General features: G+C 52.0%; 1 protein-coding gene across 2 annotated transcripts; it reads right to left on the reverse strand.

The window, feature by feature from the left end:
* Positions 1–22,999: 22,999 nt before the first annotated feature.
* LDLRAP1 (low density lipoprotein receptor adaptor protein 1) lies at positions 23,000–48,381 on the reverse strand. Of its 2 annotated transcripts, none has more exons than XM_055139378.1 (9): positions 48,221–48,381; positions 39,299–39,441; positions 38,855–38,967; positions 35,831–35,945; positions 30,193–30,265; positions 29,753–29,839; positions 28,599–28,729; positions 27,041–27,072; positions 23,000–25,047 (listed from the first exon to the last, which is right to left on the reverse strand). In XM_055139378.1, exons 1-9 carry the CDS (start codon positions 48,306–48,308, stop codon positions 24,903–24,905), a joined length of 927 nt encoding a protein of 308 aa, XP_054995353.1. In that variant the 5' UTR covers positions 48,309–48,381; the 3' UTR covers positions 23,000–24,902. The 2 variants fall into 2 exon arrangements, with proteins under 2 accessions (XP_054995353.1, XP_054995352.1); XM_055139377.1 differs by having other exon boundaries at positions 27,041–27,075.
* Positions 48,382–70,608: the final 22,227 nt, after the last annotated feature.

Here is a 70,608-nt window from a genome sequence, read left to right on the forward strand (position 1 = left end):
GTAGGGCATTTGCCTTGCACGCAGTCGACCCGGGTTCAAGAGCTCTTTCTTTGAAAGAGTTTCCCTTTTAAATGAATGCATTTAAGTTGAGCGAGTCAATTACATGTAAAATATTAAGCGAACAGAATTTTAACACTGATACAAGAGATGTTGAATATGGCAAAACTCAGAACTGTGAATGTTTAGGAAACACAGCATGCAGGGCTGGGGAGACTGACCAATGGGCTTGAGCACATGAGGGATCCAGGTTCAACCTGCAGAATCACACAGTGCCCTGGAGCCTCACCTGAATGCCACTCCATGTGACCCAGACATCAAAAATTAAAAAAAGGAAGGATGGAAGGAAGGAAGAAAGGAAGGAAGGAAGGAAGGAAGGAAGGAAGGAAGGAAGGAAGGAAGGAAGGAAGGAAAAAGGGAAGGAAGGAAGGAAGGAAGGAAGGAAGGAAGGAAGGAAGGAAGGAAGGAAGGAAGGAAGGAAGGAAAGAAGAAAGAGGGCTGGAGCAATAGCACAGCAGGGGTAGGGTGTTTGCCTTGCATGGAGCCGACCCCGGTTCGATTCCCAGCATTCCATATGGTCCACTGAGCACCACTAGGAGTAATTCCTGAGTGCACGATCCAGGAGTAACCCCTGTGCATATCCAGGTGTGATGAAGAAAGAAAGAAAGAAAGAAAGAAAGAAAGAAAGAAAGAAAGAAAGAAAGAAAGAAAGAAAGAAAGAAAGAAAGAAAGAAAGAAAGAAAGAAAGAGAGAGAAAGAAGAGAGAAAGAAAGAGAGAGAGAGAGAGAAAGAAAGAAAGAAAGAAAGAAAGAAAGAAAGAAAGAAAGAAAGAAAGAAAGAAAGAAAGAAAGAAAGAAAGAAAGAAAGAAAGAAAGAAAGAAAGAGAAATAAAGAGAAAGAAAGAGAGAGAGAAAGAAAGAAAGAAAAAAAGAAAGAAAGAGAGAGAGAAAGAGAGAGAGAGAAAGAAAGAAAGAGAGAGAAAGAAAGAAAGAAAGAAAGAAAGAAAGAAAGAAAGAAAGAAAGAAAGAAAGAAAGAAAGAAGGAAAGAAAGAAGGAAAGAAAGAAAGAAAGAAAGAAAGAAAGAAAGAAAGGAAGAAAGAAAGAGAGAGAAAGAAGAGAGAAAGAAAGAGAGAGAGAGAGAAAGAAAGAAAGAAAGAAAGAAAGAAAGAAAGAAAGAAAGAAAGAAAGAAAGAAAGAAAGAAAAAGAAAGAAAGAGAAATAAAGAGAAAGAAAGAAAGAAAAAAAGAAAGAAAGAGAGAGAGAAAGAGAGAGAGAGAAAGAAAGAAAGAGAGAGAAAGAAAGAAAGAAAGAAAGAAAGAAAGAAAGAAAGAAAGAAAGAAAGAAAGAAAGAAAGAAGAAAGAAAGAAGGAAAGAAAGAAAGAAAGAAAGAAAGAAAGAAAGAAAGAAAGAAAGAAAGGAAGAAAGAAAGAGAGAGAAAGAAGAGAGAAAGAAAGAGAGAGAGAGAAAGAAAGAAAGAAAGAAAGAAAGAAAGAAAGAAAGAAAGAAAGAAAGAAAGAAAGAAAGAAAGAAAGAGAAATAAAGAGAAAGAAAGAGAGAGAGAAAGAAAGAAAGAAAAAAAGAAAGAAAGAGAGAGAGAAAGAGAGAGAGAGAAAGAAAGAAAGAAAGAAAGAAAGAAAGAAAGAAAGAAAGAAGGAAAGAAAGAAGAAAGAAAGAAAGAAAGAAAGAAAGAAAGAAAGAAAGAAAGAAAGAAAGAAAGAAAGAAAGAAAGAAAGAAAGAAAGAAAGAAAGAAAGAAAGAAAGAAAGAAAGAAAGAAAGAAAAGAAAGGAGACTCTGGAGCACAGAAATACAGTTCCCTCTCCGTCACTTGCAGGCTTCTGGCTTTCGGTCAGCTCAAGTTCTCTGGTGACCCCAGTCTGTCCCTCCAGCACCATCTCTTCTGCACCTTCTCCCCCTCTCCCTACTCTGCAGATACATGAAATTCCTTTTCATTCTAGCAACTCTGCAGGCTGTTTCTTGCTCTCAGGCCTTTGTACATTCCTTGGCCCTGAGTTCTCCCCTACTTTCTCTTATTTCATCCATTTCTACTCGGCCCTCCAGTCTTCAGCTTGATATGACCTTCTCCAGGGAGCCTCCCCTGACCCTGCCAGTGGGGCTAGGTATGTCCTCATCACCCCCCAGCACCCTCCCAGCAGGGTTAGATGTTTCTTCATCACTGTCCAGCACCTGGCAGCCTACAGCAAAGCGCGAGGCCATGATGAAGAAGCTGCCCACTGAGCTGTCTTGGCCTAGGAGAAGGGAGGCTGTTCAGACAGAAATTCTGTTCTGTTCATGCCACGCTCACCTACTTACTTGGGGAGAGTCTATTCAGAGTCAGGACTAAGAGAGCAAGGAAGAGAACTAAGTCCTCATCTTTCTAGAGAATGCTAAAAATAAAACAGGGTCCAGAATGATAATACAGTGGGTAAGATGCTTGCCTTGCCTGAGGCTAACCCAGGTTTGATCCCTGGCATCCCATATGTTCCCCCAAGCCCACCAGGAGTGATTTCTGAGTGCAGAGCCAGGAGAAATCCCTGAGGACTGCCAGGCGTGGCCCAAAAACCCAAAATATTAAAAAATAAACAGGGGGCTGGAATGATAGTACAACAGTAGGATGTTTGCCTTGCATGCAGTCAACCCAAGTTTGATCCCTGGCACCCCAAATGGTCCCCCTGAGCCTGCCAGGGGTGAACCCTGAGCACCACCAGGTGTGGCTCAAAGAACTAAATAAAATTAATAAATAAAATAAGCATTTAACACATACATATTGTAAGTATAGAGGTGTTTTCAACAATTCAAATGGAGAGAGACAGGAGAGATAGTACAGCAGTTAAGGCACTTGCTTTACACACAACCTGAATTCAATCCCCAACACCTCATATGGGCCTTGGGCACCTTCAGGAGTGATTCTTGAGCACAGGGCCAGCAGTAACCCCTGAGCATCGCCAAGAATGGCCCAGCCAACCCTGACCAATCCCCACCCCCAAACACAGACAAATTCAGAGAGGATAAAAAAGTTTTTTAAAAAAATGGTAGTGGGGGGCTATGACTCAAAGAATCAGCACTAACCTTCATGTACCAGGCCCCAAGTTCAATCCCTGGCGCAATGTGCCCCTGTGTGCCCCTCCCGCTTTCCGACCACCACTGGGCCCAAGTGCCCATTGGGTGTGGTCCTGTTAAATTAGCTAACTAACTTATCAACTTTTTAAAAGTTGGACAGTGATGGGTCAGAGCAATAGAGTGAGTCGAGTGGGTAGAGTACTTGCCTTGCATAGTCCCCCAAGCCTCACCAGGGATAATCTCTGGCACAGAGCAAGAAGTAAGTATTGAGCACCGGCTGAGTGTGACCCAAAATAAAAGCAGCAACAACAACAACAACAACAAATTAGAAAGCAATGAGAGACCATGACTGTTGTTTTAGGTTGAGATCAAAAAAGGCCTCTCTGGAGAGGTGACATTTACACGACAATTGAAGGCAGGAGGGCAGAAGGCCAGAGGACACAAGCGCTAGGTTTAAGAACCAGGAAGGAAGGGGGCCCTGCAGCCAGGAAAAGCGGAAGCTTCTAGGAAGTCTCAAATCTGGTCTGTGCCCTCCACTCTGGGTTCAGCAAGGAGGCTCCCCCCAAACTGAGACGAGCTCTGAACAAACAAAAGGGGGGGTTGCCTCCCTTGCCTGGTGTTAGTCTGCCCTGGGCGGCTCAGAGGAGCTGGCGTCTGCGGAGGTACTTCCTGTTAACATTTACCTTGGTGGATGTTTATTAATCAGGTCTATTAATAGACTCTTTTCTTGGCCCTTCTTAAGAAATAGCTTCTCGAAGAAGCACTTCTCCCCAATTATTCCTTGCCTTGCATAATGCTTCATCTTTGTAAATTGCTTTTCATCCCTCATAGTTCCGGTCTAGCCATTTGCCATTTTTCCCTATTTGCTTGTTTGTTTATATGTTTAGGATATACCCAAATCAGGGCTACTCCCAGTGAATTGCTCTGGGGTCACTCACAGCAGGGCTCTGGAGACCATGTGACACTAGGGATCACACCAGGTTCAGCTGCGTGCAAGGCAGGCACCTTTCCCCTGGACCATCTCTCCAGCCCCCAACATGCAAAGCATGTGCTTTAGCCCTTGGAGCTGTTTATCCACAGCACACACACAGTTAACAGAGCAGGGACCAAGGCTCACTCAGCACCTACCTTCCCGCGAAACACACATTGTTAGGTGAGCCAAGTCTGAGTGCCCTGGAGGCTCATTTTCTCCCCACGTTTGGGGACTGAGAGCGGCTTAGCTAGACCAGCCCTGTCTGCAGAGAGCAGCCCACAGCCACTTCAGCGGAAATCAGTGTTCTTGTGTGCAGAGACTCTTCAAGGCTCTTCATGAGTCTCAGGCCCTGAGTCTTGGCAAACACACACTCCTTAGGGTAGCTGACTCCCAGACATCCCTTGATGTAGTTCTTGTTACTTAGAGAAATTCCATGTTTCCTCCTCCCTGTTAGGCCAACAGTGTGGGGTGGGTCTATTCTCCTGCAGGCTGATGCATGTTCAACTGGCTCCCAAGACAGGCCTCTCTCTGCAGGAACTTCGGTCCAACTTTGGGGGTAGGTGGCCCAACTCTGGGGGTGGGTACTTGTGGACACTCAGCTTCTGCTCTGCATCTAACCCAGTAAGGTTTTTTTTGTTTGTTTGGGTTTTTTTTGGGGGGGAGGGAGAGGCACAACAAAACAAACTCAGGGCTTACTCCTGGCTCTATGCTCAGGGGTCATTCCTGGTGGGGCCTGAGGAACCATAGGTGATGCCAGGGATTGACCTTGGGTCTGCCACATGTAAGGCAGGTGCCTGACCTACTGTAGTATCGCTCCAGTCCATCCTGCATATAGCCCAGTGATGGCTACACCTTGTGGTGTGGTCCGTGACAATTCTAGAACACATACAGGAGACAAGCAAAGATACCCCAGTGAGGACAGGCTACCCAGGCATTCATGGGGTGCCAGAGGTAACCTGGGACCGGGACTACAGGTCTCACCAGTGGGGCTCTCTGGAGGCAGAGTGCGAAGTAGAGGCAATGTGTAGGTGTTCCTAGGGAGGGCAGAGATCCTCTGTCTACCCGGGGGTGGTGGGAGCAGAAAGCTGTGTGGGAAAAGGAAGTACCCCAAAGAGTCGATGGCAGTGCCAGCAGACACTGTGGCAGCAGGGGAACCAGCATCGCCTTCAGAGGTGCCTGAGTTGGCTGGTGGTGGGCTGGTCTCCCGTCACCTCCCAGCAGTCAGAGCTCCGTGACTAGACAAGGATGAAAGGCTTGAGGGCACTGCGGTCCTGCTGCTCCAAGTCTTCCATCCTGAGGGGCCTCAGGAAACTTCCAAGAGGAAGGCAGAGCTGATCTTAGGAAGATGGATGGGGGAAGAACAGCGATCCGTGAGTGCCAGAGAGGCAGTACAGAAGGCTGACCCAGGTTCAACCCCTGGCACCCCATATGGGCCCTCCAGTCCTTCCAGGAGTGATCACAGAGCACAGAGCCAGGAGTAAGCCCTGAGCAGCAAATGATGGAACCCAGGTACAACCCACCCATGGGTCCTGGATCTTTCTAAGTCCCACTCCCAATTCATTAATTTTCTTATTTGTTTTTTGGGTTTGTTTGTTGGTTATTACCCAGCAGCACTCAGAGGCTATTCCCATCTCTGTCTGTGGGGTCACTCCTGGCAATTCTCAAGGTTACTATGGGAAGCTGGGGATCAAACTCAGGGCCTTATGTATACAAGAAGGCTGTTCCACCCTTGAGTCATAAACGCCCCGATTTAGATGCTGGTCTTTGAGAGTCTTTCCTCTCCTGGTGGTCACCTTCATTCTCCACTTCCCCACTGGGAGCTTTGTGTGGCTTCCGCAGCCCCGCCCCCCGAGACACTCTCTCCTCTGCTTTCAGCACACATTCCTTCCCTGGAGGGGATACTGGGCCCCAGCTGGATTTAGGTTTCAGGTTAAGGCTTGATTTGTTATTTACAAATGGGAGTTCAGACTGTGGCCACAGCCAAGGTTCAACAGAGGCCTGGGGTCAGGACTGGAATGCAGCCTGGGCCGGGACTAAATTTCAGGCCTAAAGCAAGCTTTAGTTGGAGGCGAGGGTTAGAGTTTACTCTACAAAAGGTCTCAGCCAGAACCAGCACCAGGAGACGGTCTGCAAGAACAGTCTGGACCAGAAATCAGGACTCAGTTTCAGAACACAGCCAGGGCTCGGAGCCTCAGTCGGAGTCTATTTGGGGCCAGAATGAGGGCTCATCTGGGACCGTATCAAGGCTCTGAATAAAACTGGGGGTAGGGGCAGCAAAACTCCATCTAGGGACAGTTTTGGGTCTCTGGGAGCTAGAACCAGAGTCAGGCTTGAGCCCTGGACAGGGTCACAGATGTGAATCTGCATCAGAGACTGGCTGGAGGCTCTTTGGGTCCTGGCTTCCAGCCTGGCAGGCCGGACACAGGGCACCCAGGGTAAAGGCAGGACCCCACCCTCACCCTGGCCAAGCTCAACCCCTGATGAAGTGCTCCAAGTCTCCTAACATACCCTTCCTCTGGCCCACACACATACACACACACACATACATGCACCAGCACACACATACCTGCCCAAACACACACACACACACCTGCCCCCCTATATACACACGCACCAGTACATACACACACCTACCCAAATGCGCACGTACACACACACACCAGTACATACACACCAGCCCAAATACACACACACCTGCCCCAAACATTTATACACACACATTCATGCACCAGCACACACACCTGCCCATACACACACACACACACATACACACATGCATGCACCTGCCCATCTGTACACACGTGCATCCCCCCCCCACAGACATACATGTACACACAGGTGTGCACACATCCCACATGCACACACACCCCACACACATACACATATGCTCCCATCACACATAAGCTTTTGAACTCACACACACATATAGACATACAGGTGTGTGGGAAGCAGGGACCAGACACGAGGCCCTTGGGGACACGGTGGCAAGTGGGTGTCAGCAGACAGCAGTCGGCGCAGATGGGATGAGGCCCCTGGGAAATCAGAGACAGCTCTCAGGCAGGCCCAGAGACGGGTGAGGGTGTGCACTGAGGCTGTGCACTGTCTCCCCGCTGAACACCCGGCAGCCAGCTATCATCGGAACTCCCATTCCACCTGTCTTCCAAAATCTGGGCTTCTGGGCCTGTCTGGGATCTCTGAGGCAGGCACAAACCTCCACTGATTATAAAAGTGGGACAACTCGCTCAGCCCCTCATCACCCCTCTCTGACTCACTGACCCCAGAGCCCCCTCTGTGCCCCAGGTGATTCTTTCTGTCCTGTTTCAGGACCCTGTGGTCTGTTCCTCTCTCATCCCAGGGCCTGGTCACCCTGTGACAATCCCTTCCTCAGATATACTCAGAGGCACTCAGGAGGGTGAGAATCCACATAGGGAACGTCTCCATTAGCCCCAGAATCAACAACCAGGGTGCAGAATCACTGAGCACCCCACATTCCAGGCCTCAACGCTTCCCTCTCTCTGAGTCCCACCCTCTGCTGCAGGGCCTGGGGAGTGGAGCAGGGAGTGGGGTGCAGGGGGGCCCTCCGGGAGGTGAGGAGATGCCTCCAAGGGCTCTTTGGGGGTTCTCTCTAGAGAGAAGTCACTATGGTTGGGAAATAGGAACACCCCTGCTGGGAGCAAGGCCAGCTTCTCCCTCAGTCCTGAGAACGGCTGGCCCTGTGCATCTTGGTGGGGCGGACATTTGCCCTTGTCATGGAGAAAAGAGTCTGGGAAGAGACTGGCTACGGCAGGGTCTGCCATCCATTTCAGGGGGCCCACGACCACCTCAGGAAGAGCCGAGCTGCTGCTGTCCTGGGCCGCATCCGGAAAGGCATCCGGGACACAAGCGTCAGGAAGCCCAGACCAGCGGCAGCCGGGCGTGGGGGTGTGGCGGGGGTCCAGGGCCCCTAAGGCACACATATACTTGCCAAGCAGGGAGTCGCTACTCAGTGCCCTGCCATGTTGAGGGTCTGGCAGCTGGTGGGACGAATCACCTGGCAAGAATCCCAAGGAACTCGGCTGAGTATAAGCAAGAAGGTGCTTCCTGTTGGGCCCTGGTTCCCTCAGCCCCTGCATGGAAATCCCGGGCTTTCAGGAGAGCAGGAGGATGAGAGCACTGACCTCAGGGGTAGACCCTGAACACATTATGCGAAGCAAAGACAGCCAGGCACACAGGGCCACACCTTGCAGGACTCCATCTCTATGAACTGTCTAGACAAGGCAGAGCCAGGGAGACAGAAAGTAAACTGTGATTTGCTAACATGCGGGGTGCAAAGTGGAAGAGGATGGATTAAGGATGGTTCCTGATAGATAAGGAGTTCTTTTGGATCTGATAAAATATGTTCCAGAACTGATTGGAATTATGGGTGCAAAACAGCGAATATCCTAAAAAACATTAATATACATACTTTCCATGGTAGTATGCTATGCAAATCACATCTACAACTGTTGTTTTAAAATAGATTTCGCTTGGGGTGATGAAAAAGCTCTGGGCTGGGACTGGAGAGACAATATGGGAGTAAGGCAATCGCCCTATAGCAGTCAACCCGGATTTGATCCCCCAGTATGCAGTATGAACCGTGGAGTCCTGCCAGTAGAAAGCCATGAACACAACTCGGTATAACCGCCCCCATGCCAAGAAAAAGTTAAAAAAAAAAGTTCTGGTGATGAAGGCAGTTACACAATGCGAGGGTATTTATGCACTGAGCTGTGAGCTGCATGCCAAAACTGGTCCAAATGACAGCTTTTATGTTACATCTATTTTACCACACTTCAAAACAATTAAACTTGAAAAACAAAATGGAGAGGGGAGTATTCAAGAACAAGATTAAGATTATGTACCCCAAAGATTCCGAGATACCAGAGAATTGGGAGAGAAAGGAAGAACCAGTGTGCTCTCCCCAAGGTCTCATCGTCTCATAACTCTCTCTCTCTCTCTCTCTCTCTCTCTCTCTCTCTCTCTCTCTCTCTCTCTCTCTAAGTCCCACAGGCCTGCTGCCTGGGCACAAAGGAAGAAAAGCTCTGTTGCTTCTGGGATTAGGATTTTAAACAGATGGCTTCATAATGAATGACTGTGTTCACAACACCCAGGATTTGCCAGTGCATGAAGGCCCAGTGGTGGGCGAAGAATAAAGCCCATTTCAATTAGGACCTCTGTCTGAGGACTATGCAGCTATATCAACCATATACCGTTGGGGGCTGGAGAGATAGCACAGAGGGTAGGGTGCCTGCCTTGCACCATGCTGCCTACCCCCAGCATTAATCCCCAGTATTCTATGTGGGTTCCCAATCCCCACCAAGAGTGGTCCCTGAGCTCAGAGCCAGACCTGGGGCGGTCCCTAAACAAAGACAAACAAACAAAGAAATCTTGCAGTTTGCTGCAATGTGACTAGGTCTGAAGGGTTTGGAGTTAAGAGAAATAAATTAGAGGAAGGACAAATAATGGCTGATCTCACTCATCTGGGGTTTACAGAGAATTAAACAAGGGAATAGACAGTTTCAAATGATGCAAATACTGGCTGATCTCACTTATCTGTGGTATACAGAGAATCAAACAAGGAAATAGACAGTTGCAAATGATGCAAACCCTCGACCTTGGATTACAAAAGTCAGATAACCAGGCAGTTGGGGAGGGTGGGGAGCAGGAAGAAGTGACATAAGGACAATGGGTGATGTAACAACTGAACATCCAAACCATAAATGTCAACACTATAGTAACCATATTACCTATAATTTTAGAAAAGTAAGAAAGAAAAACAATGGAACTGGTTAGTATGGGAGTAAATGCACTTGTCTTGCTCACGGCTAACCCTGGTTTGATCCTGGCACAGCATTGTACCGAGCACCACCTGAGCTCGGAGCCAGAAGTAAACCCTGAGCACTGCTGGATGTGGCCCCAAACTCCTCCCTAAAATAATAATAATAACAATAATAATAATAATAATAATAATGAATTAATACTATTTTTAAAAAGACCTTTGTTGTCCAAGGAGATCTCAATGGAAAGGCTGCAGAAGTGCTCCTCAAGGGCACACAGAAGCCCCTTGCAAGCCAGCAGGCACTCAGGTCTGACTCCCTGGGGTTCCACACTAAGAGGGAAACATCATTGGTTCTCAGTGTCTGATGAAAGTTGAAGAGCTGGGGCTGGAGCACAGCAGGTAAGGTGTTTGCCTTGCATTGCACTCAGCCAACCTGGGTTCGATTCCCAGCATCCCATATGCTCCCCCGAGCACCCCCAGGAGTAATTCATAAGTGCATGAGCCAGGAGTAACCCCTGTGCAATGCCGGATATGATCCAAAAAAAATAATAATAATAAAAAATGTTGAAGAGCCTTCCCCAGTAACCACAGAGGAAACTGAGGCCCAGGGAGGTCCTGACCCTGCTCAGAGCCAATCAGGTCAGGGTGTACAGAACAAGCAACCATAGCCGGTTGCTTGTTCTGTGGCCCAGGCTGGCACTGGATCCCGCTGAGAACCCCCCTCCTGCTGTGCACATCTGTGCACATCTGTGGGGTGAGGCAATTGCCCAGAGGCATGGCCAAGAGCTCAAACATCAGGACAACAACAGAAAGTGCTTCCAAGGGGTGGGGATGGCAGCCTAGCACACAGCCGGGATCCCACGGGACTGCCTGGCTCTGAGAGCTGCATGCTTCATCTCACACCTCACCCCATCCCTCTGGTTCCGAAGGGCTGAGAGGCAAGAATCCTGGGATGGAGCCTGGCTGGCCTGTTTCCTGGCTAAACTCAACAGCTCTGCCCCTTGTGGGTCCCTGTTTCTTCCTCAGGCTCTGCCAGGCCCCTCCTCCAGTCTGCAAATCCTTGACTGATACCACCCCCAGGTGTTGCTAGTCTGAGGGAAGAGATGGCTGCTAGATACCCCAGTCTAAGGTAGGAGCCCCAGCCCTGCACACGGGACTTCCTGATTTGGTGGAAATATTGTCGAGGTCGGGGCACTTGCCTTGCTGGCAGCTGTTCTGTGTTCCATCCCCTGGCACCACTCTGTACGGCCTCGTGAGCCCTGCCAGGAGCCATCCTTTTTTCTCTTTTCTTTTTCTTTTTTTGGTTTGTTTTTGGGAACACACCGGAAATGCTCATGGATTATTTCTGACTCTGCACTCAGGAATGCACTCAGGAATACTCAGGGATCCATAGAGGATGCCAAGGTTTAAACCCAGGTCAGCTGAGCGCAAGGCAAGTGCCCTACGTACTGTACTATTGCTCTAGCCCCAGGAGTGATCCCTGAGCTTAGAGACAAGAAAAAGACCCTGAGCACCACCGGGTATGGCCCCAAAACAAAACAAGCAAACTTCCTTCAGAATCTTTAATGTAAACACAGGAACTGCCTCAGAATCAGGATCCCCTAATCAGGGAGGTTCACTTTGTAATTTTGCTTTTCTCTTTCTCTCTCTAGTTTTAAGTTGTGGAGTAAGGGGCACACCCCTATTTCTCAGAACAGACAGCAGCATCTTAGTTTACACAGAGGAGGCCCCGCCTCAGGCTGCTGGCCCAGAGTCCTGCCTGGCCGCCCCCGCTCTCAGGCCTGACAGGAAACATATTCCTGACACAGCGTCTGCAGAGTCAGGAGTAACCCGTGAGCATCTCTGGGTGTGTCCAAAAAAACAACCACCGAACAAAACTATACTCCTGAGAGGTGAACTCTCACTGGGCAGCTCTCTGGCTGAGCTGTGGACCCCAGTCCCCCGAAGTCCCCCCACACATTGCCTCTTTAGTCCCGGCCAACAGCAAGCCCGTCTAGAACCAGCAAGAGTTCAGACTGGACAGGCTCTGCCCAGCTCTGAGAGGCCCAAAGACAAGCTGGGTTTAAGCTGATGACAAGCCCAGCCTCTGAAGCCCCCGTCTGGCAACCCTGGAGTCTAATCCTCCTCCTCAAACCCCGAAGTCTGGGGTTATTATGGGGGACCCTCAGGGTTTGTGTTGCCAGCTAGAAATGGGGTTGATGGAAGAGAATTATGATGGTTTGGTGGATATAGTGCAGGCCTGCGCCCAGTCAGGGGGGATATTGCTAGTGTTTGTTGCTGTTTGTGTTGGGTTTTTGCGTGTTTGTTTGTTTGTCTAGCTTTAACATCCCTTCCTTGCTTGGGGGGGGGGGCTCACTTCGAGGGAGCAACTCTTTTCTGACAAAGGCAAAAGTAGAGCCTTGCCTGATCAGTGAGACATGAGGATGGAAGTGCCCGTCCCCAGGGCTCCCCTTGCCTCATGCTGGCGGCCCCGCAGCAGCCCCAGAAACAGATGTTCCCCACCGGGGCCCCCTGGGTCTGGGCCCCGAGCTGCCAGCCTCCTTCCATCTGCTCTTTCTCTCTGAGCCTTGTTCGCCAAAGGATTCTGTGAGCTCCTTGGTGTCCTTCCAGTACATTTCTTTTCTGCTTAATTTAGTGAGCATCGGTTTCTATTGTCTTCAGTCCAGAAACTTGACTGCCTTGGAAATAGGTCTGAGGGAGTGGGTTTCAGGCACACCCCCGGGGTATTGGGGGAAAGAATGATCTGATATAGTTGAAGGGAAGCAAGACTCCAGTTAGTATCCAGGGATGGGGATCTAGCAGCCCGGCGGGTTAGAGGAGTGAAATCGCTAATTAAATCTAATTAATTAATTAAATGATGGCCCAGAGCCATCTGGGAAAGACTGCCACTAAAGACAAAGCTCCGAAGGCCTGAGTCACCCGGCCACAGAACACATGAACGGCACAAAGAAGTCTAAGAAAGGCTCGGCCAGCGTCAGGACACTGCAAATGAAAAGAAAGAATGATAAGCTCCAATCGTTCCATTCTTGGCTCAAGGCATAGACAGGGGCCTAGGAACTTGCTGGAAACTCTCTGATCTTCCCCTGCAGCAGGATTAAGGCTGAGCCTTTGTACTGCCGACGCACAGCACCTTCACAGCGTCCTCGCTGGCTGCGTCCAGGCCCAGGCTCCTCCATGTGGCCCTGGGTTTTCTTCTCTTCATGCCCTGAGCCCAGCAGCGTGAGGTGCGTTTGGTAGCAGGTAATGGGGGTAACTCAAGTGAGGCTGCGGGGTGTCTCCTGGTAAGGTCCCAGTAGCTCCCAGCACAGTCCAGAGGGGTAGGGGCGGCCCTTCCTCAGCTCTCCTGTGACCTGCAGGTTTGGTGGCACTAAGAGCCTTAAATTAGTCCAGCACTGCGGTTGTGCTGGAGGTTTGAAAGGGGCCATAGAGGAGGCATTTACATCACGGAGATCAGCAAAGGCCATAAATCTTTCAAAACTTTTTTGCTCACTTTTTTGCGGGGGGACCACACCGGCGAGGGCTTAAGTGGCTATCCCTGGCTCTATGCTCAGATTCTGGCTCCTGCAAGAGCTCAGGGGATCATATGCAGTGCCAGAGATCAAACTGGGGTTGGCTGCATGCACAGTAAGCACCTGAACCCCTGTACTATCTCTCCCGCCCTATGGGATTTATTTTAGTAAAGTGGTATATCTGGTCAGCGTGACTTGGTGCTAACAGGCAAGAAGCATGACCTCTACTTCTTCCTGTCTGTGCCTAGGAGAAAAGGGAGGGGGGGAGCAGGGGAGGGACAATCAGCCACCAGACTCCAGGTCCTTGCTCTGAACTGCCACCCCACCTGCCCCTAGGACACCTCACACTTCTGATCTCCCCTCCAGACCCGCTGAAGCCTTGTCCTTTGTGTGTACGGAGGGAGACTGGGAGATCAGGACTGGTGAAAACAGCCAGTTCCAAACTCCCCTCTCTTCAGGCTCTGTCTTTACCTCGCAGGGAAAATATATATATATATTCAGAGAAAAAAAATAGAGAAGAAATCTTATGAAAAGGCGGGGAAAGAAATGCGCTTGAGAGAATGCAGGCTTCTCTGGATAGGAGAGAGGCTGAGGAGACGGTTCAAAGGACTTGGCACACGCTTTGCAAGTAGGGAGCCTGGACTTGACTCCTGGTACCAAATAGCACCCCCAGCGACACTGCAAGTGACCCTGGAGCACTGCCATATGTGGCCCAAAAACGAAATGAAAAAATAAATATAGAAGTGAGCACCTCTGCCATGCTGCCTTGTCTTGAGTCTTAGGCCTGGGGCTGGGGTAGTACCGTAGCATTGTCGACCCATTATTCATCGATTTGCTTGAGCGGGAACCGGTAAGGTCTCCATTGTCAAATATGCCACGGGTAGCTTGTCAGGCTCTGCTGTGTGGGCGGGATACTCTCAGTACCTTGCCGGGCTCTCCGAGAGGGACAGATGAATCAAACCCAGGTCGGCCGCGTGCGAGGCAAACACCCTACCCACTGTGCTATCGCTCCAGTCCTAAGGGCTGGGGTAGCACAAGATATTCCTTTCCAGGCCACCACTGTTTTTTTTCTTCCCATTGCCAGGGCCCCCCACTTACCTCCCCTGCTTGTCTCAGCAGTCCCTGTTCAGTCTCATTGCACTCAGCTCTGTTCCTAGAAGCCTCTCACCCCAGGCTCCCAGAACACTGTCTGGCACTGTGACAAGGCACTGGCCTCGTGAGTGACTTCCTGTCTGCTTCTCTGACAACAGGAAGGGTCCTGCTCCTCTCGGCCCAGTCCAGGACACAGGGGCCCCTCAGGAAAGAATGGGAAGGGGACGGATGCAGAGATGGCTCAGGGCTGAGCACTTGCTTTGCATGTTGCAGACCCAGCTCCCACCAATGCTTGGCCCCCCACGAATACTTCTGAAGGGGGCCGGAGTGATAGTACAATGGGTAGGGCACCTGCCTTGCATGTGACTGATCGGGATCCATCCTTGGCACCAAATATGGTTTCTGAGCACAGAGCTAGGAGTAAGCCCTGAATAATACCAGGTGGGCCCCCAAACAAACAAACAAAAAAACCCAGAACCAGGGCTGGAGCAATAGCACAGCGGCTAGAGCATTTGCCTTGCACACGGCCAACCCGGGTTCGATTCCCAGAATCCCATATGGTCCCCTGAGCACCGCCAGAAGTAATTCCTGAGTGTAGAGCCAGGAATAACCCCTGTGCATTGCTGGGTGTGACCCAAAAAGGGAAAAAAAAAACAGAACCAGAAGCAATCCCTGAGCACTGTGCAGGGAGTAGCCCTAAGCAGTGCCAAGTGAGACCCTTCAAATACTAATGGAAAGATAAGAACACGTCCCCAGCATACTCCCTTCTCCCTATTACCAGTCCCTGGGCCCCAGGGTACAGACCCTGTTCCCCAACCTTCCAGGCACCCCTTCCACTCCACCCCTGCCACCGGGTCTACTTCGTACACACAGCACCGATTTCCTTACCTCTGCTCCTCAGCCTCCTTCCTGCTTTGCTCTTTTATTAAGATTCTAATTAAATAATTCTAATTAAATGTAATGAGCTGAATCGACAAACTTACTGTGATAAAGCAGCATTCAAGACATTCGCTTTCCTGATCCTTCCTGGGCGGCGGAGGTGAGTTGGCTCAGGGCCTCTGCTGTGAGAGGTGAGTCAGCAGGGCTGGCACTAAACGCCAGGCTCCCAGGACATCCCCGGGCCAGAACCAGACGCAGCTGAAGCCCCCTAAGCTGGGGCTCCGTCCTCGAGGCAGAGCCTCGCCTGCTCTGAGACCACCTGCCAGCCAACCCTCTTCTGGACCAAGGCTCAGCCCAGCTGGATGGAACCACAGTGCCTTGGCCACAGAGCGGGGACCGGGGCTGCTGGCCTCTGGGCTCTCTGCCCTCTGGAGAGGAAGATGAAGAGAATGATACCCAGCTTTCAACCCTGGCATATCATATGGTCCCCACTCCCCACCGGGAGTGATCCCTGAGCGCAAAGCCAGGAATAAGCCCTGAGTACCACTAGGTGTGGGCTCCAAAACAGGAAAAAAAAAAGAAAGAAAGAAAGAGAAAGACAGCACTGTAATCTATCATGTGGGGTGTGTGGCCTGCAGCTGCTCCGTCCCTCTCTCATCCTCAGTATTCTCATCTGTAGTAAGACCAGTGGCACTTACTCTGCAGAGTGGTGGTGAAAATTCCACTCCAACAAACAGAAGGCACGAGTGATCTATAAATGATTACCATGAATTATTCAGATCCATCTCACTCCCCACAGCAACCCTGGAGGCTGAGATGGCTCAGGAGAAGGGAGCGGAAGGGGAGGAGTTAAGTTTCCAGAATCTGCCCTAACCTCTCCACCCACCTTCCATCCATGGTTAGTTCAGACTGATCAGTCAACATCACCGAGACTGTTCTCCAACGACCCCAGAGGGGACTCACTCTTCTCCACTCACACTGCCAGCGCCCCTTTTTATGGCCCCTCCCTTGATTTTCTTCCATAGCTGGCCTCACTGGACGCTCACCACCGCCCTGCTAGCAGGCAGAGCCCCATTCATGCGCCATTTCACAGAGATAGACACATGGCTAGGGGTGAGGGGCATACACACAGAGAAACCCCTGTGCTTTCTCTTCAGCACCCCCGTAGTCTCAGAGCTTGAATCTGGACCTTGATTTGAGACCAGTGACCAAAAATGTCACTTCCTGCAAGTGCTTGTGGTCAGGGCTAGGACCCAGGGACCCCTCCAATGTGGAGTCCCACAGCCCAGAGGTAGGTCAGGCCAGGAGCCTGCAGGAGGAACTGAGAGCAGAGTTGGGTTGGGTGTGGCTCAGAAACCAAAAGAGAAAAACAAAAACAAAAACCAAAAAAGAAACCAAAAAACCAAAATAAAACTGGGGGCTGGAGAGAAAGCACAGGCGTTAAGGTGTTTGCCTTGCATGTGGTCAACCCTGGTTCCTTCCCTAGCATTGCATGGTCCCCCAGCACCAATGAGAGTGGTCCTTGAGCACAGATCCTGGAATGCCCCCCAACCCACCCTTACCACCCCACCTAGCCCACACAAAAAAGCCAAAGAGCTGAGCCTGGGCCACTGCAGGCCACCCACAATCTGTGGCAGCCACACACACTCCCAGGCAGATCTGCGCTGACCTTCAGGGTAGGCCTGGCCCTGCATTCACTTGCTGGGTGACAGGACTAGTGACATACCTGCTTGAACCTCAGGCTTTCTCTTCACAAGGTCATTGGGGCTGTGGTTGGGGGAGAGGGGGAATGGCATTTTTATTTATTTATTATTATTTTTTCTTTTTGGGTCACACTCAGTGATGCACAGGGGTCATTCCTGGCTCTGAACTCAGGAGTTACCCCTGGCAGTGCTCAGGGGACCATACAAGATGCTGGGAATCGAACCTGGGTCTGCTGCATGCAAGGCAAACACCCTACCCACTGTGCTATCGCTCCAGCCCCAGGATGTCATTTTTAGAAAACGATGATGGCACTGTGGTGTTATGCCTGCTTTCTGGGGTCTCTGTTTGGAAGCCCACAGGCCGGGAACTTGAGACAGCAGCACTCATTTCTCCTCACAGTTCTGAAGTTGGAAATCTGCTGGTGCCATCCACTTCCTCTGAGCCTCTCCTGCCTCCTCTTCCAACGCCTGACTAACCCATGTGTACCTGCTCCTCCGTGCAGTCTGTCCCGCAGTGGCCCTTTACAAGGACACCAGTCCTGCTGGACCCGGGCGCTCCCTCCCGACTTGCTGGTAACCTCTGCAGAGACCCTGTTTCCAAAGAAGGACACACCCGGAGGTCGGAAGGTTAGGACTCCCACATCCCTCCGGGGGTTGACACAAGTCACCTCGTACGTAACAGGCTGTGGGCTCATTTTACACATAGGCAGGCCAGAAACCCACAACCCACTGACAGACGAGGTGAGGGACAATGGAGGCCCAGGGAAGGGCAGTGAGTGGTACTCTACGTTCCCAGAGGGCAAGGAAGGCTGTTAGACTCGAGGCGGGCTAGGACTTTCCTCTCAACATTAGAATGCGATGTTATTTGAGGCCCTGCGGTCAGTGAGGACCCGCTGTCAATGTCACACAATGAATGAGCTGCGGGGTCAGGGTCCGAACTCAGGTTTGCCAAATCTGGCATATCTCTATTTTAAGCTGAAACGAGAAAAAGTGGGTCGGAGATGTGGCTCCCCTGGCAGAGTACGTATCTAGCATGCGGGAGGGCCCGAGTTCGTTTCCTCGTGCCGCAGGATTCCGAGCACAGTTAGGGTGCCCAAACCCTAAAAAAATCATGAGGAAAGAGAGTCAAGAGTTATTCTTGAAGTCAAGAGATTGATCCTAGGCCAAGGAGTGAGTTCAAAGAGCTGGAACAGAGGCATGGATTGTAGGAAGCTCTAGCTTTGACCCCTGGTACTGAATGGTCCCCTGAGCACTGTTAGGAATGACCCCTAAGCAATGCTCCTGAGCACCACCAAATGTGGCATAACAAAAAGAATTTTTTAAAGAGAAGTTGCTTTGCTTTATATTCCTTTTGCATTATATCTGCTGTTTCATGCTGGTTCTTTTGGAAGCAGGCTCTGTCTTTGGATAAGAAACTTCACCCCTCTGGGTCTGTTTACTCCCCTGTTAAGTAGGAACAATATCCACGTCACAGAGCTATTGTGAGGGTTTAAAAGAGGTGGCAGATATAAAGTCCTGGGCATAGGGCCTGCCATATAGTGTAAGTGCTCACTTTACACGCCAACACCAGCACTGTAATTTGTGTTAAGTCATGTTCAAGAGTGAGCCACTGGTGGTCTGTACCGGTATCAACATCCATTATCACAGTGTGAGGTGGGTCCACGCTCTGCTGCTAAATAAACAAGTCATATAATCAGGGTACTGAGAAGTGGGTTTGAATCCTGGTCTCTGTCCCCTGTGCTCTTCCCACTCTGCTGAGGCCCTGGGTCTGCCTGAGGCCGGGGTTAGGAATCAGGCTCCCACTTTGGGAAAGAGGGTCGGGTTGCTGGGTTGCCAAAGGCCCGTCTTCCTAGCCAGCTGGTGAGAGCCCTGGTCCAATGATCACTGGGGGCTTCAAGGCATCTTTGGGCTTAGAGCTCTGCTTTGCAGGGACCAAGGGCTGAAAGTGTTTAGAGACACCCGCTCCCCCCAACTGCACACACACAGCCCCCAAGAGGCGTCCCCTCAATTCAAGTTCCCAAGAGTGTATAGCAACTACACTGGGTCCCATCTTTTTGATTCCCTGTAAAAAACAGAGCTGAGCTCTGTGGAATGTGGAGCAAGAAGGGGCCCCGCACAGTAATAGGACTAAAATGAAAGTTATTTCCCACTGCTGCCCCCTAGAGACCAGTAGGTGCCTCCACACACGCACAGAGAAATACACTGGCCAGGGTGTAACTGGATTTTAATATCCCAGGCCAGGCATGCACACCTTATCCTTTCAGTGAAAGGTCCTCACCTCCCAGTGCCCACTCCCCAGTAGAGCTGCTCTCACTGCGATAATGAAGCCAAAGTGACCAGGCACGTAGAGGGTGTTCTCAGCACCCCGTAAGTAGTCACTCACCCTTTAACCCCTTTACTGTTCATAACATCTGGTCTGGACAGCACTGCCACCAACCTATTTCGCTGGTGAGTAAACTGAGGCTTGGACTATTGAGTCACTACAGGTCTTTCTAGCCTGGGTTCAGTCTGCAATCCAAACCCAGAACCAGCTGGCTCCGTGGCCGCTTGTGATTCCTGCGCTGTGCTCTTGTAGGCATTGGTGCCAGCAATTGAGACACAGATGAGACCTTGGGGCCCTTGAGGAGGGAGAATGAAGAGACAGATGATGAGCTGAGGCCCATTACATGCTTGAGAATTCACTGAGGTCCTCTTTCAGCTCTTCTCTTCGTAATGATTTCCACTTCCCCCTGGCCCTGCAGACCTCAAGCACACATCCTCCATCCAGTGGGCACGCGGAGTGAGCTCTCGCTTTTGGGGAGGGCCCCCTTTTTCCTCCCCTGCCCACATGGCCTGGGGAAGCCCCATGTCGCTGGGTCCTCACATCCCATCTGTACACAAAGTGGATGTTGGGGAGTCAGAGCAATAGTACAGCAGGTTAGGCATTTGCCTTGCAGTGGTGGACCCAGGTTCAGTTCCCAGCATCCCATATGTTCCCCTGAGCACCATCCGGAGTAATTCCTGAGTGCAGAGCCAGGCATGACCCCTGCGCATTTTGGAGAGCAGCCCAAAAACCGAACAAAAATTTTCTTAATTTTAATTTAAATAAAGTCGATGGGCATAAGGGATGTGGGGGCTCTTGCAATGCTAAGTTAGGATCTTGCTCTCTTACTGTTGGAAAACCATCATGCTGCAGACATGCCAGAGACACTGCTGGCCCAGGGCTGCCCTTTCTGAGTGGGTCCCCACAGAAGCTGGCCCAGCTGTCCTTCTGGTGAGCTCAGTCACTCTGTCCCAGCTGTGACACTAGGCACCGGGGCCACACAGTGAGTCACACAGGCCAGCCATCTCCACCTTCCCCAACTCCTTTGGGGCCCAGTTAAGTCTTCTCGCCTTCCAGCCCTCCCTGCCTCCCTCAGTTCTGACCTGGCACAGTGAGCCTAATCCATGCCCTGAGGTTCCAGGGCACCATGACCCATATTCCCTGGACAAAGAAGGGGAGACAGACCATGGCAGCTCAGTCTCACACCGGGACTTAGCAAGTGCAGTCAAAATTGTTGCATGACAACAAAGAGGGGGATCAGTCAACCTCTGTCCTGCCTGAAGGCACAGGGTCCCACCCAATGACCCGGCACTTATATGCTGGGCTCTGAAACGCCTGTTCCAACCAGGGCATCACGCTGACAAGTGTGCGAAGGAAGCTGCAGAGAGTCAGGACTGCCCTGGCACACTTGGTCTTGGAATGTTTTCCTAGTGGCATGAGCCCAGAAAGTCACAGAAACGCTCTGGGCTTTGGTGTCATTGTCTCTGATACAGGTCAGCGATGTCTTCGGACTAGAGTCACTGGGCAACAGCTTAGCTGTCCCTGTCCTGCACCAAGTCCCTCTCCTTCCCACCCTCTGCAGGTGGCACGCCTGCTCCCAGAGGAAGCTTTCCTCCTCCAAGGCCACCAATGTGCCTGCAGTCTCAGCAATGCCTCTTGGGACAAGACAGGGGTGAAGCCCTGACCAGATGGTGGGGCATTTCCAGAGAAGTAGCTGCCTGAGAAGTAGCAGGGAGGAACGGCTCCAACCCATCTGTCAAGACAGTCCTGCCTTGAGTACCAAGCCCAATCTGGGCCCGGCTGTCATCGAGACAAACACTGGCTGGACAGGGGTGGCGAGTTCTGGGTTGCTGGCCAGCAGAGCAGGGCCTGGGCAGCTCAGTTGGGGCTAGCCTTCATGCTGGATCATAAACATACTCTGGAGTCAGACTAAGGGTTGATCCCCCGAGCCCAGCCACTGCTGGATGGGAGACTTTGGTGATTCAGTTAGACTCCTTGACCCTCAACTGCTCCGTCTTGAAAATGGGACTCACCCACATCGTGGCTGTTTTGACACTTAGCATCAAGGCTGGCTGTCAAGGGTGGGCTGGGGCCTTCAGGGGGTTCCACCACTAGAGAAGGGGCTGTTTCCCAGTAAGCAAACACATTCCAGGCGCCCCTGCCAAGCCCACAGCAAGGGCACAGAATCAGCCAGACCCTCACGGAGTCCTGGGAGAGATCTGACTGGGATGGAAGCTCCTCCTGGGAGAGAAGACCCTAACATCTACTCAGTGAGGCTGAAGGTCACATCAAGTCTGAAAGGCGACTTTGTTCTCCCCGCCTCATCCGTTATGCATGAAAGAGCAGACGGCGGTGCTCAGGATTCATAATTTGAGACATCCGGAGACTAAAGACATTGGCCAAATTTAAACCGAAAGATGAACTTGTTGGGTGTCTTTTCACATTATGGGAGAAGAAGAAAAGAGAGAATTCCTTAGTCATCCACCATCCACTCGGAATTCACAGCGAGTCTGCCCAACGGCTGACATCAGAGGACTCCGCCTCTGGGTTCCGGACATTTAAGACATCGCTGTTTGAAGAGCACAAAGAGATAAATTCTGAAGAGACCCACTGGGGCCCGAGAGCAGCCTGTGTGCGGGGGTGGCTGTGGGGCCTCTGGAGGCGGTGGAGAGAGTCACCACAGATGCAGTGGGGCCCAAATCAAGTTGGGGTATGGCTCTGTGTGACCCTGGTGCCCACAGCCCTCAGCACGCCTGTTAGGATGGCAAGAGTTAGACACAGCGCTGGCACAGGGGAAAGCTCAGTCAATAGGAGCTGCCATCACTGATGTAACCTCTGAGCCAACTAAGGACGCCATCAGCAGTTAATCCTGAGTCACCAAACCCAGGGTGGCAGGAAGTGAGTTTTAGGATCCTTTTCCACAGGGGAATCTGAATATCATAGACAATAAGAGGCCCCAAAGCAGCACAGCCTCCGAGCGGCAGAGTCATGATTTGGGGCTCCCAAATCATTACGACTCGTATTGCACTTTCTCATTCCAGGTCCACTCACACCCAAACCATTATCACCTCCAGGCCCTGTGGCCCCAGCCCCTGTACCTCCAGCACTGGGGCGGGCGAGTGTCTGGAATAAACTGTCTAATGAGTGAATGGTATTTTCCGTGTGAGAATCTGAGGGAGACAATGAAACCACAAGAAAAACAACATGTGTAGGCACGCACTCACACCCATAGTTCAGGGGCTTCCTGGACCAGCCCCAGGCAGGAAACCCTGAGCTCGGCTCTCCAAGCCTCTTCGGAGCAGATGCTCTGGATGGCTGGTGTGGTTACAGAGAGGAACCCCACCCTCCGAACACACACACAGACACAGACAGACACACACAGACACACACAGGGCTTCAGCCAGAAGGCTGCACACCATATATCCTACCTCCGATCCTGTGCATGCACACACACACACACACACACACACACACACACACACATACACACACACATACAGGGCTTCCGCCAAGAGACCGTACACCACATACCCCACCTCTGGGCCCGAGGTCGAGTCTGCTCGAGCACCAAAGGTCAGGGGCTGCTGGGTGTCTGTCTGCTCACACGATGCCCGCAAGCCACTGCAGCCAAGAGCCTTGTGTTTCAAAAAGAGCGTTTTATTTTCCTCTTTAGAAATTCCTTTACAGTAATAGACAATATAGGACAAGACGCACCTGCAGGCACGATAGAGCTCCTTGCTCACAGGGGAGCACCCTGCCTGGACAGGGCAAAGGCCGCACACGGTGCGACTCACACACAGCACGGCCTTTCTCGGGCTCCTGAAGCCTTGTCTGCCCAACCCTCGCTGCCTCGAGACAAATACAGAGGCCAATACCGAGGAGGCTCAGGGTGGAGTAGGGGGGTATACAGGAGCTGGGCAGGGAAATGGAGTTAATTCCATATTCCGACAGAGACCCTGGAAATCCTCCCCTCCCAAGGCACTTGTGACTCTATTACTACACAGGGGTAGGATGGTTGGCTACATCCAAGGGTGCTCAGAGACTATTCCTGGCTCTGTGCTCAGGAGTGACCTCTGGTGGTGCCCAGGGTTGGAACTGGGGTCAGCTGTGCCAGGCCACTCCTCCCTCCCTGTACTGTCTCCGGCCCGGCTGGTCTGTGATGAACATGTTTTGATTCAAGTGCTTAGATTAAGTAGAGTCTAGGAGAGGGGGGTTTCTCCGGGGCTGGGAAAGCCAGCACCAGCTGTCACCAGAGACTTCGGCTCGGCAGAGCCAGGTCAGGGAGCACCTCAGGACAGAGCATGTCTGGGCTGCCCAGCTGGGTTTCAGGATGCTGGGCGCTGCAGCAGGGCAGAAAGGGGAGCTCGAGACGGACAGACTGCTGCTGCTGGCGTGTCCTGCCCTGAGTGGAGGTGCTGAGAAGAAACAGCATGAGGCTTGGTTTGGTTTTGTTTCACCCTCGGCACCAGCCGACTTCAAACACCTCCCGTTTCATGGGAATCAACAGCGAGTCAGCTAGCAGAGCACACGGGCTCATGCCGGTTCCATGTAGAAAGGCACCAGATGGTCTGTTATGAAACACATTTTGGTCAGAAAATAGCTGCGGTTTTTTGGTTCCTGGGAGGACAACAGAGTCCGCGCGCGAGGAGGGGGGTCGTGAGATGCAGCTTTGGCATCGGGCTCTGCTCCTGACCCCACCCCGTCTACGCTGGGGGCCTCTCTCGTCTGTCAGCAGCAGACTCTTCTCACACAAATGGAGGGGTCTGGTCTCACACACTATTCCGGGGAGTCTGGGCAGTGGGACGCAGGGACACGCAGACAGGAATGAAGGGCAGGCACAACCCTGTCTGCATGGGGAGTGGGGGGCCCGGGAGAGGGTCCTAACAAGGCCTGCGCTGAGGGGATGCCCATGTCACAGTCAGACTGGACAGCCAGTCACACTGTTTCCAAGCACAGGAGAGACCTCCCTTGCTCCCCGCAGACTCTGGAACCCTTCTCTGAGCAGGGCAGGGAGGAAGCTCTGAGAACAGCACCAGGGCTGGGCCCCCGGAGGCCATGCGGCTTTGTGTGTGCTAAAGTGCCAGCTGGTGCTGTCTTTGGTCAGGGGCCCAGAGATCCCGGGGCTCATACCCAGGCCCGCTGGGGCCCCAGGAGAAGGTGGGCTCGCAGCCTCAGTGCCCTCCGGCGTTGGGAAATCGCCATGAGTGAATAATCCAACCCCATTCAGTAAGGAGCAGGGGTACATACCCCAGGGAAATCTGGGTCCTTAGGGCCAAGAAATGCTTTGGTCACATCCTGACACCCCCAGCAGAGCAGGTGCTCAAGAAAGGTGGCAGGAAGCCAGCTGTAAGGGTGCACAAGTTACGCGGCAGGAGCTGGGCCTGACGCAGTGCTGACTTCTGGGCTGAAGCAGGAGTCACTGAATAAATATTCAAGGCATCTTCGCAAGTCCTGAGAGAGCGCGGGTTCAAATCAACTCTCCCCTGCTTGCTGGCCGCAGTTCTCCTCTGCAGGCTGATTGGCACCGCCGAGTGGAAGAGGGTGGCTGGGGGTCCTGCAGCTGGGCGCCCCTGACACCAGCCCAGCCCTTTGTCCTCAGAAGCTGAAGAAGTCGTCTTGCTCGGCACCGCCGCTGTCAGGCTTGTCCCAGTCAACAGGCGAGAGGCACTGGGCGTTCTGGATGTCCTGGGCTGTCAGTCCCGTGTCCAGGACCTGAGGGTTCGTCCGAGACTGGGCCAACCTAGAAGGCAGAGCTCAGTGAGCCAATGGCCGGGGGCCTGCGCAGAGCCCAACCAACACCAAGGGCAGGTGAGGATGCCTGGATGGGCAAACACCAGGACACGAGGCCCAAGGAGGAGAGCCTGAGGGGGGCAGGAAGGAGCGTGAGAGCACAGAAGGGGTCGTTTGACAGCCTGATGACACCAGGATGGGGGCAGGGGTGCACTGATGGGCATGTGGAATTACACTCCCGATAGCACAGCACTGCGAGCCGATGGCAGACCAACACAGTTTGTTTAAATGAAAATAAAGTCCTGGATGCCAGGAGAGGTAAAGCCTCCCACCACAGCACCAACCCTGGAAGGCCATGAACGGCTCAGGCACCCATGGAGCAGACCGCAGCCCTCCTGCGAGGCGGGGCAATGCCCAGGGAGGGGCAGGAAGGTGAGAGGCAGGAGTGGGTGAGACTGGAACAAGCACGAGCAGTCTTGGCCATTACTAGACTCAACAAGTTATTCAGAAAGTAAGCTTGGGAAGGACGTAAACGTCCAAAGAATAGGGGAAAGTCGAGTACACTTTGCCCCATGTCCTAGAGGAGCCTTTGAGGTGGCCAGTGGCCACCATGTCGACAGTGAATCTCCTCTGCTCGTTTGTTTCGTGTTTTTCAGTGACACCTGGCAGTGCTCAGGGGTTACTCCTGGCTCTGCACTCAGGAGTGCCCCCTGGCGGTGCTCAGGGCACTGTATGTGGTGCCAGGGTTGGCCACATGCGAGGCAATAAGTGCCCTGACCCCTACACTACCTCTCTGGACTTACAGAAATGTTTCTGATACATTAAGTGAGGCAGCGGGATCCCCAGAGGCAAATACAATCAGCTGATCAATGCAAAACTTAAAAAAAAAAAGCGTGCATGTATAGGCTTTGCATGGATTCAGCCCAAAAGTGAGGGCTGTGGGGTTAGAGGACGGTGTGATTTCCTGTTTAATATTTTGCTGATTTCAGACTTGCTTAAAAAAAAAAAAGGCACATGACACTTGAGTAATCTAGAAACAGGAAATGGAAGATTTTCTACAAACAATGAAGTTGTAATGAGGAGGGCCAGCGAAGGAGGTAAGGTGGTAAAAACAATTAAAACAATGTCCCTGCCTCCACACTCCACACTCCACCTGTACTCCCCCAGGCTTCTACCAAACTCTGAAGAAAGGGGGTGAGGAGAAGGGAAAGGCAAGATGGTCAATAACCCTGATGGTAAATAATATCACCCAAAGGTGGGGGGGAGGGAGGGAGGGAGGGAACACTGGTGAAGGGACTGGCTTTGGAACATTATGACTGAAACCAGTCATGAACAACTTTGTAACTGTGCATCTCACAGTGATCCAATGAAAAAAGAATTTTTTTTTTAAATCCCTGACTTTGCCCCCAAAGGACCCAAGCACTGGCTTAACCCAAAGTCCTGCTGCAGGAGGGCTACCGGGGCTGCCAAGGGGCCTCAGGGCATGAAAAGGAGGCCCCAAGGCCTCTCGTGGAGGCAGCCTTCTCCCTGCCTAGGGGCCCATCCCCTGGGAAAATGGGGAAATGCCACCACCCTCAGGCCAAACCAAAATATCTCCTCACAGGCCCTGACATTCCACCTCTAAGTAATACTTCATGGGCTTAATTTAAGCACTACTTTGTCCCTGCCACTTTCAGTAAATGTAAAACCTCTGGAAGGAACAGAGCCTGCCAAAAAGCTATCTGTTGGAGACTAGACATGTGTGAAGTGCAAATCCACCGGGCGTGTGAGCTGCGCGCAGGCTGGTACTGCAGCCGCTCCAACGGTTTTTGACTCAACACCAAGAACTTTCTGGCAGAACTGGCCAGCACCAGGTAACCGGCTCTCCATCCCTGGAGGAGTCTGCATTGAGATTTCTGCTCTGAAGAAGGTTGGGATTCGTGTTCTCAGACACGACCAAGGGCCCCAGGAGCCCAGCCCGCCCACACCTCTCCCCCCAGCAGGAGTCGCCCAGCCCGTGTTACCTTGAAAAAGCTTCATCCAGGCCGTCATCCAGCTCCTTGGGAAAAAACAAAGGAGACATGAACCCTGAGTGAGGGAGCCCATTCTCCAAGGCAGGGAGGTCCCAGCACCGAGTATGTGCCACAAGTCTGGGAATCTGGCAAAGCGGCACATGCATCGCAAGCCCTGGAACCAAACCTGGGACATGGGACAACATAAAGGGAACCAGCCCAGGCCTCTGGAGATGAGCTCTCAGCTCTCAGCCCACCAGGGACACGGGGACGTCATGGTGCCTAACACTCAGTATTTCCATCTGGAAAATGAGGGGATGATTTCAGTGTCTTTGAATCCCAAGAGGAAAGGGTGGGGGAAGAGATTTTCTTACTTTCATTCACTCCCAAAACTGAGCCAAAATTCCAAGCTTATGAGGGACAAAACTGTTGGCAGGAAGCCACAGCTAAGATGGGACAATGGGCAAGTTCTCCTCTTCGGTGTCGAAGAGATGATGGGCAGGTGGTACATGTTTGGGGGCACCCAGCCCCTGGTGCCCCAACAGGGAGAGGGGCTGGACCATTTTTCCAAGTCTCTCAACAATCCAGATTCTTACAAATGAAAGATGCATGACAAAATTACATGTGATTCTGCTATAGTTCCTGGGCCAGAAAAAGGCCACTGGAGGGACACGTGGAGGAAAGTGTGTCAAGTCTCAGGTTACTCGACAACCTCCCATCACGTCAGAGCCTTTGGTCAGTGTGAGAGGATACAGCCAGGGAATCTGGACAGGGACAATAAGCAGGAAGTCTTTGTACTGCTTCTGGAACTTTCTTAAAGTCTGAAATTATGTTTGATTTTTTAAAAGTAAAAATAGTTTTTAAAATAATTTTAAAATTCTAGTTCTGGGGGCCAGAGTGATAGTAGAGCAGGTAGGGCATTTGCCTGGCACGTGGCTGACCCAAGTTTAAACCCAGGGCACCCCGTATGGGCCCCTGAGCCCCAGCCCTGTAGTGAGGCTTGTGCACAGAGCCAGGAGTTAAGCCCTGAGCACGGCCAGGTGTAGCCCAAAAGGACCAACAAAAAAATCTGGTGCCTCTGTGAAGTTCTGCAAACAGAGGTCATCTTTCTCACTGCGAAGATTAAATAAGCTAAGATGCAGGGAGCTCGGGGGCTTCTGCGAAGTCATGGGGCGACGCAGGGGCCGACTGCTCACTGCCCACACACATCTCAGGCTCCTCGCTGAGATGGCCGAGGGGGAAGGGTGTCAGGGGCAAACTCTGCCCACTCCGAGAACAAGAGAGTCTTTCGACCGTGCCTGCGGTGGGCAGAGCCGTGCCTGCTCAGGCCGAGAGGCTGGGCATTGTGAGGAGACAGCTGTGCTGGGTGCCAAGGCTGCTGGGGATGCAGCCCCGGGGTTCAAAAGGGACATTGTCCTCCCCGTGCCCCGGGCCTGGGTGCTGCTGGGCTGGACTTCCCGGTGGCCTTCAGGTCCTCTGTAGCAGGGCCAGGACCCAGAGCAGCCTTAGTCTACACCCAGGGGCCCCAGCACACTAGATCAGGATGGTCTCCAGCCCAACACGCACTCACCCAGATCACAGTGCTGTTGTTCAAGTTCGGAGGTCGAGGCGTCTCATCCACGTTCGTGGTGTTAGCGCTGACCGTGGACAGTGGGGCCTTGGTCGTCTCCTCCAGGTCCAGCAAGTTCCCGGTGGCAACCACTATGAAGGCCCGATCGGTTGGAGCAGGGGCAGAGGAGGCTTACTGCCCAGCCCCATCCTGGCCCCTCCAGGCTGTCCTTATCCCAACTGCCTCCTGGGGCTCGGCCCACTCCCAGATCCATCCCCCAGCACCCTGCGTCTGGCACCTCCCAAAGCAGCCAGACAGCCGCCCGCAGGGTGAAAACTTGTCCCCATGAATGGTTCTGGGGGAACTTCTATATTCACAACCAGGGCTGCTTTAAGTGGAACACACAATCGAGTATGAAGTACATACAGAAAGAAGTACAGTCATAGACTTGAACAGGGACATTTGTGCAAGTTTCTATCTAGAAGAACGTGCAGCAAAATGAGTCACGTGGGGCTAGAGAGATAGCACAGCGGGTAGGGCATTTGCCTTGCACGCGGCCGGCTCGGGGTTCGATTCCCAGCATCCCATATGGTCCCCCTGAGCACTGCCAGGAGTAATTACTGAGTGCAGAGCCAGTAGTAACCACTGTGCATCGCTGGTGTGACCCAAAAAGCAAAATAAATAAATAAATAAATAAATAAATAAATAAATAAATAAAATGTGTCACGTTTTCCCTTTATCAACATTTTGACACATTCTATCACAAAAATCCTTATTATTTACTTGACAATAAAACAAACAAACAAAAAGCAGGGGGCCAGGGGGCTGGAGTGATAGCACAGCGGGTAGGGCGTTTGCCTTGCACGCGATCGACCCGGGTTCGAATCCCAGCATCCCATATGGTCCCTTGAGCACCGCCAGGGATAATTCCTGAGTGCATGAGCCAGGAATGACTCCTGCGCATTGCCAGGTGTGACCCAAAAAAGGAAAAAAAAAAAAAAAAGCAGGGGGCCAGGTAAAATGGTGGGTTGCATGCCTGAATGTGTGAGGTCTGGATTTGCTCCCTGGCACAAAATATAAAGAAACAATTTTAAACTGAGCATGTTTGAGGTCTAAGGAGGAGTGGGGGCCCCTGGAGGTCATACAGGGGAGTCTCCCACTACCCAGAGACTCACGGCTCTTCAGTGAGGGGGTGCTGTCATAGCGGCCCCCGCCCAGGACGTCCCCGGCTTCCTGGCTGGCTTTCTCCTTCTTCTCCTTCTCTGCGGGACCAAGACATAGCTCGTTACAGCCCACGACCCCAGCACCGTCACCAGCAATCAGAGGGCAGAGGGGAGCCTGTGACCAGTCTTAGGGGGCCAGGGACCAGGCCACCAGCAGGGAGGAAAGAAAGTGCAGCTTTCATTTAAGCCTCACAGGCACATTGGGGAGGGGGACAGCTGCTCCCATGTCATCAGAGGGGATATGACCTGTCCAAAGTCACAAACCCGGTAGGCGATAGAAGAAAATCCATGGCAGGCTCCTTTACTATCCCTCCCACCCCACACAGCCCTGCCGCCCCCCCCACCACACCCCATCCCACCACAATGCCCACTGACACGACTGAGAGACTGACCTTCTCTGGACACTTGCCAAATCTCAAAGGCAACCTTGAAGGCCTGGGCGACTGTGAGAGTGACGGCCTGGGCCTGCAAAACAGGATGCAGAAGTGGAAAGAGGATGCAGAGTGAGGCAGGTAACAGCAGGTCTGAACTGGAGACCCACTCAGGCTCCGGCACGGAGAAGCTACCCTTTGGATCCCCAAAGCTTCGGGGACTCAAAAGAGGACAGAAAAGTCTCCCCCTTCACCAGCTGCAGCCCAGGAATGCTCCCTTTCTCTGCAGCCTCCCCTCTGCAATGGCTCGTTACCCCCACCTCTTTGCCATTCCAGTGGCCTTCTCTCATTCCGGAGGATCCTGAGAAGCCCTCCCCTCATTACCTGAGGACCACACAGCAACTGAGCTCTTGGAATTACACAACAGGGCAGTCAGCCCAGCCACTGCCCGAGTGTGCCACACGTGTTTGGGCTGGACAGCACTCTGGTTACCATGAGGCCGGGTTGGAGGAGTGTAAAAACCAGGCCCTAGGACAGGAGCAGGAGCTGAATGTATTTCCTAGCAGGATCAAGAAAAACATGAGTGTTGGGGTCAGAGATAGTTCCACGGGTGCAGTGTTGCCCTACACGCAGCTGACCCGGGTTTGATCCCTAACACCCTGTATGGTCCAGTGAGCCAGGAGTAATTCCTGAGTGCAGAACCGGGAGTCAGCCCTGAGCATTGCCAGGTGTGTTCCCCCTACCCCAACCACTGGAAAATAGGGGTGGGGGGGTGTCGGTGGGGAGAACCATGGCCTTCCCGCCACCCAGACTGCCTCTGTGGCGGGGGTGTGGGGCAAAGGGTGTTCAGTGTCCTGATCCACCTGTGAGGAGGGGCCACACTTGGTGGATCTTTCACTCCGGAGAACTCCCACCTGCTCCCTCAGACACAAGTCAAATGCCACCACCGCACTCCTATCACCCGCACTGGGTTGCCTCTTTCTGCCATCATACAGATGATGTCACCAGCCTGTCACCCTATTGGGGCACTTCCTAAAGGCAGGGATGGAGTGGGATGGAGTGTAAGGACCCTGATTCTCAGAGCAGAGGGGCCCAGGAGGCTGCACGAACCACACCAGCCAATGAGCTGGTCTCCTCCTGAGCCTCCCACCTCCCCCAGACTCAGTGCAGCCTTCTCCTCGCTCTCATTCCAGCTCAAGGTTAAGCAGCTCAGCGTCTGGGATGAGGAAGTCCCAGAGCTTGAAACTGTAGCTGGAAGGAACGTCCAGCTTCCTTCCGAAAGCTCAGTGGAGGAAGAAAGCCCAGACTCAAGTGTGCAAGTTCAGGCCTGAGCAGCCGGGGCCCCCTTCCTTCCCCTCCACCAGACAACACGATTTAATTGAGAAATGAATCTGGGGCTACTGCTTTTAAAGCTCGATTTTTTTCTTCTCTTTTTAAAATTTAAAATCTCTAAACAAGCTGACTGATCCATGCCAATTAAACTTCACGAAGTATAAAATCTCATTTGAATGTCTCCATCATTTACATTTTTGATGGAAGTACGGTGCTTTATGGCAAAACTTAAATATGGTAATTAAGTATGAAACTCCTCACAGCTGTTTACAATTTAAGCTGTCACGTCTGAATCAAGTTTAATAGACCCAGTTACCATTGAGAATTGCCCATGAACTAAAAATATGGCCTAATTACCAGCCGGAGTCAGATCACTATATACCCAAGCAAGAACTGGTCACCCAATGTGGCAGAGAGATGGAAGCACCATTATTTTTGCCTCCAGGAAATCTGGGGGCACAAGTCTGATACTGTTTTCTGCATAAATTTATTTGGTCATTTGCATACATTCCCGCCCTTTTGCCCTGAAGCCTTGAGCTGCAAGTTAAACCAAATATAACCCAAGATGCGGGTGTGTGCAGGTGGCTGCAAGCCCAGACTGGGTGGGGACGGGAGGGCTGGGCCCAGCCGGATTCCGGGCAGCCTGAGTGAGCCGCACTGCTCAGACCTGTAGGCTGAAGCCGGCATGCCTTAATCCTGCAGGCTGGAGGCCTTTCTCCAGTGCCTCGATGGGAGTCTCTTAGTCCCAACTCTCCTACCAGGTTCGACTTTGCCCTGTTTGTCCCATCCTTGGTTTTGTTCCCTGTAACTGGCCTCTTTAGCTCCTCAGAGAGGCCCTCCCTCTAGCACCTGCAGAGCTGGGTCAGGCCAATAGAACCCCAGACCTCAAAGTCACGACCAGCACTGAGTGGGGCCTATCTGCCCCATGGCCCCAAAGCATAAATCCTTGGTTAATGAAAGGATCACCAGAGGAATGCAATAACCAAGTGAGAGACAAGGGCACTGCCCCTGCCCTGCCTGGGGACAGTTAGAATGTTTACTATCATCCACGGAGCTCCATGCCAAGCAGCAGCTCCACCTATAATTCAGAGCCCGTGGGCTGACGGGTTTCCGGAGGCCTCTCACTTGGGTACATGGAAACGTTTCTTTGTGGAGAAGCTTATTTTAGTCTGAGAGGGGGTTTTGGTGCCAGAAATCAAACCTGGGGCCTTGTACATTCCGGCATAAGCTCAACCACGGAGCAACACTCCCTGGCCTGGTGAGCAGCTTAGCCCGGCGATGCCCAGCTGGCCATGGTGGTCCCACTGCCTGAGTTAGGCTGCCAGAAAGGAATCCCTTTTACTCTTCCTCTCTCACCCCAGTCTACCCGCCCCATCCTGGGGAGATCATGGGCTCCCTGAACAGAAGGTTCAACAAAGACGGGGTGTGGAGAAGGAGATTGTGAGCCTGCAGCCAAGAAGAATGACTCTTTATCAATATCCAAATTCAAGGCTGGGTCACAGAGAGAGTTCAACAGGCAGGAGTGCCCGCTTTGCCTGCAGGAGGCCCGGGTTCCATTCCTGGCACTGCATGATCCCTGGACACAACTGGAAGGGAAGCCCCTTCCCCCTCAGCACTTGGAGTTGCCCCTGAGCACCATGTTGTAGAGGTTGCCCCCGAACAAATCCTGCAAATGTAAGGTTGGCTGAAGGTCAGCTCCACTGACCCAGGTTCCAGTGACGCGAGTACTCAGCCACTAAGTACACCACTTAATTTCGTACCTTCGTGACTCTACAAATGTTGATTTCTTTCTCTTTAAATATTTTTAGTTTGGGGTTCTCCCCGGCAGTATTCAGGAGGACTGGGGGCCCTCCTAATAATTCTCAGGCAAGGCCCAGCAGTTCCATCTGAGGGCTGAGAGGGCAGTGCTGCGTGGGCCCTGCAGAGCCAGGGAGTATCTGGGCCACTCCAGCAGCTCGAGACCTCCAGGACCCAGAGATTTGGGGGTGCTGAGGATCAAAACAGGGTCAGCGCCATGCAAGGTAAGTACCTTATTCTCTACTATCTCTGGCCCACCGTCACCATTTTTCATCTCTACGGCAATCCCCTCATGTGAGCCCGGCCCGGTCTGGGCCTGGGAGAGGCACATGGAACACCAGTGAGGAATCTGCCAGCAGGTGGCTGCAGAACCTAAGCACTCCTGCCACCTCCCGCCTGTCACCTGTGAAACTTCCACCATGTCAGAGGACATCAAACTGTCCAACTTGGCCAGCTCACATGGGCACGGGGGTCACAAGAGCATCTATCAGTCTGGCACGGGCAATCTATTGATACGGCCCTGGGCTGTCTCTCTGAGGGGCCTCTCCTGGGCACGCTGCTGCAAGAAGCGGGGTGGCAAAGGGGGAGAAGGAAAGGCGGTTCTGTGACAGCTGCGAAGGAGGTCAAGCGAAGGCCCTGGGCGGTGAGGTCCAGCGGGGCTGGTCGAGGTTGTGCTCTCAACCGCGAGCAGGCCTGGCTCTTGGCCTCGGTATCTGACCTCCCAGTCTAGGGGCACTCTCTGGCCCCACGCAGGCCTTCCTGGCGCCACCGGGCCAGCACCTGTTCTTTACCCTGGGCCTCGCCATCCAGGGGAAACCTCTGCATCTCGGGCCCCTCCCAGCCAAGGTAAACGCTCCACAGAAATGGCTGTGGGCCAGCTGCCCCTGCCCGGTTGGGGAGGAAGAGATGAACAATGGGGATATAATGAGCTTGTATTTTTATGCCTGTGTGGCCTCGTAAGAGACAAAGCCAATTTCTGTGGGAACAAGGCTGTGTGATAAGAGCCACCACAGCTCAGGGCCCAGAGACATCACCAGCGACCCAGGTGAGTGGCTAGAGGCTCTGGCGCTATGGGAAAGGAACATGGCACAGCAAAGGAAGTGGAGCTTTCAGACAGAGACTGCAAGTCCTGGAAGCGACCACCTCACTCTGCTGGGCATGAGGCCCAGGCAAGGGTCGGGTCTTCTATGCAGTCATCAAGCACAGCAGCCTGGCCTGGCTCCAGCCATGAGACTTGGCATGGACAGATTCATGCCCCCGCAAAAAGGTCCGAATCCTAACACCTAGAATTTGTGAACTACCTTACGTGGCAAAAAAGGACTTTGCAGCTGTGATTGTATACAAGGATTTCATGGGCCAGAGTGAGAGTACAGAAGCAAGTGTGCGTGCCTTGCACGTGGCCGACCCAGTTTCAATCCCTGGCACCTCACATGGTTCCGTATCCTACCAGGAGTGATCCCTGAGCACAGAGCCAAGAGTATGCCTTGAGCACAGAGCAGCCAAGAGTATGCCCTGAGCACCACCAGGTATAGACCAAAGCAGAAACAAATGAAGTAAAGGATTTCATGGCGGGTGGTGGTTCAAGTCAGAGGGAGTTATGAAGGAGGGATCACAGGAAGATGAGGTACAGCAATGTGATGATGAGGCGCTGCAGTGCTGACACTGATGTCAGAAAAAAAGGGCCACAAGCTAAAGAGTGTAGGTGGACTCTAAAAGCTAGAAGGGGCAAGGAAAGGCATCTCCTCCCAGCCCAAGAGCCCCCAGAGGGAACACAACCCTGACAAACCACTTATGGTTCGACCTCCAAAAACACAAGAGAATCAATCTGCTGCTTAGCTCTACTAAGTGTGTGCTAATCCTTAGAGCAGCAATAGGAATTGTGCCCGGAGGTTAGCAGGAAGCTTGAGGGCTGCTTCAAGTCTTGTCCTTGGATGACAGGGGGAAGAAACAAGATCTCGGTCTCCTTGGCTGGGGACTGGGCACTGAGCCTGGGAAAACTGGTCCCCCACCTCCCTGAAACAGGTACATAGTAGGCACTAAACAGTGGAAATGTCCTTCTACGCTCTGGCCACTCTTGCCCTGGACTTTCACATCAGTCACTCAGATCACAAATCTCCAAGTATTAATTTCCATATGCCCAAGACAGGTGACCTCACCCAACTCAAATCCAACATGTCACATTCTGGAGATGCAGGGGCCCAGGCCTCTCCCTGAGAACATGACTGGTCATAGGGCGGGTGGCCAGCAGACAGCCGCTCTGGCAGGTGGGGCCTCCTTGGCCTGCAACTCTAGGCAGCATTCTCAGCCTTCAGCAACCCACTTGGGATGCAGAGTGTCCCAGGATTTCATATTCCACCTCCCCTCCCTCCCAGTGAAGTGGATCAAACCCAAGTAGGCTAAGGTCCATCCCTGGCCCAGAGTTTCATACTTTTACACTGATAGTCACTGTTAGCCCTGCCTCCCCACCTGCCCCAACAGCAGGGCTACCCGGGAAGCCTATATCCCGCCAAGCCCAACTTTCCCCACTGACCATCTTCCGCTTGGTACAGAGGAAGGCGTGGCACTCGAGATTTTCGTTGTGCTGGCTCTGGGCGATGTATGCAAATACTTTGTCGTGAGCCTTGTCTGCTGTGCAGTAGGAGATCCTGAAAGGCAGAGGGAAGTATGACTGACCACACCCGGGGTGCCCCAGAGACCACTTCCCCAACGCCCCAGCAACTGTCTCCTGGCCCTCCAGTAGAGCCTGCAGAGAGAGGGCCATCCATGGGGGGACATAGGCCAGGCAGGGAAGGGGAAGGGGAAAGCCTGGAGGAAGAGCAGGCCATACCCCCAAAGAGTAGAGGCTCAATTCTCTTGGCCTACCACACAACATGCCCAAAGCTTTCCATATTCTGCCTCATTTAATCCTAAGCCATCCATTGAGATAGGTTCTACTATAATCCCCATTTTTTGGATGAGAAATCTGAGGCAAATGGTCTTGGGCCACCAAGCAGAACTGAGACCTGGACTTAACTGCAGATTCCAAATGCAGTAACCAGGGCTGGAGCCATAGACAATGGGATAGGGTTTTTGCCTTGCACACGGCTGGCACAGGTTCAATCCCTGGCATCTGTCGGAAGTGATTCCTGAGGATAGAGCCAGGAGTAATCCCTGAGCACTGCTGGTATGACCCCAAAACCAAACCAAAACCAAACCCCAATGCAATAACCAATGCCTCTCAAGGGTATATAGTGACCAGCTAGGAGGGGGAGCAGGATCCTGCCCACCCAGTGATGCCCTTCTCCCACCCTCCCCCACCTCCAACTCCACCTGCTCTCTGATCATGCCCCTCCCCAGAGATCAGATGTTCCTGGTCCTTCTCTCCTCGGGTGATGGGGACATGACTGCTACCAAGTTTTCCTGGCACAGAGCCCCGTAAGCAGCTGGGAGAAGGGAATGATGTGTGGAGATCACCAACCATTCCAGGAGCCCCAGTGGGTCCAGAAGACGGAGTAACTCCCTCTTTTTTTGGAACACTGACATCCCCATCTAATCCCCAGTCATCCTGGGACATGCTCTCCAGTCATCCTGGGACAGTCCATTAGAAAGGCGCTGGCAAGCCAGAGGCGGACAGGAGCTCATTAGTGATCCTGTGTGGGCGAGCTTCAATCACAGGCATGGACTTAAGGGTCAGACCCGGGAAGAGGGCTGGAGACAGAACAGGGTACAGGAAGCGCCCTGCACCCTGCAGACTTGAGTTTGATCCTCTACGTGTGGTTTCCTGAACATACATAATGATGCTGACACAGAGACACAGAGCAAGGGGTAAGTACTGAGCACTGCCAGGTGGAGGCCCCAACTAGGAAAGGGGAAGAAAAAACAATAAAGAAAAAGGAGAGGTGCTAGATTTCCTGCTGCCTCTTTTCCATTCCAGGGCATCCAGCCTTCTGCCCCCCACAGAAGGTCTTCCTTGATTTCCCCGGGCAGGCCCATCTGTCTCTGTCTTCCAGGGAAATCCTTATCCTCTACCTCCAATTTCTGCCTTCATTCCCACCTCACCAGGAAGCTCCATGAGGGCAGCAGCTGGGTGTGACTGTCTGATTCCTCATCCCACAGACCCTGGCAGAACAATTTCTTTCTTTCTCTCTCTTTTTCTCTCTCTTTCTCTCTCTCCCTTCCTTTCTTCCTTTCTTCCTTCCTTTCTTTCTTTCTTTCTTTCTTTCTTTCTTCCTTTCTTTCTTTCTTTCTTTCTTTCTTTCTTTCTTTCTTTCTTCCTCTTTCTTTTCTTTCTTCCCCTCCCTCTCTTTCTCTTTCTTTTCTTTCTTTCTTTCTTTCTTTCTTTCTTTCTTTCTTTCTTTCTTTCTTTCTTTCTTTCTTTCTTTCTTTCTTCCTCTTTCTTTCTTTCTTTCCCTCCCTCTCTCTCTTTCTTTCTTTCTTTCTTTCTTTCTTTCTTTCTTTCTTTCTTTCTTCCTCTTTCTTTCTTTCTTTCCCTCCCTCTCTTTCTCTCTTTCTTTCTTTCTTTCCTTCCTTCCTTCCTTTCTTCCTTCCTTCCTTCTTTCCTTCCTTCCTTCCTTCCTTTCTTTCTTTTTCTTTCTTTCTTTCTTTCTTCCTCTTTCTTTCTTTCCCTCTCTCTCTCTCTTTCTTTCTTTCTTTCTTTCTTTCTTTCTTTCTTTCTTTCTTTCTTTCTTTCTTCCTCTTTCTTTCTTTCTTTCCCTCCCTCTCTTTCTCTCTTTCTTTCTTTCCTTCTTTCCTTCCTTCCTTCCTTCCTTCCTTCCTTCCTTCCTTCCTTCCTTCCTTCCTTCCTTCCTTCCTTTCTTTCTTTCTTTCTTTCTTTCCTTCCTTCTTTCACCCAGCGATGCACAGGGGTTACTCCTGGCTTTGCACTCAGGAATAACTTCTGGCGGTGCTCAGGGGACCTTATGGGATGCTGGGAATTGAACCCGGTGGGCAGCATGCAAGGCAAACACCCTACCTGCTGTACTATTGCTCCAGCCCCCTGGCAAAACAATTTCTTGAAAAAAATCTCGGTTAAAGAAGGCCAAACAAGAGGGTAGAGGGCCATCTGGAGATGCAGGACTGCTGGACAGAACCTAGACTCAGTGTCCTTGTCCCCAGCTCTGCCAGCACCTACCTTACTGTGAGGCCTTAGGAAATGCCCCCTCCAGACCTTAGCTCCTCCCTTTATAAAAAGGAACTGTGCTTCACGTTCTGGCTCTGACACCCTACCAGTGACCAGACAGGAGTGGGAGGGGAACTGCCTGAGGATGCCAGGGCTGTTCCGGCCACCCGGCGAATAGCCAGGGCCCCCCTCCAGACAGAAGCCCCCTCTGGCCTCCCAGTCTGAGGCCTCCCTGGTTCCTGGCTAGCAGGTCCAGAGCAGAAATCAAAGAGAATGACCCTGCAGGGCCCAGTGCCGCAGCAGCAGCCATTCAATCCAGAGCCCGCTGGGAGCCCAGAGCTGTGCTCGCTGACAGACGAGCCACGGGAGGCCCTGAGCTCCCCCAGGCAGAGCGGCGGAGCTGAGCTTCAGACAGGACAGTCCAAGGGCTGCCCTGTGGCAGAGTGCTGCGCTTGCCTGTAAATGGACACGTTCTCGATGAGCTGGTCGGTGATGCTGTCCGTCAGAATGATCCCCCGTGGTGACACCTTGAGAGTCACCTTCTGTAGCTTCTTCCCGCTGGCCTTGGCCTGGAGACAGACATGGGTCAGAGGAGCCAGTCCCGCCGGGGACCCACCCCTCCTGGGGTGCTCCAGACTCCAGGCCCACATGAGGCATCAGTCTCGATTACATAACAGGAGCAACAGAGAAGACAAGACGTCCTGGGGGCCCTCTCACGGGCAGAGAGACAGCTCCACAGGACCCAGGGGACAAACCAGGCCCTAAGCGAGACGCAAGGGGCTCAGTAGCAAGGCTAGCTCAGCCATGTCCAATCAGGGTGACAGGCAGAGAGCAAGCAGCACCAGGGAAGAAGCCGGCCTTACCAAAGGGGTCCGTACCCTGGGCCCCCACTGGGCTCACCGTGGCCACGATCCTCTTGACGGCAGCGGCTGACAGCTCCTCGCCCTTGGGTTGCTCCACCAGCGTCATGCCCAGGTACTTGAGGCTGAACTGCATCCCCTCGAGAAGGGTCTCCCGGGTGTCGGTCCAGTTCTCGGGCAGCTCTGTGCAGAGAAGAAGGACAGACCCTCAAACTACTGCAGAGGCCATCAACCCAGTCCCAAGGAAGACCCAGCAAGGGACAATGGGATCTTCAACAGCCACTTTTAGTTTCCTTGTAATAAACAGTGCTTTTTCCAGTATATACCAGCACTGCGGTAAGACGTTCCAGAGAATATTCTCAATTCTGTGGTAAGAAGTTCTAGAGAATATTCTCAACTCTCACAAAAATCTCAGAGGCAGACAACTGTCTCCATTTACAGACAAAGACAGTTAATGAAGTTTACAGGCAAGACCACACCACCAAGTCCACAGAGACAGCAGGACAAGGGTTAGGGGGTAGAAACAATAGTACAGCAGGGAGAGCGTTTGCCTTGCACGTGGCTGACCCAGATTTGATCCCCAGCATCCCATATAGTCCCCTAAGCACCGTCAGGAGTGAGTGCAGAGTCAGGAGTAACCCCTGAGCACCATTGGGTGACCCAAAAAGCAACAAAACAAAACAAAACTTTTTAAAAAGAACAAGGGCTGAGGTTTGAGCCTACATTCTCAAGTCCAAAGCCCAGACTCTAATACTAACACCTGCTGAGGCAAATGCAATCTTGTGAGCGGGTATTATTATCCCACTTTATAGATCAGGAAACTGAGAACAGATTAGGAAGCTGAGCGCATGCTTTGCACTTGGGAGGCTTGGGCTCCATCTTCAGCACTACTCAGTTCCCCAGGTACCTCTAGGAGCAACCCCAAGCCCTGAGGTAGGCACAGGCCCTCGACATCACAACATCACACGTGTTCCCCAAACAACACACAAAACCGATTAGGAAACAGGCTCAAAAAAGATGAAAGTATCAAAGGTATCAAAGGTACAAAGGATTCTATGGTCAGAATCCAGATCTTTGGGGGCTGGAGAGATGGGACGGGGGTAGGGTACTTGCCTTGCACTTGGCTAACCCAATCCCTGGCACCCTTTGTGGCCATCAAGTCCCACCAGGAGTGATTCCTAAGCACTTTTGGGTGTGACCCCAAAGCAAAACAAAAACAAACAAAAAAATTCAAACCAGGGCTGCAGTGATAGCACAGCGGGTAGGGCTTTTGCCTTGCACGCGGCAGACCCGGGTTCGATTCCCAGCATCCCATATGGTCCCCTGAGCACCACCAGGAGCAATTTCTGAGTACAGAGCCAGGAGTAACCCCTGAGCATCGCCAGATGTGACCCAAAATGAAAAAAAAAAAATTCAGATCGTGCTGCTGCCCCCACTGTGTCTGAAGGCCAAGTGAACCCAGTACCAGCTCTGCTGTCCCCCACCTGCCTGTGCCAGGGTTGGACCCACCTCTCCTCTCTGAGACCAGTGAATCCTGGGCTGCAGCAATGGCTCAGAGCACTGCCCCTGACAAGGCCCTTAGAAAACTGACCAGGACAGGGAGGCTGGGAGAGGAGAGGGTGAGCAGGAGGCTTCCTGGGTGAGGAATGGGAGAGAGAGCTAGAAACAAAGCCTAGCACCCCTGGCAGGGACAGGAGGGATGCGTGGTGGTCTTCAGTGCTGGTTCTATCCGTCCGCAGGACTCTTCCACCGAGCTCTAGCCCAGGAGTGGCAGATGGCTCAGCTGGGAAGCAAGGAGGCCAGAACGGGAAGAAGGATCCCCAGGGAGCCTTCCAAGCCCTGTCACCAGGGCAAGTGACACCCGTGCTCCTGCCTCTGAGGACCCTTTGCCTGTCACTTAGTGCTGCCTCTCAGAGGCCACAGTTCAAGCAGTGTTGTAACTGGACCCATTCTACAGCTGAAGAAACTAACCATCAGCCTCACACACACCCTGGAGTGAGACAGGGATTGGCTTCCAGGGGCCAGCAGAGAAGTAGCCAGTGGCAGCTTCCCTCCAACCTTTTCAGTCCCTCCTGCTGCCTGCCGGAGCCTCGGTCACTGGGGCTGAGGGGAGACTGCCTAGGGCTGGGCAGTGCTGATTCCGGGGCGGCAGCCTGGCAGGGCTGCGGACTCAGAAGCAGTATCCAAGCCAGCACTCCGAGCTCCTGTCCCAGACCTCGAAGCCTCGCCATCTCCTGGGCAGACTCGGGGCCTGGCACACCCACATCTTTCTGGATTTGGCCCAAGGAAGGGCCTGTTCCCCTCTGAGGCTACCTGCATGTCTGAAGAGGGGCACAAACACATGTGAAGGGCTGGGTCATACGAGGACTTCCAGAATACCCTGCTAAGGAGAGACCTGCGGTCTGTCTGGACAGCTGGCACTTGATATCTGCTGAGTAAAGGAATGACCCAGACAACCTGGATAACTTCCAGGCCTTCGAAGCCTCTAACCTCATTCGTCACTCTGAACCCTCGCCCACTGCCTGTGAGCCCTTGTCCTTGAACTCTGACCCCAATGTGAGGCCCATCCCCCAATGACATGACCCCAAATAGATTCCCTCCTCCCTCCAGCCCATCAATTTCCTTTGATGCTCCACAAAAAAAGAACCAGAAAGTCTCCAGGAGTCCCAGTCCCAAGTTAGGTGACAAGGCACTGTTCTTGTCAGGCAGGGCCATGCTCGCCAAGAAACCAAGGCCACTGCCTGTTTCAGCAGGGCTGGGAAATAACAAAGGTAACGGGAACAAAGCAATGGCTTTTCCTCTCAATTCTTTCAGCCACCTTGCAAACAGGAGTTCTTTCATTCCCATTTCACAGGTGAGGAAATAGAGGCTCTGAGGTCAAGTGTATCTAAATCTAAAATCTAAGTGTCTAACCTCAAAGTTATACTACCTTCCATAAGGCAAGTAATTTGAGCAAAACGTCAAGGAAGTTCCTGGAGCTAGAAGTATTTCCTTCTCTAATCCCCAATTCATGAGACTTCCCCTTTGTGGGCAGAGATACCCTGACTACTGCTTTCATTTCCTTTTTCTTTCTTCTTTCTTTCTTTCTTTCTTTCTTTCTTTCTTTCTTTCTTTCTTTCTTTCTTTCTTTCTTTCTTTCTTTCTTTCTTTCTTCCTTCCTTCCTTCCTTCCTTCCTTCCTTTCTTTCTTTCTTTCCTTTTTTTTTTTTTGTTGTTGTTATGCCATACCTGGCTATGCTCAGGGCTTACTCCTGGCTCTGTGCTCAGGGATACTAGGGATCAAACCTAGGTCAGCTGAAGCAAGGCAAGCACCCTCCCTACTGCACTCTCTCCCCAGCCCTAGTCTACCACTTTCAATTCAAGATGCAAAGATGTAAACGCCATGCTCAAACCCATCACCTGTATCCTTGGCAATGTTGCTAATCAATTGCAATGTCTATTTCCTTCAGATTTACAGAGAGGTTCCATGTGGGCAATACCAATCCATAGGGTGGCCTTGCTCACCTCATTATCTCTCACTGCCCTGCTGCAAACATCCTTCCTCCTCTCATTTTCTTGTCCCTACTCTCCCATTTCCTCTGGCCTGTCAGCCCTTTCCTGGCCCTTCTCCAAAGCCACTTCCGCTCCCTCCATTCCAAAGGGCCACAGCCTGCCAAGGTCACAGATGACCTCTTTGTTGTTAAAACATTCCCCAGTGCTCCTTGACCTCCAAAATGCTTGACATTTTTCTGCATTCCTCCCTGTTGGCCTGACCCTCGCTCGAATCCACAGCCTCCTAGAGGACTGATCTGCAAGTCTCGGGTTGCCACTCACCGGAGACTGCCCAGTGCTCGCACCCCTCACCTGACAGATGAAACCAAAGCATTACGAGGGAAGGGGCTTCTGCAAGATCATGCATGGGGTAAGCTCTGGCCACACCTCCCCAACATACCCCATCACAGACCATTCATGCAATGACTGCCGTCTCCCTCCCCCCAATACCTTCACACACAAACACACAACAGAAACTCGAGCGCAGATTCTTCCATGAGATTTTTACTTCACGCATCTGCACCTTTACTAATTACTGCCTTTCCCTTCTGACTGAAACTCCCCCCCTCCAGGCTCCTCCAGGACTCCCCTTTAAGGCTGTATAGCCTTCGGGTTAAGGCCAAGAGCCTTAATCCTAGAAGCAAGATTCTGATGCCGAGGGATCCTAAATGAAGTTAATTACCTTCCCGGAACCTTATCACCAGGCCGCTTCGTTTCCCGGGTGAGACAGTAAAATATAACATGCTTAGCAGAGGGCCGTGCCCTTGGTGGGTGCTCAGCAAACACTGTGCCTCTTCACAGCACCTCAGCCTTCTCTGAGAGGGTAACCTGTGTCTCTTGAGTGTGGATTTTTAGCTCTTCCTCCCTTAGCCACATCATGTCAGGCCAAGGAACTACCTACCATATATCTTCCTCTTGAAGGGACTTCCGGTCATGCCCATCTCCCCTGGGCACTGCCCACTCCTACCACTCTGCCTTCTTCTCTCTCTTGCCTTGCCTCTCCCTCCATCCTGTACTTCCAGGTCCAGCTAAGATTCTCCTTTCCCGCTGGGGAACCTGCCCCGCTTCCTACTGCTACACATCGTTGGTTTCTCGGGCCCCGTGCCCCCACCCCTGCTGTATAAAACAGTACCTAGAGGCCCTTAAGGACAGATTGGTAGGGTTCATTTTCATGCCTGCCCTGCTCATCAGACACCTCGATGGGCTGGAGGCTCCCAGGAGGAGGTCAGGGCTTCAGGAACAGCTCCCAGAGGTGCCTGGGCAAATACAGGCCTGAATCCACAGACTAGTTCCGGTCCTGGTTATTTTTGGCCTTGTGGTGGATAATGACTGTGCTATTTTCACTCTGCAATTTTACAGATGACTTGCTGTCAGAGTTAGCTGGGGACAGACCATATGTCCAGCCCAATTCTTGGCTCTGAACATGTGCTCTTTCCAAGGCCCCCTGACCAGGAGTCAGCACTGGGCGGGGTACCCCTTCTGCTGCCCTGGGAAACCTGGGCAGACTGGAATCTTCGATAGCACAGCGGGAAGGGCGCTTGCCTTGCATGCGGCCGACCCGGGTTTGATTCCTCTGCCCCTCTCGGAGAGCCCAGCAAGCTACTGAGAGTATCCCATCCGCACAGCAGAGCCTGGCAAGCTGCCTGTGGCATATTCGATATGCCAAAAACAGTAACAAGTCTCACAATGGAGACGTTACTGGTGCCCGCTCGAGCAAATCGATGAACAATGAAATGACAGTGCTACAGGCAACCCAGGGGCCACCCCACCAAGCTGCCGCAAGGCTGAGAGAGTTGACAGAGAAGGTAGTTTTAGAACCAAGCCTGGTATATACCAATGCTTCTCAAATGGGAACTAATAGTGTTGCCAGGAGCCAAGTGCATGGAAGAGCTTCGATGTAAAGGCGCCTTTTACGCTTGCAACACGGTGATGAGATAGAAGATTAGGACAAGTCAGGAAGATGTGAATAGTCCCACTCAGAGATGAAGAAGCTCAGATTGGAACTAGTCCATAGAAGATGCTCAGGAGTCTGATCCCAGCTCACACTTGACAGCACTACAGCACTGGCCCCCAAAACCCACAGTCCATGCCCTTTCCCTACCCACGGCAGAGGCCCGGCGCACGATGACCCGGGAGGACAACATGTCTGAGAGGAGTGCCTGGATCACCAGAGAAGGCAGCAGGTCACCCGACCTCCACATGCCATACACCTCCCCCTCTGCGCCCAGTTAAACCTCCCTTACAGTCTGGAAGGTTGGACCCAATTCCACCTGCCTGGTATCCAGTGTCCCGGTTACCTTCTTGGACAGACCCTCACTATCAGGATACTATCCTCACCTTTTCCCTTTGGGATGCAATCTACTCTCTGCCTGCAAGAGATCCAACGTCCAGGCAACCTGGGACATGAAGAGCTCCCATCCCAAGTACCCACACTATTATGGTTTGAGGCTTTGTAACATCATCTACAAATAACTGTGAATTAGGGGCTAGAGTGATCGTACAGTGGGTGGGGCATTTGCCTTGCATGCAGCCTACCCAGGCTTGATCCCTGACACCACATCTGATCCACCAAGCCTGCCAGGAGCACAGGGCCAGGAACAGTCCCTGAGTACTGCTGGGTGTGACCCCAAAACAAAAAAATAAAATAAACTTGAGTTATCATATCCCCACCAACCACCAGGAACTACCTAGAGGGACCTGCTGCTCATGTTTCTGAGTTCTCAGACAAGCTGGCACAATCCACGGAGTGGCCGAGAGCCAAAGGGACCCCAGGAGCTCTGGAAAGAACAGAGAGCTCAGGTGAGCCATCGTTTCAGGCAGCTGAAAGACAGGAAAAGTCATGGCTGGTGACTGAGCTAAAATGGATGCGGTTCTCTGACAGGGAGAGCAGCCTTCTCCTAGGTTGCAAGGGGAAGGGAGAGTCACTGCACAGCTGCCTGGAGTGCTGGTTTTGCTGTGTGACTGACAGCAAGCTGCATCCCTTCTCTGGGCTTCAGGACCTCCAGAATAAAATCATAATCATGTTAATCCCAGCTGGGGCTCTTGAAAAATATCCAGTGACATATCTGTTTTCTTTTTTGGCTTTTTGGGTCCCACCCGGCCATACTCAGGGGTTACTCCTGGCTCTGCACTCAGGAATCACTCCTGGTGGACTCAGGGAACCATATGAGATGCCAGGAATTGAACCTGGGTCGGCCACGTGCAAGGCAAACACCTTTCCCACTGTACTATCACTCTGGCTTCTCACAGCTAATCATAACTCCACTGGTTTACTCTGCCTGAAACTAAACACTAGGACTCTGACCTTGCGGGCCAGGACCTGGGTCAGGCAACAACTCCACCCAGAAATACCCCACAGGACTCCCCACTGACCTTGTGATCACTTGTCATCTTCAGGAGGTACCACCCTGGGGTGGAGCCTGCCTCCCAACCCTTCCTACGGCCAGAGGCGCCTCTGGGCTGCTTCTGGGAAGCTCTGTTGGGGCCAATGACTCCAATTCCCCAAGCTCGTTATGTCTAAAATGGATCTGATAATAATGCTTGTTGTCACCTCATAGGAGCAAATGAGTTATAAAGGAAGCAAAAACAATGTGTCAAACCTAAAAGTGACAAAAACAACACTTCCCATTTATTGAGCTCTATAAATTTCCATGCCAGAAACACCATTGCATTTAACCACCCCACCCCTGAGACACTCTCTTCTCCCTCCACCACAGGCCGGAGACGTGGCTCAGCAGCACAGAGCATGCTATGCATGGATACCACCCCTGGAGCCACGAAATAAAAACACACCTGAGAGGGGACTACTATGTACGGTTCACAGATGAGAAAGTAAAGCTTAAGGATGGAGCAGGTTGGAGATTTGACCCAGACCCTTCTGGGTCAGGAAAGCTCCAGAGAGGCAGTCCGGCGTTTACAGGGGCAGGAGGTGATATCTGGGGAGCATGTCCTCTCCCTTTCTCTGCAGGTGTATAAACAAGCTTGGAGCCCCTCCAATTTGTCTCACTGCAGTAATGTATGTAAGGCCCACAGGTGGGCATGGGGAAAGGGAGTCAGGGGAGAAAGAAGAAAAGTCGGATCAGGGGCTGGGAATAAATTCACCAACAATCTCCTCAACACCCCTACCAGGTGGGAACTTTTATTCCCATTCAGCAGATGAGGAAACAGAAAGGGCAGACGAGACACAGGATTCGCTCAAGATTTAAGGAGTCAGGAGAAACTTTCCCACCATCCACCCCAACCCCAGACCGAGAGGGGCTTCCTTTGCCAGCGCTGCCTCCATCCCTCCTGCCAGGGGCACGTCGCCGGTTACACCCCACCGGGGTCGAAAGCCGCTATTTTAGAAATCACTAGGTGCGGGCGCGCGAAGGAGCCCAGCCCAGGCTCTGCCCGCCCTGCGGCTCCCAGCAGGCGCCAGCCCGCGGTCCCAGTTGCCAACCCCGTTTAGGAAGCGGCAGCCACAGCTGGAATTGCAGAGTTGGGGCGAGAGGAGGAGCTGGAGCCGGGCTAAGCCCTGACACGCTGGCACTCCCAGGCCAAGGGAGCTCGGCGGGGCCCGAGAGAGCAGCGGGGACCCGAGTGACAGTGCCCCCGACGGTGGTTTCCCTCTGCGGGGCGGCCGGTGCACGGCAGTTGCGGGGTGCGGGGGTCGCCGTGCGGGAGTGCCGAGCAGGAAGGTGTGAGTCCAGAGGCCCCGCTGGCCGGCGGGAAAGGAGCGGCCGGGGTTGAGTTTCTCAGGCCTCGGGGGAGGGTGCCAGGTGCCGGCTTCCCAGAGAGCAGAGGCGCCCGGGAGAGAGAGGGGGGCGGGGAGCTGCCTCCCAGACACCCCGGGGAGAGCCGGCGAGAGTCTGCCAGCGCCCGGGGCGCACGGGGACGGTGCCAGCCCGAGGGGGAAGGTGCGGGAGAAAACAGGTTTCAGACCCAGCCCGGGGGGTGGGGGGCGGGGGGGAACCGGCTCGAAGAGGGGCGCGGGATCCTGCCGCGACGCCGCCCCCAACTTCGGCTAGATCCCCGCGAACCTGAACTCTCACCTGGCCGGGCTCGGGGCGCCCGGAGCGCAACCACGACCCCCTGAGTCAGATCGAGAGGGGGCCACAGACTGATAAGCCGGGACGAGGGGCCCCCAAGCTCCCCAGAGCCCACCCCCGCTTCGGTCGGCAGGCACCGACGCCGCCGAGCTCCCACCTCCTCTCGCGCCCCGAGCAAGGAGAGGGGGTACAGGTCTGGCTCTGACCTGCGACTCCCCCGCCCCGGGGACCCCGAGCTCGGACTTGTGCTGGGCGGCACGGGGGGTGGAGGGTGGGGTGGTGACCCCAGCTCCCAAGAGCCGCGCGGGACAGCGGGGCGCGCGTCGGCCGCCGCCACCCGTGGCCGCCCCGGCGCCTGCGGCGCGACCCCAGCCCGCCCGCCCGGGCGGGCGCGCACACACTCACTCCGGTGCCGGCCGCCGCCCCCCCAGCTCGGCTTGGCGAGGCTGGGGCTCCGGATCAGCGCCCGCCCCGCGGACTTGAGCGCGTCCATGGCCGCTCCGGCCGTGCCGCCACCAAAACTCCGTCAGGGAAAACTTTCCGCCGCTGCCAGGTTGCGCGCCGACTCCGCGATCGTCCCTCCCCGCGCGGGCTCCGCGCCGACGTCCGGGTGGGCGAGGCCCGGCCTGCTGGTCCCGCCCCGCCCCCGCCCCCGGCCCTCAGGCCCCGCCCAGGCCCTCCGCGCCCCGCCCGGGCCCCTCCCGGGCCCGAGGCCCCGCCCCTGTAGCACGCAGGCCCCGCCCCGGCCCTGCCACTCCCGGCCCCGCCCAGCTCCCTGCCGCGGTCCCCAGACTGCCCACGCAAAGGGCGCCCCTAATTCAGCGCGTCAAGATAGACACACCCCTTTCCTTTCCTAAGGCCCTTCTTCCCGGATCTGAGCGACCGCCCCACACGGCAGGAAAGTCCGGCTGGAAGGTACTTAGGGATCACTTTAGATTTGGGGCGACTGAGTGCCAGGCACTAGGGTCTTTTCCTGGGACATGAAGCTGTCCAAGAGAGGTGGAGGTTGCCGAACTTTGCTGGGACAATTAAAAGTTTGCCTTAGCATGACTTAGTACTTTACTCACCGAATGATGAGCATGACAACTTGATGCTGATCTCTCTGACAGCTCTGTGCTCTGTCCCCCTGATTCCCGCCTCTAGACGCTGTGGCCTGGGTGCTGTTCTCTGACCTGGGGGCAAGATCAGCCCCCCCCCCCCACACACACACACTGTATCTGACTTATAAGTCTTCTGGCAATATTTCCCCTTTGTCTCTCATCTTTTTTTTGGGGGGCGGGGGTACACCCAGTGGTGCTCAGGACTTACTCCTGGCTCTGTGCTTAGGGGTCACTCCTGATGGGGCTCAGGGACTATATGCGATGCCAGCGATCATATCTGGCTTATCACGGTATAAGGCAAGCAAGCACCTTGCCCACTGTACTATCTCCCCAATCCTAATTTTAGGGGGGTGGCAGTGGGAGCCACACCCAGGTGTGCTCAGGAGCTACTCTTGGCTCAGTGCTCAGGGATTGCTCCAGGCCATGCTTGGGAAACCTACCTAGCTACCCACACCTACCCACACCTCTTAATCTTTATAGGTAAAATAAGATCAGATCCTACTTCTAGTGATCCTTCCAGCCTGCTAGAGTATTGCCTGGCCTTGACCCAGCCCTCTCTCTTCTTGCTAGAGGCTCTCTGCGAGAAGGTGGGTTAGAGAATTTCTCAAGCACACAGGTTCATTTTATGTATTTATTTTTTAAGGACCATGATTTACAAAGTTATTGATAATTGAGATTTAGGCATACAATATTTCAACACCATTCCACCACCAATGCCAAATTCCCTCCACCAGTGTTCCCATCCTCCAACCCTCACCCTCTCCCCCAACCCCCACTCCACCCCAACCTGCCACCTTGACAGGCACATAACAAAGTTTGGTGGTTGAAGCTTAATCTCATGTTTTCAGTGCTGCTGAGTCTGCTTCGGTTATATAGCTACTCTTCCACATCATTAGTATAACCGAAACCTTGACTCCTGTCCCCCCATTACTTCCTTTTTCCCCCTTGGTTTCTTTCCTTCTCTGTCCTCCCTAAACTCTGGGGTCAAGGGTGATTTAGGAATCCCTCTTTTACTGCATTACATGTCCTCATCCAATTATTCTGTATACCACAGATAAGTGAGATCATCCTGTGTTTGTCTTTCTTCTTCTGACTTACTTTATTCAAAACGGTATCTTCAAGCTCTGACCGGTTTGCAGTAAATTGCATGATATCATCATTCCTTGCAGCTGCATAATATTCCATTATATACCACATCTTCATAATGCATTTATCCTATTACTGGTTGATTCCATATCATAGCTATTAGACTGTAGCACTGTCATCCCATTGCCCATTGATTTGCTCGAGCGGACACCAGTAACGTCTCTACTGTGAGACTTGTTACTATTTTTGGCATATCAGATACACCACGGGTAGCTTGCCAGGTTCTGCCATGTGGGCGAGATACTCTTGGTAGCTTGCCGGGCTCTCTGAGAAGGGCAGAGGAATCGAACCCTGGTCGACTGCGTGCAAGGCAAATGCCCTACCAGCTGTGCTATTGCTCCAGCCCAGCTATTAGACTAAGTACAGCAATGAATAATAATGTATCAAGCACACACGTTCCAAATCCAGTAGCTGTACCCACTGAATGGCTTTGCTGGATAACCCAGAAAACATACAGCCGGTCACAGCCAGACACAGCCAACCACAGCCAGCCACAACCAGACACAGCCAGCCTCAGCTCAGTGGACCACTGCAGCTGGTATGACTGTTCAAGGCTCTGTAGTCTTGTCCCTGACTCGGAGAAATATGGAGCTGTGTGACTCCCAGCTAGAAAGGGAGCTCCCCTCTACCCCCCACCCCCCCACACACACACACATACACACACACTCTCTTTCTCTCTCCTTCCTCTCTTAGCTTTATTTGTTTTTATTTTGTTATGTTTTGTGTGAGTGACACTTGATTGTGCTCAGGGCTTCCTCCTGGCTCTTCACTCAGAGGTGACTCCTGGCAAGTTGTGGACGACCACATGGGGTGCCAAGGATTGACTGTGCAAGGCAGCACAACATGCGCAAGACATGCAGCCTACAGCTATACCATCTCCCCAGCTTTAAGCTGAATGTTTTTCATCTGTTCTTTGCTCCTGCAGCCGATACCACAGCAGTCAGCAATTCTGTTGAATAGAGAAGAGTTCCAGAGAAACCCTCACCGAGGGTTTTTGGAAGTCAAGGCCAGGCTCGCATTCAAACCCCAGCCCAGGAGACCAAAGCAGAAGGTCAGATTTGGGGGTTTTGTTCTGCTTAGTTTGGGTTTTATGATCATGCCCAGTCATGCTCAGGGGTTGATCCCAGGTTGATGTTCACTAAGGGGTCACTCCCGGTAGTTCTTGGGGAACCATGCAGTGCCAGGATCAAAGCTGGGCCCCTGGCATGAGAAACAGGCACACCAGCCCCATGAGCTATCTCCCCGGCCTAGAATGCCAGTCACCTTTTTATGTCTCGTGTGTCTAAAAAGCAACCAAAATATCTATTCCACAGAGACAACAAGGATTAAGTATCATGTGGTGGAAGGGCTAGAGGAGGCAACTTTAGGGATAGTACAGCAGGTAGGGCATTTTCCCTGCATGCACTTGACCTGGGTTTGATCCCCAGCATCCCACATGGTCCCCTAAGCACTGCCTTTAGGGATTCCTGATACAGAGCCAAGAATAAGCTCAGAGCACTGCCGGGTGTGGGCCCTCTCAAAAAAAAAAAAAAAAAAGAAAGTTTTTAATTAAAAGAAAGTTTTCTCCTCCAGGAAGCAATCACTGACTCCAACCCACCAGTTAGCCTTTTCTTCCTGGATCCAGCGAGCCCACGCTTTCAGTATGGTAGTACTACTCTGCTTGTGTCTGTTCTGAACCACCCCATTGAACTTGTGTTGCCTTCCAGGGCAGTAAGTTTTTCTGGTGTATTTTCAATACTGAACGCAGAGCAGGGGTTTAGATAAAGTCGGATCTGGCCCCTGTTCCTTTTCTTCCTCTCTTCTCTCCCTCCAGCTTTTCACTGCATTGGGCTGTTGTTACCCTTGCAAAGCTCGGTGGTGGTAAGTAGGTGGAATCTCAGTACTAAGTCTCCAACACTTAAAACCCTGAATCCGTTGGGTCCTGAGCCAGTAGGGAGAACATTCTGGAGCCTGAAGGAAAGCTGTCACCCAGCCTGACTAGTGATGGGCAGCTGATGGGGTCCAGCTCGCAGGGGGGCTCCATACAAATCCAGGAAGCAGGCAGTGCTGGGAAAATTGTGCGTGTGACCATGGTAGTCCTCGCCAGGCCAGTGCCTGGATCTGGAGGTGCCTGCTGGGAGCTATCAGCCATGCATGCCCCGCAGAGGAGCTTGCTGGGGCCCCTTCTGCCAGTTCCAGAAACAGAAGCAGAAACAGAAGGTCAGCTCTGTGAGGTGAGGGTGAGGGTGTAGATAAGAAGCCAGAGGCTCAGAGAAGGGCAAAAACTTGCCCAAGGTTACACAGCAAGCCAGGATCAGAGCCAAGTTTCATGCTTACAAAAACAGAGCAGAGAATCTTTCAAATACGCTGGTATTCAAGAAGGCTTTCTTTCTTTCTTTTTGTATCTGATCTTTGTAAAAATGTCTACAATGATCATATGTTCTTTAGTAATCAGAAAAATAACAATAATGAGGGTCTACTTATGGTATCAACTGGGTTTTGTCCTTAGGAAACTGTGTCAGAAGTGTCACTGCTTTCTCCCCCTCACCCCACATGGTTCCACTGAGGCAGCAGGAGAACCAGGGCTCAGCTCAGCAACTATTTGGCCTTTCAGGTCCAGAAAACCAGAATCCTGGTTTTCTCAAGTGATAGATCCTCACTACCTTCCTGAGATTGTCCCAGCCCTGGGAAGGCCTCAGTTTTTTTATCTGTAAGTTTTCAGGGGCCAGCAAGACAGCTCAAAGTTCTGGAGCACATGCTTGACAAAGGGACCATCCCTGGTACCTCATACATAGTCCCCCTGCGACTGCCAGAAGTGACCTCAGAGCATCACACTGGGAGTAGTAGTGTGGACCCAAAACCAAAAAAAAAAGAAGATCGAAGAGGAAGAGGAGGAAGGTAGGAGAGAAGGAAAGAGAGAGAGGAGGAACAGGAGTTCTTACAGCAACTATATTCTCACCCCTGCTAGCAGAACACAGTGTTTAAAATCATTGATACTGGAATTTGGAGTTCCCATCAGCACCACTTCTTAACTTCACGACCTTAGACAAGTATTTCAGTTACAAAGGCCTGTAGCAAAATGGCTTGCCTTGGCGAGGCTCTAGAGGAAAATCACATTGTGAGGTGGGGCTGTGAATCAGTGCACCCCCAATAAAAAGAGCATGGGCATTCATCTATAAGCAGGACTGGGGCCAGAAAGGTGGCTCAGTGGACAGAGCACATACTTTGATGTGTGAGATCCTGGGTTTGAGTTCTGGCATCAAAACAAACAAACCCTAAAAATAAGCAATACCACTTCTAACACTTCTAAGCATTCATCCAAAAGATATGAAAATGCTATTTTTTCTTTTGTTTTTTTCATGTCATATTCAACTGTGCTCAGGATTTACTCCTGTTTCTGTGCTCAGAGATCATTCCTAGTGGGACTCTGGGACTCTGGGGATCAAACCCAGACTATCGTTCCAGCTTTATTTTAATTTACGTTTTTTTAATCACCATGAGATACAGTTATAAAGTTGTTCATGATTGGGTTTCAGTCATACAATGCTCCACACTCCTCTCTTTACCAGTGCACATTTTCTGCTACAATGTCCCCAGTTTCTCCACCACCCCCCCTGCCCCCAGCCTGCTTCTTTTTTTTTTTTCTGATTTTGTCTTTTTTTTTTTTTATTGAATCACCATGAGAACAGTTAAAAAGCTTTCAGGTTTAAGTCTCAGTCATACAATGATCAAACACCCATCCTTTCACCAGTGCACATGTTCCACCACCAAGAACCTCAGTATACCCCCCCTTCCCACCTCCCACCCTGCCTGTGTGGCAGATGATTTTCACTTTACTTTCTCTTTACTTTGATTACATTCAATTTTAGACAGAAAACCCATCATTATTGTTTGGAATTTTCCCCCAACAATCGGACCTGCTGAGAAGGCATCATTAGATAATTTGTTTTCTATTGCTGATAATAAAGCATATGATGTTGCATGGCCGCAGGAGCGGCTGCGTGGTTTTGGAATTCTGCAATAGCACAGCGAGTAGGGTGTTTGCCTTGCATGCGGCTGACCTGGGTTCGATTCCTCCGCCCCTCTCAGAGAGCCCGGCAAACTACCGAGAGTATCTCACCCACACAGCAGAGCCTGGCAAGCTACCTGTGGCGTATTCAATATGCCAAAAACAGTAACAAGTCTTACAATGGAGACATTACTGGTGCCCGCTCGAGCAAAACGATGAGCAATGGGATGACAGTGATACAGTGATACAGTGAGGTCCAGAGGTATTTCTGACAGCAGCCACTGCGTTCTGAGATTGGTTTGTGTGCCTTTGGGATCATGGCTGTTCAGGAGCGGAGGAGCCATTCATCGGCAGCTGCTCAGAGTCTCGTCTGGGTGGGGAGCAGGCACAGCCTGCTTCTAAGACAGGTACTTTTCTTTCTTCTTTCTCTCTCTCTCTCTCTCTTCTCTCTCTCACTCTCTCTTCTCTCTTTCCACCATTATGGTTTGCAATATAGGTACTGAAAGGTTATCTTGTATATCACTATACCTCCCTTCAGTACTCAGTTCTTGTTCAGAATGATCATTTCCAACTATCATTGTCACAGTGGTCCCTTCTCTGCCCTAACTGCCCTCCCTCCCACCCCCACTTGTGACAGACTTCCAACTGTGAACCAATCCTTCCTGCCTTCGTTTCTACTGCCTTTGGCTATTAGATTCATACTATGCAAAAATACTAATTTTAAAAGATATTTTTGTCCCTATGTTCATAGCAACAATAATTATTCCTAATTGTCAAAACATAGAAACAGCTTAAATGCCCATCGATAGATGATTGGATAAAGAAGGTTTGGTATCTATGGGATATCTATGGAATATGCAATAAAGGAATAAATCAGCAATTTTAAAAGGTGAAATCTTGAGCCGGAGAGATAGTATAGGGGCTAAGGCACTTACATTGCATGTGACCAACCCAGATTTGATTTGGGGCACCTCATATTCCCCTGCCTCCCACCCAAGCACCTCTGGGAGTATCCTCTGAGCACAGTGTCATGAGTAGCCCCTGAGCACTGCCAGATGTGGCCCAAATCTCTCCCCAAACCCTGATCACAAAATAATAATATGAAATCTTGCCTTTAGTGACAACATGGGTGAAACTGGATATGATTATGCTGAGTGAAGTAAGTCAGAAAGTGGAAGACAATTACCAGATGGCTTCCCTCCTATGTGGAATATAAATCAACAAAACAAGAGAAAATAACTCTCAGTCCCTGAAAACAATCTACAAGTTACGAGAGTGAGAAGGAAGGTAAAGGGAAGAGGTAGAGGGAGTCAATAGTGTGAATGGTACTAGAATTTTGGTGGTGGTTCAGTGAGGTAAATACACATATAAAGGAGTACACATACAAAGTACTCCCCCATCCTACATGATTTTTTAAAACAATGGTAAATCTATAAAATTTGATTCAATACATTAATTCCACAGTCCTCAGTTTCCTCATCTGTGAAATGGGGAATTCCTTATGGGTGGTTATGAGGAGTAAAATTTAATATCTGTGATGCCTTTAGAATTAAATCTGGCGTAGAGTAAGGGCTAGAAATGCTGCCTATACAATTTCAGTCACTCCCCACTGCCTCCCCCCTACACACACTGGATGAACCATGAAGAGGAGAGGTTATTCTGCTCTAGTCCCCACGAAAGAGGGCTCTTAGGATTGGAGCCACCTGGCCCATCCCCCTGAGCTCAGCTCACTCAATACCCTCTTTTTCACTCCTGACAGTCAGAGCTGCCCGCGCCCACGCACACGTCAGGCCCGGGGAACCACAGTGAGCTGCGTTAGGCTGGGTTCCTAATGAGTCAGAAAATCCAGGAATTCCTGCTTAGACTTGGTCCTGACCTTTCACCAAAGCTTCCGGCCCTGCAGCCCACGAAGTTGCCTCTAAAACCCTTCCCTCCTCACTCTTTTCAGGCTACTTCCTCTTCCTGAACTAGCCAGTCAGACTACCTCTCTCCCACCTTTGCCCAGATCCCCACCCTACCCCACTCTGGCCCTCTTCAGCTCACTCTAACACCCTCTCCAAATGTTTGAGCTTGGATTTGGAGTTCTCTGTGCCTGGGTTCTAAAACCAAATCATCCATTTATGATGATATGTGAGCCTCCATTTCCTCATCCACACAATGGGTCAGCACCTGCCTTAGAAGGCTTTGTGGGAGCGAGTGTGGGAACCACCTCTTAGCCCTGTTGCTGGTCAGTGGTGACCGTTTACCATTTCTGGTGAAGCAGACCACTTGCCTCCCCACATCGGAGCTGGACACCACTCCCTCCTGTGCTCTGTGCCTGGTTGTCAAAGTGCCCGGCAAGCTGACGCCCCTCTGTCTACCTAATGGGGCTGGAACATTATGGACAGCGCAGACGGTTCTACCCCTCAATGGTCATTGTCTGCTCTAGGAGCAGTTAAGCTAATTAGGAGTGACAAAGCACCATGTAATTGCCAGTTATGAATGTGTCCCGGACTCTTCCTGCCCCTCCTTCCTTTGCCCTCCTTATCCTAGAGGCCTGGAGGTCAGCTGAGCACAGCCCTGTCCAAGACCCCAGAAGCTCTCTGCCTCTGGCACCTTCTTGCCTGGGGACTTTGGGAAAGGAAGTTCCCTGTATTTTTGGCTTCATTTCCCCATATCAGGACCTTTGACCTTGTTTTGCTTTTAAGTTTTTGGGTCACACCCTGCAGTGTTCAAGGGCTTACTTATGGAGGGACTCTGGGATGTCAGGTCCTTGGCTCAGCAACAGGCTGATCACAGTACTGTCTCTGTAGCCCTCCCCTGAACTTGTGCAAAGGTGAGTAACAAGGCTAAGAGCCAGGCGCAGGGCGCTCTACTGAAGGATGTCAGGTTTGAGCCCCAGGCTGCGGCTCTCCTATGTGATCTAGGGCAGGCCACTTATCTCAGCGTCAGGTTTCTTATCTCTCAAAAGGGATTGAGGTGCTGGAGCAAGCTCAAAGGCCTAGAGTGCATGCTTTCAATGTGGGAGGTCCAGGTTTGATTCCCTGGATTGCTTGGTCCCCAGAGCAGTGAACTGGGGGAAGAACCCGAGTGCTGCCTGGTGAGGCCCCAGAAACAAACACCGAAAAGGACAGTGGATTTGGGGGGGGGGGGGAAGAAGGGGAGAGAGGGGGGGAGAGGGAGAGGGAGAGGGAGAGGGAGAAGGAGAGGGAGGGAGGAAGGGGGAGAGAGAGAGAGAGAGAGAGAGAGAGAGAGAGAGAGAGAGAGAGAGAGAGAGAGAGAGAGAGAGAGAGAGAGAGAGAGAGAGAGAGAGAGAGAGAGAGAGAGAGAGAGAGAGAGAGAGAGAGAGAGAGAGAGAGAGAGAGAGAGAACATCATGCAATTCGCAGTATGGATAGAATAAGAGGATGTCATGAGTGAAGCCAGAAGGAAAGGGATGCAGAAAGATCTCTAACATGTGTGGGACTTAAAGATACACAGTGAGGTAACAAGAGGCCAAAGGCGACATAATGGAAGTATTGATCCACACAATTGAGTTAATGGGGCAGGGGAGTGGGAGTGGATTTGAAAGGAAGGGACAATGGGGTTCTTAGGGGAGGGATGTGGGTACACTGGTGATGGGTGTGGTGTTGGCATTAGTGTGTGAGATACTATTAACTGTATTGGAAACCACAGAATATCAAATCAATCAAAAATAAAATAAAAAGGGGCCAGAGTGATAGTACAGTGGGAAGGGCATTTGCCTTGCACTTGGCCAACCCGGGTTCAATTCCCGGCATCCAGATGGTCCCCTGAGCACCGCCAGGAGTAATTCCTGAGTTCAGAGCCAGTAGTAACCCCTGAACATTGCTGGGTGTGACCCAAAAAGTGAAAAATATAAATAAATAAATAAAAAATAAATAGGGGCCATATCCAGTGGTGCTAGGGTGGATAATAATGGGGAGCAGGGGCCACCCCTAGTAATTCTGTGCATTGCGGCTGGACCAACAGTTTAGTACAGGGGCCAGGTGGTGTGAGGGGATGGGACACACAATGATCGAACTCAGGGTCTTGTACACCTTAGGAATGTATTCTGCCACTTGAATTCTCTCTCCTACCCCTAATTTTGAATTTTTTTCATATATATATATTTTTTGGTTTTGGGTTACACCCAATGGTGCTCAGAGTTTGCTCGTGGATCTGCACTCAGAGATCATTTCTGGCAGGACTCAGGGAACCATGAAAGGTGCCGGGGATTGAACCCAGGTTGGCTGCGTGCAAGGCAAGAGCCCTACCCACTGTACTATCTCTCCAACCCCCTGGTTTTGATTTTGGAAGGTCACACCCAGCTTGGGGGTATCATGCATTGCCAGGAATCAAGCCAGTTCCCGTGTGCAAAATATATCCTCCAGCCCCACATCTCTTGGTCCTAAAATGGGAGTTGTATGGTTGCTTGTTTGTTTGTTTAAAGAGCATTTAGCTTTCATTTCGCGCACCTAGAGCTTTGTCTTAGAGTGTACCTGCAATAGAACTTGGGACAAACTCTTTTCTCTCTCTTTTTGGGGGGTGAGGGGTGGGATGAGGGCACTTGTGCCACACACTTGGGCAGTGCTTAGGGCTTACTCCTGGCTCTGAGCTCAGGGATCATTCCTGGTGGGCTCGGGATGCTAGGTATGCTAGGAGATGCTAGGGATTGAACCACAGTCAGCCACGTGCAAGGCATAGGCCTCACCGGCTGTACTATCCTAGCCCTAAGATTCAAATTTTTGGAAACAGATCCTTCCCCACAGAGGGTTGAGAATCGTTAGGGGATATTTTTAGACAAACAGAGGTAGCACTATAGCACTGTTGTCCTGTTGTTCATCGATTTGCTCGAGTGGGCACCAGTAACATCTCCATTGTGAGACTTGTTATTGTTTTTTTTGGCATATTGAATACCCCACAGGTAGCTTGCCAGCCTCTGGTGTGTGGGTGGGATACTCTTGGTAGCTTGCCAGGCTCTCCAAGAGGGATGGAGGAATCAAACCTGAGTCAGCCGAGTGCAAGGCAAACGCCCTATGCTGTGCTATCACTCCAGTCCACAAACAGGGGTACTATCTTTTATTTTGTTTTGTTTTGGGGGTCCCACCCACAGGTGCTCAGGGCAGTACTGCTGGCTCTGTGCTGAGGGGAACTTATTTGCTGTGGGGATTAAACCAGGCTTGTGGAGTGCACGGTAAATGCCTTTGACCTGTCTCTCCAGTCCCAAATCTGTACAGCAATCTTTCCACACCCAAATTTGCATAGTTTTAGGGTGTGAGTTCCAGGAATTTCAACTTCCCTGGTTCTCAAAATTTGCAGGATAAAAACCAAATCTTCTAGCCTGGCTGGCAAGGACCTTTTCACCAAAACTCTTGCCTCTTTCCCCAACCCCAACCCTACCATGCTAATCAACTCCTTCTGCTCTATCTTCTCCTCCTCCTGGGAACCCCTGGAAACTTCACTGTCTTTTTCTAGGCTTTTCCTCCCACCTGTACTTTTTTTGCACTTTGCCCACAGAGTGGCTACCTCCTTTTCATCCTTCCAGGTGTTGCCCCCGTAGACTGCCCCTGGGAAATCAGGGATAACTGGCCTTCACTTGGATAAGACGCGTGCCTGCTCCCAGCTGCACTCTGCCGCCCAGCATGTGGAGGTGGGATATTCCAGTTTCCATCATGTTGTCTCAGGAGTCAGGATGCTGTGAGTTGAGGAACTGTATCTGCCAGCTGTGTGACCGTGGGCTAGGGACTTTCTCCAGTCACTCTCCGTTCTCCCCGTCTGTTTAGTGGGGGCTCCTAGGAGGAGCAGAGAAGAGAGACTGAGAGACTCAGACTCCCAGTCTGAGAGACACCCAGCTGGGCAGCTGTCCTGAGGAACAGCCTCTGGCTGATGAGTCCTGAGGAGACTTTCTCTGTCTCCCAGGGCAGCTCCTGGGAATCAGGGGGCGTCTGCTGTACCGGTGCTTGTGGTGTGGTGCTCCGTGCAGGACTTACAGAGCTGAGCGGTCCTGGAGGAGGCCTTCTGGCTCCCCACTGCTCCAGGGAGCTGGTGCTCAGGCTCCCTTTTCAATGGGCAGCTGATTAACCCCCCTCTGGAAGAAGGGGAAAAAAATCCCTGATTATTTCCACAGCATAAAGACATCCATCATGGTGGATTCCAAGCTACCAAAAGTTTAAGGATCAGATTCCCAAACAGTCAGCACCCTCCCTGCCAGCACCCATGGGTGGGATAGCTCTGCGCAGAAACAGCCAGGACAGACTCAGGGCCCCACCCCCACACTCAGAGCCCCACACTTTTACCCTGCCCTTGCCCAGGACACGTGAAGGCCAGAGGTCAGCCTTGGCCCACACACAGGTCCTCCCCCAAGCTGCAAGTCCTTTTTTCTCTGAAATAAAAGCGAAACAATTTATCTACTTTTCCTGAAAGGAAGAATAGAAGAAACTGGGTCCAGGCCCCCATGGCTTCATCCATGGCTACACAAGGTTGAGGTGGGCAATCCCCATAGCCAGTGGACGCCAATTGGTTTGTTTGTTTGTTTTTTAATTTTTGGGTCACACCCAGCAATGCAAAGGGGTTATTCCAGGCTCTGCACTCATTACTCCTGGTGGTGCTCGGGGGGACCATATGGGATGCTGGGAATCCGGGTCGGCCGCGCACAAGACAAATGCCCTACCCTATCGCTCCAGCCCCAGTAAAGGCCAATTGGCAATACTCTGTTTCCAAAGCACCACAGGCTGGTGCATACCGGGGTCTCTTTGGGCTCAGTGAGGGCCAGGAGAGCTGGTGAGCAGCCCCCTTACTTCTCTTCTCCTTGTGTCATGCCTGGCCTCTGATTCTCAACGGATCACCCCCTCACCTGTCCCATTCTCCACCTTGCCAATCTGCCCCAGTGATGTCCAGCTAAAAGGCCACTTCCTCCTGGAAGCTATTCAGTCACATCCTGCAGGCCTCCGACACACCCCTCCTGCACCCCGAGGGGCTCCTGTTTTCAGCTGCTTGTCAGCCGCCTCACGCCCGTCCCTACATACAGCCTGGTTCCTGCAGAATTGCTGGTTGAAAATGCAGAATCCTAGGATGTACTGTCAGAACTTCTGTCTCTGAAAGGGACCCAAGGAATCTGTACCTCAGGAGATTTGAATGGAGGAACCTAGAGATACCCTGTCCTCATTCATACAGGACCCTTGATCCACCAGGCATTGAATAAATCTCCATGGATAGAACTCAGAGCTGGCTCCCCAGACTCTCCCGGGGAGAGCAAGTATTCATCCCCACCTGGCCTGAGCAGAAATCAGGCATTTCCTTCCTCAAAACCTTGCTGTTCAGGGGCTGGAGCAATAGCACAGCGGGTAGGGTGTTTGCCTTGCACACGGCCGACCTGGGTTCGATTCCCAGCATCCCATATGGTCCTCTGAGCACCACCAGGGGTAATTCCTGAGTGCAGAGCCAGGAGTAACCCCTGTGCATCGCTGGGTGTGATAAAAAACAAAAAACAAAAAACAAAAAAACCCTTGCTGTTCAGGCTCAGTTTACCTGTTACCACGGGTCAATACAATAGCTGCATGGCAGGAAATGACATCATGCCCTGTGAGCAATTAGCAGGTGCCTCCCAGTGAGGTGCGTGGCGGAGTCAGCAGGTAGACTAAAGCTCAACCTTCCTCGTCTGCTTGGATAGAAGGCTGGAGCTGACCTGCCTGCCGGAAGCACCAGCCCTCCCCTTACCTGCCGGCCTTCTCTTGGTCTCACCTGGGATTGGCCAAGATGGTTTCTAAACTGAATCTCCCCCCTCCTCCAATTCTTTTGTTGTTGATTCAGGGAGTCATCCAGTGGTGCTCAGAGGATACTCCTGGTTCGGTGCTCTGGGGGAATATGTGGACCAGGGGACTGAACCGAGACTTTCTGCACTGGGTTATCTCTCTGACACCCCAATTCTTATTTTGATGGCAGTGGTCAGGGGACCCTATTGGAGATTGAAACTGGGGCTTCCCCCTGCACAGTGCTCCGGTTCTTTACAGTCTCTGCAGATCTTCCTCAAAATGATTATATTGAAACAACCCCCCACCAAGGTGATTGATGTGGAGATGGGGCTTTTAGGAGATGAAGCTAAATGAAAGAGAAAGCGTAGGGTGCTAATTGCATGTGCGAAGGAAGAGATGTGTGAAACCATCACAGAGAGGGAGCAAGGCAGCTCTCAGCAGGAACTGCGGCAGAGCTGCCTGTCCCACATGCTGTGTCCTCAGCCTGGAATGTACCTCCCTGGTCCCGTGGTGGCTCCTTGTCTCCAATTTCAGCTTAACTGTCACCTGAGCGGGCACTCCCTGGCCAACCTTCTCAAGAAGCCTCGCAGTCACCTGACCACAACTCTTGGCTGAGTCTCTGGGATGTTTTTCTTGTTCTGCCTCTCTTTGCTTATCACCTGCCTCTGCTGTGCAAAAAATGTCAGCAGGGGGCCAGGAAAATAGCTCGAAGGGGTCAAGCACAGGCTTTACATGTTGGAAGCTGGGATCCCATGCCTATCACCGTCATGGTCTTCCAGGCACTGCCACCAGCAACTCTGAGCACCGTTCCGGAAGTAAGCCCTGAGTAAACCACAAGATGTGGTTTACTGTCCTTTTTTCATTCCTAAAAAGGAATGAAGTTGAGTACCAGCAAGAATTTTGTCTTTCCTGCTTAACACTCCAGCGTTGAACCATAGATGGCAGGTATTGGCCCAATATTCCTTAGACTGATTGTCATCATTAAGTACCCAGACTCCTTCCAGCTGTCACCTTGTTTGTCCTCCTGCCCCTACAAGTTTTTCTCAACACAGCAGAAATCCTTGGAAACCGGAGTCTATGTGTCGCTTCTTCACTGCACATTTTTCTCTTGTCTCAGACTTACAGCCTCAGTCCTGAGACTGTCCTCCTGGCCTGCACAGCTGCCTCGTCCATCCACTGCAGCCACAGGATACCTGGCTGCCCTCAGCACAGCCGGCTCGGAGCCAGCGTGGGCCAAAGGCCCCGCTCTCCTGTCTACATCTCCACAGCCATGCTTGCTCCTTCAAATTTTGCTCAGTGATCACCTTAGCTCACAAGCCTTCCCAGAACACCCACACATAACGACAGAGCACGTGGCAAGCAAGGCTTGAGGCCCTGAGTGTAGTCTGGGGGGGCTGCAAATAATACGTGGCTTAAACACCGAACCACATTGGATGCCCCTCCCGCTGTGCACCACTGACAAACTAAAATAAAAAACCTTTCTTCCCAAGGCTGGAGCAATAGCACAGCAGGCAGCACATTTGCCTTGCACACGGCCGACCCAGGTTCAACCCCCAGCATCCCTTATGGTCCCTCGAGCGTGCCAGGAATGATTCGTGAGTGCAGTCAGGAGTAACCCCTGAGCATCAATGGGTGTGGCCCCAAACCAGAAAAAAATAAAAATAAAAGCCCAAAACAAAACTCTTTCTTTAGTACTGGCTTCATGAAGGGACCCCTTCCCACACATACATGTTGTACCCTGCCAGTGCTCCCTGGAAACACTGAATAGCCTTTGTTAGTGATGCCTGATGGGACAAAGGTGCACACTTGAAGAACTTGGCATCAGCTGCCCCTTGTCCTGGCTCCAGGACCTTCAGGTCCTGCTCAGACTCTCAGTTACCATCATGGTCGCAGCTGATTCTGTTGGTGGCAGGGCCTTGGAGCAGGCAGGAGGCCAGCTGTTGGCACACGGGCTCTGGGCAGAGCAAGACAGTGGCCACCTGCGTCCTGGGCCAGCAGCTTCACAGCATAGCTGGTGGACAACAGCTGGAGACCACATCTCATGGAGACCCGACTCCCATCCAGGTATTGACCATGTCTAGGGTGAGGGATTAAAAACCTCTGGAGGTTGCCCATCTGCCAAGATCCTGCTGTGACCTGAGGAAGGACATGCCTGGCTTGACCTTCCCCAGCGCTCCTGCCCCCTGTAGGTGCTATGCAGACCCCCAGCCCACGGTTCACTGGAAGGATCACTGGGTCTGTGGAAGTCATCACCCCAGGATCTCTGGTGCCCGGGTACTTCCTCACACTGGATGCACCAACCATTCTGTTTCTCTTCCTACAGGATTAGGGGATCCATGGGGACAAGCCAGGAAATGCACATTGTGTCATTTCTGTGCTTCCATATAAGGGTTGTGTTCGAATTTGCATTTAAAACACATTGTTAGGGGGCCAGAGAGCGCAAAGAGCAGGTAGAGCACTTGCCTTGCACACAGCTGACCCTTGTTCAATTCCCAGCATGGAATAGAGGCCCCGGAGCACCGCCAGGATTGATCCCTGAGCACAGCTGGGTATGAACACCTCCCCCACCCCCCAGAAGAAAACTGACATTGCACAACATAAAGATGAATGGTAAAATTCCTGCTATTTATTTATTCGTTCATTTCTTCTCAGATCTGGGAGTAGTGTTTGCAACTCGGCTGGCCACTGGCCTCTGGGGTGCTGGAACTTTAGTCCCGGTAAGCGGGTGGGGTTTCGTGTGGTTACATCGAGCTTCTGGCGCCTGGCCTGTGTGTGTGTCTCAGCCCCGGGTGGGTCAGAGAGCAGGACAGTGGCTCAGCCCTTTGGGGAGTCCGGGGCTGAAGGTCAGGATCTTTCCTCCACCCGAGGATGCAGCCATAGTGCACCCACCAGGGGCATTCCCCGGGCACACACCGTTTCAGTGTCCCTCCAACTCCTGCCTCATTTGAATGTCAAGGCCTGGAAGCTGCTTCTTCTGTATCATCTGAGAAAAAGGGCAGAGGTGACCACTGGAGTCCCTCAGGAACAATCTCTTCAGCACAACCGAGCGTGCGGTGGATGTTGTTGTCCAGCCAGTATCCCGTCCCTCATGAGCACCATCTCGGTGGCAGCTCAGGCTCCTCACAGCCAACTTTCCCTCCCGTGTCAGGATGTTCCTGTCGGGACCCTCTGCTCAGAGAGGGCCCCGAGAAGAATGTAAGTTGGAGTTGGTCTTTGTGTAGACAGACCCTGAAAAGCAACGAAAACACAGTGCCAAGTGGCAGGAGAGACACGTGCTTTCCCTTTGTCCTGGGTCCTGCAGGCTCGTGGGTCCCCACCTCTCCATGGCGGTTGCTTATCGTGCTCTGGGCACCTTCACGTACAGCTGCTCCCCCAACTAGGTTGGGAGATCCTAGAAATCAGGGCTCAGTCTGTCTGGGGCGGGCTGGAGGTGGCCCGGTGCGGATGGTGGAGCTCAGTAAGTTCCGGAAATGAGGAAGGAGTGGATGTTATCTGGAAAGAGAGGCTCTCCCCTGCCGCCTGGGCTCCCGGCCCTCCCATTGTCTGTGCTGTCCACTCAGGCGCAGACAATCCATGTGGGAACGTGGTGGTTCCGGCATTTCTTTTCCACACCTCAGTGGTGCCAGGGCTGCAGGGAGCCCACCAGGTGCGGGGGCTCAGCTTCTCGTCTTCCTGCAACCCCTTAGGTCATTTCCATCCATTGTCTTCAACTGGAGCTTCTTGAGTTAATCTTTCCACCTCCTAAGGGGTCCCTAGCTGGTTTCTCCATCTGCTTCCAATCCTTTTTGGCTCCGAATCCTCTCTTGGGTTTTCTTCAGCCCCTTCCGCCTCTAATGGACAGGGTGACTTGGGCAAGCTAGCCGCTCTCTTTGGGGAAGACCTGGTGAACGCTTTGCCTTCACCCCAAGGAGAGCAAAGGAGCATGAGCTCTTTATTGATTTATTCTTTTTGGATCACACTCAGCGATGCTCAGGGGTTGTTCCTGGCTCTGTACTCAGGAATTAACTCCTGGCAGTGCTTGGGGGACCATACAGAATTCCAGGGATTGAACCCAAGTTCGACTACGTGCAAGGTGAATGCCCTACCCGCTGAACTATCGCTTCAGCCCCAGGGGCATGAGCACTGTAGGAGAATAATGCTGGATAGAGGCTCGGGAGATAGCGCAGGGGTCAGTGTGCACGCCTGGGTGCATCCCGGCACTGTCTCTCCTTACACACCACCCATCTACTGGTTGTGGCCTCAGAGCACAAGGTCCGAACAGTGCTACATCCTTGGTCTCTCACTTTGAACTGGCTCAAGTGACCCAGGAGATTCTTCACCTGGGTCACTTGGGCTCCACACCTCTGCAAAAAACCAACCAAACAAAAAACAATGCTGGGTCCAGTGAAGTTTGTTCCATTGTACTGAACTTGCTGCCAGCACCGCTCTCCTGATATCTCAAGACCTTCAGCCTTCCCCCTTGGTTTCATAAGAAATTGTGCCTCTTTACAACCACAACATACACAGTCATCCCCGCAAGTTCACAGCGTGGGCGTACCCGAACTCTGCCCCCCCCTTTCTCCTTAAGAGAATTCTGGCTTGATGACTCAGCCAGCTGTGCCTTTGATGTTGGGGGGGGGGAGACTAAATTGTTCAGGCAAAGACACCCCCCAAATATAGCAGCTTAAAGAATACAAAAGTGTGTTCCCGGCCTGGAGGTACTTCCTCGCCAAGGTTATTCAGAAACCTGGTCCTGTTTCCTCCCAGAGCCTTCCACCCACGTAGTGTTTTTGTCATCTCGGTGGACTGTCACTTTATTTTATTTCAGTGGCAGAGAGGAACTAGAGGGCCTGGGTCTGGAAATGGCTTCCTCACTTGCATTTACAGCAGTGTCTAGGCTGTAGACCGCAGTCACGACGCAAGGGAGGCTGGGAAATGTCACCGAGTGGAGCAGCCACTTTACAGAGGATGGCTCATGGAAGACAGACAGCTGACCGGGCACACCTGTGCTCCCTCTGGGAGAGGAGGCTGGGTTTGGGAGACAGTGGATGAAGAGGGAAGCAAGGGGGAAAGGGATGGGGCACAGGGCATGGAGGAAAGGACATTTTGTTTAGTTTGGGAGCTACACCTAGCAGTGCTCAGAGACCATATGCGGTGCCAGGATCAAACCAGGTCAGCCATGTTTGAGGGGGAAAGGCGATTTTTTTTTTTAATTAAAATTAACAGGTAGGGGCCAGAGCGATAGCGCAGCGGGTAGGGCGTTTGCCTTGCACGCGGCCGACCCGGGTTCGATCCCTGGCATCCCATATGGTCCTCCAAGCACCGCCAGGAGTAATTCCTGAGTGCAAACCCTGGAGTAATCCCTGAGCATCGCTGGGTGTGACGCAAAAAGTTAATTTATTTTTTTTCTTTTTTGGGTCACACCCGGAGATGCACAGGGGTTACTCCTGGCTCATGCACTCAGGAACCACTCCTGGCGGTGCTCAGGGGACCATATGGGATGCTGGGAATTGAACCTGGGTCGACCACATTCAAGGCAAACGTCCTATCCGCTGTGCTATCACTCCAGCCCCGACAATTTTTTTTTTAAGAGTACAAGATTCACAAGACAGAGTTCAGATTAAAGAAACAAACCTGGGAGCCAGAGAGATACCTCAACAGGTTGGGCACATGTTTCTCATGCCAGAGGCCCAGATTCAATCCCTGATACTGCAAGATCTCCTGGGCACTGCCAGAGATGGATTCCTGAGCACAGAGCCAGGAGTAGCCCTTGAGCCTTCCTGCAAAACAAACAAAAACAACCAACTATTTATACTTTTTAGCTTTAAAAAATCTTATAGCCGCCCCCCTCCCTCCAAGGGGCTGGGTCTGGGGCAGGCGATGTTCTGCCTAGTAGTGGCAGCTTGAAAGCTCCGTGCCACTGGGGCCATGTCAGGCATTGCGCAGGGGACTCTGAGAGGCTGGGGATCTAACTCAGGGCTTCCTCTGTGCTCTACCACTTAAACCACCTCCTTTAGAACTGCTTTTAAATTACCCCTGGTTAATGGTCTGTGTCTTACGAAGTGCGCTAACCTTGGGCGGCTGAGCCTGGCATCCAGGATATGTGGGCTATCCTCGTACAGCACACTTAGGATTGCAGACTGACGCTCCCAGAAATGGTCTCTGCCCACCAGGAATGCACAGTCCAGTTCAGACAGACACAGGATTAGGGTTAAGAGGCAAGTGGAGCAGCGGGAGAGGCCTGAGGAGGGGATTAGCCTTGCTGGGCAGGCTGGGGGGAGGGGTAGCGCAGAAAGGGCATGGAAAGGGATGACAGGCCCAGATTTACCTCTGCCTGTGGGAATCTCTCAAGAACAGTTGGACTAAAGTGATAAGAAACAGAAGGTGAGGGCTGCAGTGATAGTGTCGCAGATAGGGTGTTTGCCTTGCACACAACCCGGGTTTGATCCCCAGCATCTCATATGGTCCCCTGATAAGTCCTGAGTGCAGAGCCAGGAGTAACCCCCTGTGCATCACTAGGTATGACCCAAAAAGCCTAAATAAATCGATTTGTTCGAGCGGGCACAAGTAATGTCTCTTATTGAGAGACTTATTGTTACTGTTTTTGGCATATCCAATACGCACAGGTAGCTTGCCAGGCTCTGCCGTGCGGGCTCCATACTCTCGGTAGCTTGCCGGGCTCTCCGAGAGGGGCGAAGGAATCGAACACGGGTTGACCGAGTGAAAGGCAAAAGCCCAACCGCTGTGCTATCGCTCCAGCCCCCTAACTAAACAAACAAATAAGTAAATAAACAAACAAACAAATAAATAAATAAATGTTTTTTTAAAAAAAGATACAGAAGGTGGAAGATTAAACCAAAAATTGAGAAATGTGGGTCAGGGCCTGCTGGTCTTTGTGCTGGGCTCTTTCCTGGTCCCAGCTACTGTCACCCATCCCCACTCCCTGGCAGGAATGCTGAAAGGCTCTGTCAGCAGGCAGAATATCAAAAAAGTATCTCTTGGGAGCTGAAGCAATAGCACAGCGGGTAGGGTGTTTGCCTTGCACGCGGCCGACCTGGGTTTGATTCCCAGCATCCCATATGGTCCCCTCAGCACCGCCAGGAGTAATTTCTGAGTGCAGAGCCAGAAGTAACCCCTGTGCATCGCTGGGTGTGACCCAAAAAGCAAAAAAAAAAAAAAAGTATCTTCCTCCGGGCATGGTGCTGCCTCCATGCTCCAACACGAAGTGGACTCAAGATCTCAGGCCTCAGGGCTGGAGCAATAGCACAGCGGGTAGGGCTTTTGCCTTGCACTCGGCCAACCTGGGTTCGATTCCCAGCATCCCATATGGTCCCCTGAGCATTGCCAGGAGTGATTCCTAAGTGCAGAGCCAGGAGTGACCCCTGTGCATCGCCAGGTGTGACCCAAAAAGAAAAAAAAAGAAAAAAGATCTTAGGCCTCTTTCCCTGGACCCAAGATCTCAGGCCTCTTTCTGCTGGACGCCTGCCCTTGTGCATTGCACACCCCACCTAAGCTGTGCTTAGCCAGCAGTGCTGAGGGACTGTCTCAGAATCCCAAGGGTGCCTGAGAACTGTGCATCCCTGACTCCCTGCGGATGGCTGCTAAAAAGGTTCAGGAGCAGTAGTAGTCTCTGTGGAGACATTTTCTGAGGGGCTTTAGCAAAAGCCGCCTATGCTTAGCTTAAGGTCCCATTTCAAAGACCTGGTGGGTCAGACAACAAGCAGTGACCAGTACACTGCAGAGGCCTCACCATCTTAGAACTGACCTAGGCTCCCTCTGGCCTTATCAGTTTGGTCCAGAAAGACATGCATTCTATGCCTTTGCCTTCTGAATTCCTAGAATCGACCACACTACTTCATTCCCAGTCTTTATTTTATTATCTCAGAGCCTGGCAAGCTACTCGTGGAATGGCCTATTTGATATGCCATAAACAGTAACAAGTCTCACAATGGAGACATTACTGGTGCCCACTGGAGCAAATCGATGAGCAACGGGATGACAAGTGATGACAAGTGATGATGAGATATAATTGGTTCAGAACATGTCATAGTTGGCCCAAATCACTATACATATTTCTTACTGTTTTTATGATTGGCTTAAAATATTTTTGATATGATTTACATTTTTTCCAAAATTGGGCGCATATCTCCTGCTCACCCCCTCCTAGCACTAACTAATCCTTAAAAAGTAGAACTTTCCCATCTGAAACCACCCAGATAAAAAGATGCTAGGTGGGTCTCTCTCTCTGTGGAGGCCTCGCTGTGTCTGTCTGACCATTGAACTTTTGTTCAATAAATTGCCTTTGCTTTGCTTAAACTATCTTGCTACCCATCAATCCTTTTACCACCCTGGCAGTTTGGATCCAAACTGGTCTAAACCTCTTTCTTCCGAACCCTTCACTTTCTATGTGGTGTTTAAAGAAAGGGGAGCTGAAGGATTTTGTTGAAAAGCAGGGGTAGGCCAAATCATCTGGGGTCCCTCTGGCCTAGAGCATCCAGATGGCCCATTTCCTTCTTCTGCCCGGTAGCAGCCCCGGAACTGGTGTGGAGCACGTGAGTGGCCAGGGGAATGTAAGTTAAAGGCGCACTCACTTGGTGCAGAGGTCACTGGGAATGCGGGGCCCTGGGCACCGTACCAGCCTCACCCTGGTCTTGGCTCTATTCTGAGGGGTCCCCCAGATGTAGGTGGTGGTGATGGACTGATTTTATTTATTTTCTTTGCAGTCGGAGAAGGGAGTTGAGCCATCCTCAGAGGTACTCAGGGCTCACTCCTGGCTGTGCTCATGGGACCAAATGTGGTACCAGGGATTCAAACTAGGGTCAGTTGCCTGCAAGACAAGTGCCCTAAGCCC

This window comes from Sorex araneus, chromosome 5 (genome assembly GCF_027595985.1).
Source record: "Sorex araneus isolate mSorAra2 chromosome 5, mSorAra2.pri, whole genome shotgun sequence".
NCBI classification, from domain to species: domain Eukaryota; kingdom Metazoa; phylum Chordata; class Mammalia; order Eulipotyphla; family Soricidae; genus Sorex; species Sorex araneus.

What these genes read in the sequence shown, in the direction of transcription:
- LDLRAP1 (XM_055139377.1), bottom strand. Translation starts at nt 48,308, where the DNA reads ATGGACGCGCTCAAGTCCGCGGGGCGGGCGCTGATCCGGAGCCCCAGC. An exon ending in TCAAGAGGATCGTGGCCACG is followed by an intron (nt 38,968 to 39,298) that starts GTGAGCCCAGTG and finishes GTCTGTCTCCAG; the next exon opens with GCCAAGGCCAGCGGGAAGAA. An exon ending in CTGGATGAAGCTTTTTCAAG is followed by an intron (nt 25,048 to 27,040) that starts GTAACACGGGCT and finishes TCTGCCTTCTAG; the next exon opens with GTTGGCCCAGTCTCGGACGA.